Genomic DNA, 54476 nt, shown 5'->3' with positions numbered 1-54476 from the left:
AATCATGCTTAATTTTTTTTTTTTTTTTTTTTTATATAAATGCATTTAGCTATCTCGCTATATTAGTAAGTGTCACAATAGGGTTACTTCATAGTCCTTGTTCTGAGCCTACCGGAGTAGTGCTTACCATTGATTTATTAACTACCTAAGATGCACCATCAACACGCAAAAAATGGCACGGCCCAATTGTGCTAGTTTAGAAAACGTGAACAGTTTTGCCCTCAGTCGCGCATGAGTCGACAAGGTGAAACTATGCCGTGAAAAAGTGCAAAAATAAACTAATAAATGTGAAAAAAAAGATGGAATATCATATTTTCGGTAAGAATATACTTTATTTACATTTATACTACGATATAGTAGTGAAATAATATGAAATTCTTACGTAATTTAATTATTTTGTCATTAAAATAACAACATTTCTGCAGCGCAGCTATCTCCTTCACACGCTTACCCAGGCTTACGCGCCAAAAGAGAACGCGATAGGGGCGTGTTTGAATCACGTTTGAACAGAATGGATACAAAAATATATGGAGTAGTTTAATTTTTTTAAGTGATCTTTAGTGACTACCGAATATCTTTAAGAAATCAATATGGATCTTTATCAAACCGAAACCTTCGTAGTTTGGAAATAAATTGAGGACCTTACGCTTTTATTAAGACCGCAAAACTAAGTTTGTTTGTTTTCTGTCCACTGGCTGGCTAGTTGTGACAGACAGCCAGGCCGACAGACGTAGTCGCACCATAACATTGATAACTTAATATATATTTTTTGCAGATTTCCTGTGAATGAAATCATTGGCGAAAAGTGGCGGAACCCTAGTAAAACTCTTCTCTGAAAGGAATGGACATAAAATGGATGGATGTCATAAATTTTTATTTATTTTTAATGAACCGAACAGATGGTGATGGTGAACAGATTTTTTGGTGATGGTACCACAAATTCTCGATGATCGGATTTGTTCCTTTACTTGTGCTATAATAATGCCTTCCTACCTGCCAAACATGATTCTAGGTCAACGGGAAGTAGGTACCCACAAGTAGGTAGGTAGGTAGACACAAGGATTCCTTTTTTTATTTTCAGGTACGGAACCCTAAAAATTAGATAATTCAAATCCTAGGTGCCAGGTCATTACACAATTCCAATTACTGGCGGCTACAGCATGCAAATTTATACGGATACGTCATGCAAAAGAACATCTTAATTAATGTTAATTAACTTAGATAATATCACTAATAGGTACTTCCGTCCTAAATGACATAAAATCACCTACGTGTAGAATATTTCCTACGTGGACAAAAAAAATTTATTAAAATAATAATAAAAACGCGACTCCATATTCGGAACATAGAAAATACTGCGGTGTGGTTCGCAAAACATCGTACTTGTCGAACATTCATTACAAAATTGAATCTTAACGCTAAGTTGATATGGTTGGTTTTTGTGATCCGGGTGGAGCCTCGGTGTATATTATCTATAGCTGCGTTTGTATAGATGACTTTGGACGCTTTTTGCATCTGAATTTGTAGGTGATGTTGTATCTAAGGTAGTTAATAAATCAATGAGTGCTTACATACTCTTTGAACCAGCAGTAAAACCACTAAACCAGGTCTTAAAGGACTGATATCCAGGGCTGTAAAATAAATTAAAAAAAAACCACTAAACCACGTAGATAGAATAATAGGTAGATGTAAGTACTGTGTAACCGCGTATGAGATAGCGATAACACGACGTAACGATGAATAACACGACAATTATTACCTTTGTTTAGTAGTCAATATTTGTATTAACCGATCAACAATATTTTTATTAAACGTTTTTTATGTGAAAACAAGTAAATAACTCATGAGAAATACAATTACGCCACGAATTCTCAAAATTTGTTTTGCAACTCCTTGTATGTATTCTTGAAAAAAAACAGTTACACGATAAGGGACAAAAAATTGGTTAGCTGCGTCTCTGTTTATCACATTAGTAACTTTATCTGTGCTCTCTTTTTATTGCGAATGAGAAAGCAAACGTTCCTTCCTTCTTCCTTTATTACTCTATCTACGCTAAACCAGTAAAAAAAAAACCAAAATGACACAGAGTACATTATATATACTGGGAAGAATCTCCCTTTATACACTGTAGTCTGTGGGAAGAATATTATTAGATTTAGATTAGGCCCATAGATTATCTACTTGATTAGGCCTTAAAGGACTGTTATCCGACGGACTTTCATATATTTACAAAGTACTCTGTGACCTGGACCGAAAAAAAAATAGATTTAGATTAGCATGTTTTTCTTAGAATAAAAATGCCAAAAATGCTGTAAAATAATTGATATTTCTAGAAAAGCAAGAAGTGTCTTATACAAGTATTCAGCATGTTACGTTTAATATTTTCCCTTGTTTGTTTACTGTTTTTCTATACGGAGGTGTATGCTTCTGATGAAGCCAAGGGTGATAAGAACGTGGTTGTTGACTGTAGTGCTTTGAGATTGGGACAGTATATTTGTCCAGATCCTAACAAAAATCAAATAGATCCTGATACACAACAGTTTGTAGGATGTACAAAAGGAAAATCTGCTCCGTCGGAAGGTGAAGCTGATGGTAAAAGAAGTTACCTACTTTTGATTAGAATACATGTTAAATCTAGACAAATTAGATGTTATAATAAGTCATACTTATCTTGTGAACTATGTGTAGCTCACAAAAAGCAAACGTGGGTTATCTTACTATGTCTCAGACTCACAAAAAGCATTTGCACCTGAATTTGGACATTTGTTCATCATAGTAAAGACTAGCCTAGCGTATCTGTGCGTACATGTTAGCAAATAGTGTTGTGTGTGCAACTTGTCTGGGTCAAGAGACCCAATCACACAATCTCAAAAAAATTTAGGTTTAGAGTTTACATTTTAATTTTACTCAGACTTAAGACACTGTTAAAACAAGACAGCATTATGTCATTGACATAAATGTCTCATTAAGCCTGCAACTTAAATCAAAATCAAAGTGCGCTCTGTAGTCTGTAGATCTCCACCTCAGTGTTTGTTCCATGTATTTGTAACAAGTACCTGCATTTTCTAATAACATTAAAATTTCCATTACCAGTGCTATGCCTAGCTGCTGATGGAATTATATGCAATCAAACCAATAACTCAACATTTTGGAGAAAGATGCCATGTAAATGGACGTAAGTACTAGATTTTACTGCTAAACTACTGTGAATGACAGTAAAGTGGTGCATAATTCTTGTTCTATTAGGCCTATTATTAAAATAAATTTCTTTGTTCATTTGTTTGAGTGGGCCACACACAGGACTCACATGGAGCTTTTACAATTGAATGTATTTTCTGAAAACCGTTCCAACATACAAAATACTTGAGATATTGTGAAAAACTGATTCATGCTGGGAGATTACAGTAAATGATGATATTTCTTTTTTGATGCAACATGCTGTAATCACTTATTATAAATATAGAAGAACAAACCAGTGGTAGTCACATATTTGGTCGATAAAAGCCCAACTATTTTTGAACTGGGGTACCTTTCTCACACAGACTCAGCTAGCAAACACGTCTCAGATGAGACTGTACAGTGGGGAGTATTTATAATGGAAATCACTCATGATAGTTTAAACGTAATCACTCAGTTGAAATCATATTTTATTTCATAATATCCCACTTATGACTTTATTGTGAGTTAGTATGTTTTCAGAAAGTAAATCCAAATTATCATTACACTGCACTAAGTTCGAACAAAATCTGCATATCAAAGCTTGTTAAACTCTGGACAGCTTGTGGGTCACTATCGACTTTGCAGTAGCAATGAGACTATCATTTTTTTTGCTAAGGACTAGGAGGCTGATTTTAGGGATTGTTTCTTTAATAAATATATCACCATATAGTATATTACATTACATTTTATTAGTATTTTACATATGTATATTGTTTTATTGTATTTTCAGGAATGGTTATTCATTAGAAATAGCGTTATTGCTATCAGTGTTCCTGGGAATGTTTGGCTTAGATAGATTTTACCTGGGATATCCTGGCATTGGCTTGGCTAAGTTGTGCACACTGGGATTCATGTTCCTGGGTCAACTGTTGGATATTATACTTATTGCTGCTCAGGTATGACAATTCTCTTTTTCATCAAACCTGTTGTTCCTTCTATGTTTTCTAAGTCCCTATTGCTGTATGATGGGGCTTTGTTAGGATTAGATCAAGGCTGCATACAATTACAGTAAAACTCCCTATATTTAACTCTAGTTCTATGTAGAAGGATCTGCAAGCCAACCACATAATCTTAAGAAAACCTCCATTACAAAAAATAAGAACATGATAAGGACAACTTGTTTATGTCAAGCTGTTACTTTTTATTGGCACACATTGCATCTCTATCACTTCTCATATTCTTATTACTTGGCAAATCTATTCTTGTTTCTTACCAACTTATGATTAAAGTTTTCTTAAATTATTGGAGGTTTATTAAGTAATTACTAACTTATCAAAGTATGGTCAGGACCTATTTTAGCCATACTTTTTTTAATTTATAGACTAGCATTTGGCTGCGATTAGACCTGCTGTACTTGTTCATGTAAAAACCAATAATTGATGATGATTTCAGGTGGTTGGACCATCTGATGGTTCAGCATACATAATACCCTACTATGGGGCTGGAGTGACAGTTGTCAGAAGTGATAACGAGACGTACCTGTTGCCTCAAGCAGACTGGCATAACATTACTTGACAGTGGGGAACCATATCCTTTGAAGTTGATGAGGATTATGAATGGACTTAACATTTATCCTATAAGTTTAGATCTAGTCAATACTCAGGTCAATAATATTATTTGAGGCTATATAGTCTACTTGATGATGCCCGCAACTTTGTCTGCATGGATTTAGGTTTTTGATATCCCGTGGGAACTCTTTGATTTTTCGGGATAAATGTCCTAGATGTCCTTACCCAGTATGCAAGCTATCCCTGTACCAAATTTCGTCAAAATCGGTGGAACGGATGGGCCGTAAAAGGCTAGAAGACAGACAGACAGATAGACACACTTTCGCATTTATTATATTAGTATGGATGTATACTATAGTATAGCATATACACAAGCTAGTATACGTAGTATACTATAATATACTACGTATACTAGCTGGTGCCTGTGACTATAATGATTTAGAAATCCTAGAGGAATACTTTGATTTTCCCTGATAAAAGTTATCCTCTATCTGGATACAGTACTACCGCTCCGCGGAAAATTAATAAAACTTATAAAAGTAGTAGTACTGTACCTACCTTTATCTTTTAGCTAGTTCTGGTAAAAAACACAAACTGACACTTTCGCATTTATGATATTCATATTAAATTAAATAGTATGCAAAACATATATACACTCGGCGTCAAAAAAATCGCACCTTTCAAAAAATCTACTTCAAACAATTTTAAACCTTATTTGACATCAATAATGAGGGTCATGTTGGGTATCATTTGAAAGGGGATGAAATGGAGAGCACAAAAACAATTCAATTAATTATTTTTCTTTTATTGAAACAGCACAAAAAAAGAAGTTTATGAAACAGTAAAAATCCTTAATTAAGCCTTAATTTAAAACAGATTAATTATACAAAAAAGAATACAAAAAATGATCTTAAAAATAATCTAAAATCTAGTGTTACCCCCCCTTGCCCTGATGACGGCTTCCATACGATCCCTCATGGATCTTATCAATTTTAAAATGTCTTCTTGAGGGATAGTGTTCCATTCCTCAATAACAGTATCTTTGAGTTCCTGGAGAGTCGTAGGAGCGGGATCACGAGACCGAACCTTGCGTTTTAAATGGTCCCATAGGTGCTCAATCGGGTTCAGGTCTGGACTTCTTGCTGGCCAGTGCATGACAGAGATCCCAACCTCTTGAAGGTACTCGCGCACAATAATTGCAGTGTGAGCGCGAGCGTTGTCGTGCATCAACATGAACCCCTCGCCAACAAAACTGGCATAGGGGACCACATGTTCTTCCAGGATCTCTGTGATGTACCGGTGAGCAGTCAGTGACCCTTGCCCGCGAGCACCTCGAGCCCGGGAGACGCAAACAAGGTCGGTTTTGCCGTCGGCAGACATGCCGCCCCAGAACATACAAGAACCGCCTCCATATTCCACCGTCTCCTGGATGCAGGCTTGGGCGAATCGTTCACCCTGTCTTCTGTACACTCTTTTGCGTCTGTCGTTGCAGAAAAGGCACACTCTCGTCTCGTCTGAGAAGAGAACAGCTTTCCATTGTTCGAGGGTCCAATTGACGTGTTCGCGAGCGAATTGCAAGCGGGCTCGCCGATGCTCTGCGGTCAATTTGGGACCCGTAGCAGCTTTTCGCGCCGCTATTTTCTTCTCCCTCAGTCTTCGTCTAACCGTAGACACACTCACAGTTCTTCTGTTAGTTGTCTGGAGCTGCTGTCGCAACTCAACAGCATTTAAGAACCGATTTCTCAAAGACGTCACTACGATGAATCGGTCGTCTCTCTCCGAGGTGCAGCGACGTCTACCAGACCCATGTCTTCGGACGAAGCCACCGGTCTCCAGGAAACGCTGCTACACTCTTCGAACCGAAAAACGGCTCAAGTTGAGTTGCCGAGCGACATCACACTGCCGCATGCCTGATTGCAGTAGTGCAATCACTTGGGCGGCCTCATCAATAGTGGTATCCATCTTCAAAGGTATTTTTCTTGGGAATGAGCTTCTCGTGTGTCCACTTCAACGGTTAGATAGCGAATGACCCCGATTGTACCTGTATTGACCATTTTATACCTACAAAAGGTAGCGCAACTAGCGGCTGTCTTAAGAAGCAAAATTGTAAGTGTTTTCTTCTTTTTTTGTGCTCTTCCAGTAAAAGAAAAATAATCAATTGAATTGTTTTTGTGCTCTCCATTTCATCCCCTTTCAAATGATACCCAACATGACCCTCATTATTGATGTCAAATAAGGTTTAAAATTGTTTGAAGTAGATTTTTTGAAAGGTGCGATTTTTTTGACGCCGAGTGTATAACATATTATATTATTAGCTATAAAATACAAAACTGTTAAAGTTATCATAATATTATGTCATGTTAAGTAAATGAGCTGACTTGTAGCACTGAATGTGGTCAACTCAGCAGTCAACAAGCATTAGGATTTAGAACCAGGTCTAAATTCTAATCAGTAGATAAACAGATAAATGTTGCTTGTATTTTTATAAGAGGCTGTTACTAATATCTAGTACTTAAAAAGTAAAATAAAATAGAATCTAATCAAGAAGGTGAATCTAATCTCCTGAATATTAAGTTGTGGAAAACTGTAAAAATGTAAATAAAACAATATTTGAACAGAACCAATTGTTTTATTTCTAGATAAATAATAATTTTACTATAATTTGCCATTATTCATTATTTTGCAGGCCTCAAGCACACGAGTAGATATTTTAGACCAGAGCGGAATCTTCACACTAGCTCACGCACACCACGACGTGCCACGGACGCTCCGTGCGCCCAGTTTGGCGGCAAACGGAGCGTCCTTGACACGTCGTGGTGTGAGTGAGCTGTGCTAGAGTGAGTGAACCTACAGCCAGCCGCTAGTATGAAGCTTCCCCTCTGGTCTATATATCTACTCGTGTGCCTCAAGGCTGTTAGCTTAGTGTTGGTTGAGCATTATTAAAAAACCGGCCAAGTGCGAGTCAGGCTCGCGCAATGAGGGTTCCGTACTACAGTCGTATTTTTTCGACATTTTGCACGATAATTCAAAAACTATGATGCATAAAAATAAATAAAAATCTGTTTTAGAATGTAAAGGTGAAGACCTTTCATATGATACCCCACTTGATATAGTCACTCACTTCGAAAGTTGAAAATACTAATTATTAGTTCATGACCACAATTTTTTTTTTTGTGTGATCTAACCCTAAATTCACGGTTTTCAGATTTTTCCCCAAATGTCAGCTATAAGATCTACCTACCTGCCAAATTTCATGATTCTAGGTCAACGGGAAGTACCCTGTAGGTTTCTTGACAGATAGACGGACAGACAGACAACAAAGTGATCCTATAAGGGTTCCGTTTTTCCTTTTGAGGTACGGAACCCTAAAAAAGGCATTGAAATAAATATTCTTATCGTTTATCATTTCCTTTAACTGTGTAAAGGAAAACATTGTGAGAAAACCTGCACGCCTGAGAGTTCTCTACAGAATGTTATCAAAGGTATGTGAAGGCTGCCAATCTGCACAGAGCCAGCGTGACAGATTATGGCCTAAACACTTCTCATTCTGAGAGGAGACCCATCATTAGTAGTGGGCCGGCGATGGATTGAACATAATGATGAATAAGTAGGGGCAGGCCTGATAGTTTTACTATACTGGTCCAAACTACATTTTTGTGAATATTGATATAGAGAGAGCCAGCATGTACCAACACCCTTAAACTTTAAGGGTGTCTGGCAATGCACGACGAAACTTTCAGCTTTTATTAAATAACGAAGGTCTGGCACGCGCTGGCTCTTAGAGAGATCTGTAGCGCGCACTCTGACTTAAGACAGAGTTAAAACGAGATAGAGCTATACCTCTCACATAAATCTGTCTCGTTTTAACTCAATCTTAAGTTTGAGCAAAGTCAAAGTGAGCTCTATAGATCAGCCTTAGTCCAAGGTTTTTGATGACTTGGAAGCACCCAAAAGCACTTCCTTTTTTATCCTGTCTTTTCATGTTTCTCGTTTTGAGTTGCAGGCTGAGTTTCAAACAGCGACACATCACAAGGTGGCGCCACAAGCGTAAATATAACGGGTATATTTGATAATAGGGGATTATTATTTCTTTCTAGTAACCTTATCCATGATAGTAGGGAATCTCTGGATGATGTTCCTGAAATAATAAAATTTTATAATTTATTTGATATTAGATGAAATAATATGTGAGACTTCATTCATGTGGATTTAGGTTTTTCAAAAGTCCTGTGGGGGCATTGATTTTCCAGTAAAATAAAATCCTGAAAATTTCAGCTTTCTAGCGTCATCCAGACCGAAGACTGCTCGAAAATACGACGAAACGCTTCGACAAAAAGTACGTAGTGCCTCGTCCTTTAGTTTGGCTCGTCTTCTCGTCTCGTCTCGTCTATATCTGAGGTAAGTTAGTTTTAGTATAAGCAAAACCTGAACGTATCTGAAAGTATTTGTTTGGAATCAGTAACAGAATTGATTGCAATTATTTTTTCACTGTGTTATATTTTGACCAAAAATCGAAGAAAAAAACAGCTCAACACAATAAGCTTACTTCATAAATGTTCATCAAATATTTTTAAAATTTTGTATATTCTAAATTAAAAATATTCGATACGTGTTTCGGTTTTTAGGGTTCCGTACCTCGAAAGGAAAAACGGAACCCTTATAGGATCACTTTGTTGTCTGTCTGTCTGTCTGTCAAGAAACCTACAGGTTACTTCCCGTTGACCTAGAATCCATAAAATTGGTAGGTAGGTAGGTGTTATAGCTGCTGGCTTTAGGGGAAAAATCTGAAAACCGTGAATTTGTGGTCACACATCACACAAAAAAATTTAATTGTGGTCATGAATGAAGTAATAATTAGTATTTTCATTTATCAAAGTAAGATAACTATATCAAGTGGGGTATCATATGAAAGGGCTTCACCTGTCGATTCTAAAACAGGTTTTTATTTATTTTTATGAATACTAGTTTTTGACTTATCGTGCAAAATGACGAAATAATACGATTGTACTACGGAACAGCCTGACTCGCACTTGGCCGGTTTTTGTTTATACTAAAACTAACGTATTATTTATTTGTCAATACTAATGAGTCTATGTTGATTACCTGTAGCGCAGATGGCTACTATTGTACCGTCATCTTGCTCATGTATTGTGCACTTGACTTGGGGTAGTGTTACTTTTCCTATAACACCTGGTATTCCTGGTGGCCTTGGAATATTGGAAACATCTAAACAAAAGTTCAATAATTAATACACAAATTAGCGTCGTGGCACACCTGCAGCAGAAGGAAGGCTAGTAGGTAGTTATTCATACCATCTGTGTCTGATTCATCTTTATAGTCCGGTCGAGTTTTTCCAAGCAATATAAAGTAGGCGACAACTTGGTCTCGGAGATACACATTGAAAGGGCCTTTTATAACCAACGGTTCATTCTGTGGCTGTTCAGCTAAGAGGACCTGTTGTGTTCTACTCTGGGCACTTACAATCCATGTCTTATCCAGGGAAGCTTCAATTTCTTCTGTCTGACAAAAATAAAATGTTATAAAACTATGCTTTTTTTATCCTCGAATTAAATATCTGCCCTCGCCTTTGGCTCAGGTAGACAGACGTCTCGGATAAAATGGCTTGATGTATGCCCTTGTTGTACAATCTATTATTTCAAAATAGCCACCATGAAAAAAAAGGTGTTATTTCTTACACGATGGTACCTACAGAACCGTCCATGTGTGAGTCCAAGTCACACTTGACCAATTTTTGCCATTTAGGTCTTCATCTGTTAAAATACTTAATAGAAGCTTTATTTTAAAAAAATATTGCATGATATGAGGTCATAGTCATCACCTGCCAAGTATCTATCTTTGTGTCTGGGTCCACTGACGTTATCCTTTGTATAGCAAGTCTGGCCAGTTCCAAGGTATCACCAGGCAGCTCTTCAGGTAAGTGCCATGGACTAAGGTTCTTGAACTTTGGCATCCAGTACATCATGCGCCAGAACTTCCGTAAAGGGATCCCTCTTCTGCCAAATATGTTTAATAACATTTGCTCCAATTCTGAATCTGGTATAACACCTGGAACCAAGAAAATAATTTAGTAATTAGTCATTGATGAGTGATGACACTAAAGTTACCTTACAAACTTTTCAAAATTACTTATACAGATTTTTATTATTTAAATCTTGTAACCTTAATGTGATTTGCATTCCTATAACTTCAGAAACATAGTATACTTTCATATCACCTTTCGACCCCCATTTTGCCCCTTTAGGGGGGGGATTTTCTTGAAATTCTTTCTTATCTGACCCATACTTCCTAGAACGGTTCTTTCTAGGAGGTGAGGTTCAGGGTATATTCCAAATTTCAAGTTAAGAATAACAATAATTAAAACTTTTCCATACAAACTTTCCCCCTATTTTGAAACCCTTAAGGGGGGATTTCCCAAAATAACTTAAATAAATAAATAAAGTATTTAAAGCTAAGAACCAAAATGCAGATTATCATACCCTTAACTTCAAAAACAGGACTTCATTATAAACTTCCAACCTCCTATTTAACTCACTTAGGGGTTCAATTTCGAAAAATTCTTTCTTTATATATTCCTCTCTCCAAATTTCATGTCTCTAGGACCAGCAGTTAAGGCTGGGCGTTGATATACAAGTCAGTCAGGACTTTGAATATTATATATACAGATGATTCTACAGTAATCAGATTATGCTACCTAAGTATGACAACTTTAATAACAATTAAAACAAAATTAAGACCTTATAATTTTAAGATGTTTTAAATGCACAAACTACCCTTGCCAGTAGTCAAACTAGGTACTATTTATATGACACAAGATGTACTTATCACACTGCTCCAGAGAAATTAGCACTTTCAAATGAATGGATACAGAGTAGGTATTGAACGCTGACTAATATAATAAATAAATAAATAAATAAATCATTTATTGTTCCAAAGCGTTGGTACTATGTTATTATGGTTGGTAATATGTGGTGAAGACATGATGTATCTAAACTTTAAAAATGATTCACAAAATTGGATGTTTTATATTATTATCCAATGGAAAACTTACCGTTATCCTCCATTTGTTCTAACAAATCCACAGCGCACTGTTGTTGTTTTGGATAATGCATAAATTCTGCCTGAAATATATTAGTGGGTATAAATTTCCCTTTCGGCAGAACTTCGACCAAAGCTTTATATACTTCCAAGTCTTTCTGAACGCCGAATTCTTTCATTTTACTTAAAGCGGCATATATAAACTCGACATGACCCCGCCGCCTCGTGTCTTGGCCTTCGAACAATTTAATAACTTCTAAGTATGTTTCTTTTGTCTTCTTCGGTTTGGCGAGAAAGGGATCGTATGTGGCTAGCTTCTTTTCTGAACTATTCCATCTTAGAAATAATATATTTGCAGGTCTTGTTCGTATAACTTTTCTTAATAGGTTAACGTTCATTTTATGTTTCGTACCAAGTATTTTCGTATATTTATATGTTTATGTAATAGTTTTCGTTCTAATATTACACTCCCTTCACATATTTTGATTAAAATTTAATATTGTTTCAATAATTAAACATAATATATGAGAAGAGAATTGATATTTTATTTGAGGTTATGTCTGTGATGGTTATTTATGTTGTTTATGGTTGACAAAATTTGACAGCTGTTGAGTGTTGACACATGACATATTTATTATTCACAAAACGGTACCTAGGTATTCAAAATAATACTAATAAATAGTTATGCATTTAAATCGATTATTTTCTAATAACGCATTTTGTGATGAATTAGTTTTTTTTATTATCATTAAATTATTTGAAAATCTTTCGTTGAATCTGAACGCATCCAACCTTCTCTCTCTATTTTTCGCGGCATAATCAACCTTCGAATTTCGCAAGTAGTTTAACTTTTATATTACGTGTGAGAGGTTGTCTTTGCGCTACACAAAGTTACGTATTTAAATACGTAAATAACTAAGTGCTGTTGTGAATATTAACGTAAAAAATATAAATTAATTTTAAGTGAAACATAAAAATTAAGTGAATTCTAGAGTGGAGTGGTATTTTCTTTAGTTTTATACTTTAAAAGCAGGTAATAATGCCTAAGGAAGTAATAGTTTTGTCTTTTACCGTCGTCTTGCTGTTCAACACGGTTGGTAAGTATTCTATTCATAATGCATTGATTTTATTACTTTTTTCGGTCATTATAGTCATTACTGTATTTAAATAGACATAACATCGACAAAAAATCTTTCAGTTCTCTTCTGGACAAAACCCGTGAATTTGTGGTTACATCACAAGAAAAAATTAAAATGTGTTCATGACATTGGTTCATGAGCAGAAATTGATATTTTCAACTTACTATACGAAGTAAGATACGAAGTGGACGGATATTATTATGAAAGGGCTTTACTTATATACGTTACATTCTAAAACAGATTTTTATTTATTTTTATGCACAATAGTTTTTGATTTATCGTGCAAAATGTCGAAAAAATACGACTGTAGTACGGAACCCTCGGTGCGCGAGTCTGACTCGCACTTGGCTGGTTTTATTTGGGATCTCGAGTGGGACCTCGTTGAATAGGCAGATTACCTACCTATAGGCTATAATTTCAAATAATTGAGGTTTTTTGTAATAAAAATTATCTCAACTTATAGAAACTGACTTTATTCCATTTAGACAATGCTTAATAAACTTCAATCTTAGTTTTAAACTATTAACTTCTTCAAGACATAATTATAAATTCTAATTTTCCCTGCTTCAAATCAATAGCTCCGGTTTTCCTGCCCGCCATTTTCATCTCCCCCGTAATTCTTTTTTTAAATTCAACTGTAGGCAAAGCAATGTCGCTAACAATCGGCCATTCTGACTTCATGTCTGTCCTCAGACATTCGGGCTCAATTGAAAGAGATTCTCATTCAATCAAACTCATAGTTTTATCTTAATTTCATGATCACTAACTTTTCATTAATCAAACCACTTCTTTGGCTGAATTCGAAAAATTTCATCTTTTCTTGTCAGGGGTTCTTCTTTCATCAACTCATAGTTTTATATTAATTTCATAATCGCCATCTTTACTTAAACCAAACTATTTCTATGGTTCATTGTTGCATTCGAAGAATTTCATCTTTTCTTGACAAGGGTTCTCATTTCATCAATCTCATAGTTTTATTTTAATCTCATAATCACCATCTTTGCTTAAACCAAACCACTTCTTTGGTTGATTGTTGCATTCGAAGAATTTCGTCTTTCTTGACAGGGGTTCTCATTTCATCAATCTCATAGTTTTATCTTAATTTCATAATCACCATCTTTGCTTAAACCAAACCACTTCTTTGGTTGATTGTTGCATTTGAACAATTATTTCGTTTCGGCCATCCTTTTCTTAGAATGTCCTCATTCGCACATCAGATAGACACAAACATCAGTTCAATATTCATGATCATTATGTCAATGATGCTTATTATTACTTGTCATCTTTAACTAACTATATCATTCACGCCATGGCAGCCTGCTCACTAGCCTATGGTCGCAACTTAATAGTCTCATTCTCTTATCATCTTAATGAACTATATCATTTACGCCATGGTGACCCTCTCACCAACCTGATGGCCGCAAACTAATAGTCTCATTCTCTTATCATCTTAGTGAACTATATCATTTACGCCATGGTGGCCCTTCCACCAACCTGATGGCCGCAAACTAATAGTCTCATTCTCTTATTGTGATCGTCATCATATCCACAACGTCATGACATCAGTTAATATCCATGATCATTACGTCAATGATGCCTGTAAGGAACAAAATAAAAACAATTAAGCAGTATCTGAGTTCTTTAAATGTGTAAATGCAGTGTAACTTTAGAAATATACTCACTTATTATTACTTGTCATCTTTAACTAACTATATCATTCACGCCATGGCAGCCCGCTCACTAGCCTATGGTCGCGAACTTAATAGTCTCATTCTCTTATCATCTTAATGAACTATATCATTTACGCCATGGTGGCCCTTCCACCAACCTGATGGCCGCAAACTAATAGTCTCATTCTCTTATTGTGATCGTCATCATATCCACAACGTCATGACATCAGTTAATATCCATGATCATTACGTCAATGATGCCTGAAAGAAACAAAATAAAAAACAATTAAGCAGTATCTGAGTTCTTTAAATGTGTGATTGCAGTGTAACTTTAGAAATATACTCACTTTTATTACTTGTCATCTTTAACTAACTATATCATTCACGCCATGGCAGCCCGCTCACTAGCCTATGGTCGCGAACTTAATAGTCTCATTCTCTTATCATCTCAATGAACTATATCATTTACGCCATGGTGGCCCTTCCACCAACCTGATGGCCGCAAACTAATAGTCTCATTCTCTTATTGTGATCGTCATCATATCCACAACGTCATGACATCAGTTAATATCCATGATCATTACGTCAATGATGCCTGAAAGAAACAAAATAAAAACAATTAAGCAGTATCTGAGTTCTTTAAATGTGTGATTGCAGTGTAACTTTAGAAATATACTCACTTTTATTACTTGTCATCTTTAACTAACTATATCATTCACGCCATGGCAGCCCGCTCACTAGCCTATGGTCGCGAACTTAATAGTCTCATTCTCTTATTATCTTAATGAACTATATCATTTACGCCATGGTGGCCCTTCCACCAACCTGATGGCCGCAAACTAATAGTCTCATTCTCTTATTATCTTAATGAACTATATCATTTACGCCATGGTGGCCCTTCCACCAACCTGATGGCCGCAAACTAATAGTCTCATTCTCTTATATTTTAAATCTCATATGAACAACGTCATGGCAACATTCATATTTTGCTATAATATTATTATCTTCTAATCATTTCATTAACTCATTTGGTTCTTGTATGAACTATGATCTTAAATAATTTTCATTGTATCGTATTTATTTACACCTTCATCATCATTACAGATTCTTGCTGAAACAGAAAGAAAAAAAAAAAAAACAAAGCAGCAACAAAATCATGTCAATTACCTAATTTTGCTTTGCTTTTATTTCTACTAAAAATGTCAATTACTTTATGTATTAATACAAATAAAAGAACCTTTGTTTGTTTTATTTATTTATTAATTAATATCTACCCAAAATACCTACTAATGAAAACTTTAAGAATACATATTTAAATTTAAACTACATTTTTGTCAAAGATAAGAAAAATGGAAGCCTATGAATTTACATTTAGGAACACTTCAAGAACCAAACAATAACACAATAAGTTATTCGTTTGAATCTGAGCTTGAACTAGACTCCTCACCAACTCTGTCACTGGTTGGAACCGAAAATGTTATCCAAGGCTTCATTTTTTCAGCTGCATATACATTTGTATATTTGTGTTTACTATGACCTTCTACACTGCTTACTTCATAACGGTCATGTCCTAGCACTTTTGTTACCCTACAAGGACCACTATATTTAGGAAGAAGTTTATTACTACCTCCCGGGTTATTTAATTGTTTTTGTATTAATACTAAGTCACCTTCTTGATAAATTTTTGGATCACATCTTTTCTTGTTAAATCTTTCAGTCATATTGGCCTGATTCTTTTTAATAGTTTGCATAACTTTTGCATGAATGTCAGAAACTCCTTCATCAGCAACTCCGCTATTTTCTTCTATCATGTCATGTAAGTGAGATTCTGATATATTTATTGTTGGCTTATGAAATATGACTTCTGCTGGTGTTTTCCCGATTCCCTTGTTCAAAGTATTATTGAGACTCCATTGTACTGTATTTAGGTGAGTGTCCCAGTTTCTATCATCGTCACCATTTGTTAAAGCAGAAAGAGCCGACAGAACCGATCTGTTATATCTCTCGATCTGACCGTTGGCCCTAGGCATGGCCACTGCATTTTTAATATGTTTAATTTCTGCTTCTCGTGCAAATCTTTCGAATTCTGCGGACGTAAAACTGGTTCCTCTATCAGAAATAAGTAATCTAGGTGTTCCAAAAATACCAAACACATCTTTTAATGCTTTAACAGTGTTTTTACTTTTTGTATCACGCACTGGCTTTAAGATTATGAATTTAGTGTAACCATCGATAATACCTAATATATATGAGTTCCCCAGTTTGCTCTTAATAAATGGTCCTAAATGATCCACGTGAATTGAATAGAAAGGGATTGGCCTTTTAGGTATAGGGAAAAGATAGCCTTCCTTACGTCCTGCGGGTTGTTTAGTATAAGCACAGGGAATACATGCTTTAACGTATTTCTTAACAAAATTGGCCATATGAGGAAACCAGTAAAATCGACGCATCTTATCTAAAGTTTTCTCTAGCGAGAAGTGGCCACATTCGTCATGTGACATATGGCAAACTTTCCATCGAGCATCGCGTGGAACTACCCATTTCAACGTGTCGCCTAGCTTTTTGTAAACTTTACCATCTTTTAAAACAAAATCATTTTTGATGGCTTTTGCTTCAGGACAAGTATTGCATAGTACGCTTTTTATATAGTTTAAAGTTGGATCCGTGGTTTGTATGGTTTCTAACCAATCTTGGGATCCTATCTTTAATACATTTATCACATTGGTTTTAGTGTCAATATTATGCTCAGCATTAGAAGGATTTCGGCTTAGTGCATCTGCATGTAACATTTGTTTTCCAGGTCTGTATTCAATACTAAAATTATATTCTTGTGCTTGTAACCACCACCTTGCAATTCTTGGCACCATGTCTCGCTTCGACCATGTCATTCTAACCGCATGACAATCTGTTATAATCTTGAACTCTATACCTAACAAATAAGTTCGGAATCTATTTAATGCCATAATTACAGCCAAAGTCTCCAACTCATATGAGTGAAAATGTTGTTCTTCAGCCGTTGTCTGCCGGCTGAAATATGCAACAGCGCGTAGTGGTAATTCTTTATTCGGCCTCTGCAACAATATGCCGCCTATACCTACTTGACTTGCGTCGGTATGCAACTCCGTCAAATAGGAAGGATTGTATATTGCTAATACTGGACGTGAAACCAAGATTCTCTTAATATTACTGAATGCTTCTTCTTGTGGTTCTCCCCAGATCCATTGTGCATTTGTTTTAGTCAAACAAGTTAACGGCTGTGCTAGTATTGCAAATCTTGGTACAAAGCGTCGGAAAAAACTGGCAAGACCAACAAATTGCCGTATTTCATGCGGATTTTGTGGTCGTTTAAATGATTCGACAGCCTCAGTTTTTTTTAACCCAGGTCTTACGCCTTCTGATGAGATTTCGTAACCAAGATATTCTATTGTAGTCTTAAAGAAGTGACATTTGGCTAAATTGAGAGTAAGATTAGCTTCTTTAAGCATTTCTAATACTTGTTGCAGTTTATCAATGCCTTCTTTGACAGTTTTAGATGAAATAATAATGTCATCCATATAAGCTACAACTCCAGGTATCTTTTTACGGGACAGTACTTTGTTAATTAGCCGTTGAAAAACCGCTGGGGCATTGCAAAGACCAAACGGCATTCGATTGTACTCAAAGTGGCCATCCGGAGTTACAAATGCCGTAATGTGCTTACAATTTTCCGCAATCGGTATTTGATGGTACCCAGAAGCAAGATCTAATGTCGTGTAAAAACTTTGACCACTGAGACTATTAATTTGATCCTCAATTAATGGCATTGGGTATTTATCTTTATGAGTCTTTTTATTCAGTGCCCGGAAATCCACGCACAAACGTAATTCACCGTTTTTTTTAGGAACTACAATAATTGGACTCGAGTACTCCGATTCTGACTCTCGAATGATTCCATTTTTTTGAAGATCGTCAATCATATCTTTAACCTTTTGACGTTCAGTATAAGAAAGACGATATGGACGATAACATACCGGCACATCATCTTTTAATCGTATCTGCATCTCCGTTTCTTTTGTTTCACCAAGTTCGGCATTGGAGAAGGCAAAACATTGTTTATTTGAATTTAGCATTTCATACAACTGTTTTTTAATTTGAGGGTCTAAGTTAACATCAATGTTAATATCAGTATATTGGATACTTTCCGACTCGTGAATTGTTTCAGTAACAATACTATATACATTAATAGGAAGCTTTCTTTGTGGCTCAACTTTATCTTTATCAGAAAAATCTGTCATAAAAACATTAGGTATTTCTTTACCTCTAGCAACAACTCGGTTCCGCAATAATGTTATTTTTTCCGAAGTCAATGGTATAACAAATAAATTAATACAACCTTTGTCACAAAAATAGATCCCCGGTAATATAAGGTATTCTAAGCCTGGTTTTAAACAGGGTACCGTTGATATATAAATGTAACCTGTAAAAGATTTGGTTGTTGCTTTAACTGTTGTTACACCATTAATTTCAGCATTTTCTACAATACTTAATTTAAGTGGCTCAAGATTAGGTACATTATACAAACAAAGTTTTGTATCAGATTTGAAAACCCTAATTTGTGGGAGTTCTGTCAAATTTTGTCCTATCAAAATATTAACACCCGTTGGTAATAGTAATTGAGGTATAACATAAGCGTTTATAATTTCTTTTACAGAGTCAATTTCTATAGTAATTTGAATCCTAGCAGTAGGTCTTATAACTCCATTTGCAAATCCTTTTAACACTGGCAATTCATCAGTGTGAATTTTAGAAAATGCATTTAAGATCATACCCTGCAATTGATCACTGATCAATGTACATTCACTACCGAAATCAATAAATGCTTTTGTAGCAATTCCATTAACAGATACATCTTTATAGTACTTAGAACTTCCCGAGTTGTTAGTTTTAATTTGCATCACATTTTTGGTTATATGTGAACTACCTTGGCCTTTATCATTTCTGAACCCTTTCGACCGAAAACATTGTTGATGTTCGTGGCCCACACGATTACATATGTTACATTTTACTAAGTCTTTTTTGCATGACGTCCAAAAGTGCCCTATTTCTTTGCAATTGTGGCATCGAGTTGTACTTCCCTTTTGTTTTATAGTATTATCCTTACTTTGCGCCGATGGATGCTCAATAGAAGGCAATAGCTTTCTAAAGTTCATGACGTTTCCATTCTTAGACGAAATCTTACGAAAATAATTAAGCACGTTTTCAGGATCTTTAAAACTTAACCCCTGCACATTCATTCTTATATGATTGTCATATATACCATGTGTTAGACAATCTACTGCTTTAGATCCAACTATGCTACATCTATTGATGAGACGAATTTTATCATAATAATATTCTTCTAGAGTTTCGTTACGTAGACTTTTCCTAACTAACATCTCAGTAAGAAGATCACCATAATTTTCCTCACAGGGAAAAGCTTTCAAAAGCTTCACCTGCCATTGTTTCCAATTATATTTAACAGTAGTAAGTCCGTCATACCAGCGCTTAGCCAAACCAACTAAACGAGGTAATGCATAAAAAGTTATTTGCTTTTCATTCCACCCATAAACAGACGCTGTTTCATTTATCTTCTTCAACCAATCCTTCATAGTTTGTGTTTTAGCTTGGGGATCAAATGTTGGTATCATATGCTGTGACCCGTGTCCCATTGGAACTTGCTGTTCTCTTTGAGTTAAGTTTTTTACCAATCGGTTTAGCAAAGACGATGCCGTCTTTTCTTTAGCACTAGAAGTCGACGAATTTGATGAACTTGATAACGAACGTAGTCGTTTGCGTTTCTTTGGTCGTTTTCTAAGCTTGACATTATCAAGTGGTGGTGTCAATGATTCTTCAGACATGGTCCTACAGAATAGAAAAAACATGGTTTTCATATTTGATGTAAAACTCGAACAAACTGCATTCATTCGTAGTAAAGCGAATTCACACAAGGAAGTATATTAATTAGTCACATTCAATAACTCATAAATCATAGGTAATAATTATTACTTAATAATAATTAATGCTTACCTTGCAAGTCAGGTCACGTAACAATAATATTAAGTTATTTTAATAGAAGGTAATTCCAATCCTCTCATAAAAGTAATGAATCAATATAAAAGTATGTAATTATTACTAATTATCACGTTTTATAAACTTTAACTTTCGGGAGTAAAAATATTAATATATTTCACGATTCCCGCACATCATTTTCCCGCGCATTTATTTTTTAATTATTATTATTTTTTTTTTATTTTTTTTAATGTACAAACTCTATGGTGCATGTTATGGTGTCTCCACACTTGGACAGTAGCAGTTTCAAATACAGTTCAGTAAAATGTTTAGTAATAAAAGTGCATAGAGATAGATAAAAGTGTAGTAATAAGGGTCATCTACACTTAAGAACTCTTGGCCTATCTACAATCTACATGCATTCGTCTAGAAGTACCATTACATTTAAATCTTTAATCTAACCAATAAGGTATTCAAACTTTTTTTTTTTTTTTTTTACTAAATTTATAAATAAATTCATAAAATATTGAAAAAAATATTAAGGTAATTAAATATCGACTGTATTTTAGTCATTTGTAATAGAGACAAAATCAATTAAAGCTGAATTCATAACTCTCACAGTACCTACTTAGATGAATGAATATTATTACTCACAAAATTGTGGGCGTTGTGTAATCATCACTTCTGAACTAATAAAAATTATCTCAACTTATAGAAACTGACTTTATTCCATTTAGACAATGCTTAATAAACTTCAATCTTAGTTTTAAACTATTAACTTCTTCAAGACATAATTATAAATTCTAATTTTCCCTGCTTCAAATCAATAGCTCCGGTTTTCCTGCCCGCCATTTTCATCTCCCCCGTAATTCTTTTTTTAAATTCAACTGTAGGCAAAGCAATGTCGCTAACATTTGAATAGTGTCCAAAAACTGCGTTTATATACGAAATAATGAGCCCCGAAGTGGCAGTTATACTTTTTTGGGTCAGTAACACGCTTTTTATGTTAGAACCGTTGCCCCACATCACTAAAGGCTTTAAATTCGAGTTCCCTAAAATTTGTCCAGTGCAGTTGCAGCGAGCGTTTTTAGTTGTTTGTGAAGACGTCATGTTTTTGGGCGCTTTTCCAAACGCCCACAATAGTTACGAGTATTTTGTTGTGCCCACAGAACTTTGCGTTTCACAAGTGGAAGTTGTTTTTTGTAACAGATGAAACTTTCATTCAAATTTTATGCGGTGACCTGGATAATTGGCGGATGCGTGTATCCTCAAAAATAACTTGCGAGTTCGAATCAGCAAAATCCGATGACTAAAAACATTAATTTTGGAAATGGCTTAATTTATTGACCGCCAATAAATCGACATAGGCAACTATGTGTCATCATTACGTATACGTTTACTATTTATGTAATAAACACGTGTTATATTTATTTTATTTACACTTAAGTAGGTAGGTACTTTAACCTATAAAACATACATATTTTATTCACTACAATATTGTTAATTTGTATTTAGTATTTAGGTAGATACTTAGTTACTATTTAATAATTAAGTAAGTATAAATGCGAAAGTACCTAGGTACCTACTTACCTATTTTGTATTCAGTGATCGAAATCATCAATTTTGGGCACAGTTTTAGGCCGTTTTGGTTGAAAATGTGTTCAGATTTTGTATTCAGTGGGTCAAAAACGTCCGATTGAAGAAAAAGGTATTTTGATTAGAAGTGTAATTAGGTCCTACACCATTTTATTCAACAGCTCCTCGATTGATATTCATGTAGAAGTAGATACATATAGTACATACTCATACCCCGATTGCCTCAACCTGTCGCGGACTATACCTACCTACCTAGGTTTATGATATTCTAAAGAAGTTGTTTGGGATACCTACTAAGTACCTACCTATTAAGTAAATAAAAAACCGGCCAAGTGCGAGTCAGGCTCGCGCAATGAGGGTTCCGTACTACAGTCGTATTTTCTCGACATTTTGCACGATAATTCAAAAACTATGATGCATAAAAATAAATAAAATCTGTTTTAGAATGTACAGGTGAAGACCTTTCATATGATACCCCCACTTGATATAGTCACTCACTTCGAAAGTTGAAAATACTAATTGTTAGTACATGACCACAATTTAATTTTTTTTGTGTGATCTTACCCTAAATTCACGGTTTTCAGATTTTTCCCCAAATTTCAGCTATAAGATCTGCCTACCTGCCAAATTTTATGATTCTAGGTCAACGGGAAGTATCCTGTAGGTTTCTTGACAGACAGACAGACAGATAGACAACAAAGTGATCCTATAAGGGTTCCGTTTTCCTTTTGAGGTACGGAACCCTAAAAAATACGCAGTTACATAAATTCTAATTCAATGGCAATTGAACTGATGTGTGGGTACCTACCTTGGTACAAAAGAACGATCTATTATCACATGAACTATTTTCAGCAGCTCATCAGTATAGGTAGGTAGGTATAGAGGTATAGCATTGTTTATTTAAGTGTTCATAGGTACCTATAACAGCTGCTGTTACTAGCTTATTAACCGACTTCAAAAAAAGGAGGAGGTTCTCAATTCGTCGCAATCTTTTTTTTTTTAATACTAGCTTATGCTCGCCGACTTCGTGAAATTTCATACGGTCCCTATTTCATATACGGTCATATTTTCCCCCTAGGGGTGGAATTTCCGAAAATCCTCTTTGGTCTACGTCGTCATAATAGCTATCTAGTACTTAGTTTAAATTGTGCGTTGATAGATCAGTCAGTCAGTCGGTTTTCTTTATTTAAAAGTAGATAAGTAAATAAGTATAATATTTTTAAGTAGATAATCGGTCAATTATATTATAAATTTATTTTATAGAGTGACTAGCTTATGTTCGAGACTTCGTCCGCGTAGACTACATAAATTTCAAACCCCTATTTCACCCCCTTAGGGGTTGAATTTTTAAAAATCCTTTCTTAGCGGGTGCCTACGTCATAATAGCTACTTGCATGCCAAATTTCAGCCCGATCCGTCCAGTAGTTTGAGCTGTGCGTTGATAGATCAGTCAGTCAGCCAGTCAGTCAGTCATCTTTTCTTTTTATATATTTAGATGTTATCGGAAGAATAGCCTCCACAAGGCGCTCCGACCAGGTCAGACTTTTTACAGGTTCGGGCCGATAATTTCACCGATATATTATATATTTTTTCATAGATTTTTGAGCAACTTTTTGTAGGACGTGTGCGGTTCAACATTGCAATCTATGTCTATTCTTCATTTTGTGCCAACAAAAAATCGGTCACCGATTGTCGGACGTGGGCGGAGCGCCTAATCCATCTACTGACTTTACATAAGACTAGCTGATGCCCGCGACTTCGTACGCGTGGATTTAGGTTTTTAAAAATCCCGTGGGAACTCCCTGGTAGTGATTCTTCTGTAAATGTTCTGAATACTAATGAAACCCGTATTGAATTGCACTAAGACATTTAGGTGTGGACCAATTTTTTTACCGGATGCAAACCTGTTACTAAGTAACAGGGAAGAAATGAAAATGGATTGTATGCTATATGCATATGTATCTGTTATGGTTAAGAGTCTCCTTTTTACTAAGCTATTATACTGATCTCGATCGATTTGCTGTTACCCGTTGAGGAGTTCCTTCCGAAACTGTTCGTTAAATCTGCACCAAACTTACATGGCACTAACATGAAAATCGGTTCAAATTTGACGGAGTTATGGAGTAAATTCGATAAAAAATTTGATCCCGTATCCCGAAAAATATATTAACCCGGACTATCAGCTACCACTGTGCCAAATTTCATTAAAATCCGTTCAGTAGTTTTCGTGTGATGCGGACACAGACAGATAGACAGACAAACAGAAAACAATCTATAAAAAAATTGTTTTGGGGTCTATATCGAGAATAATGTTTCCCCCGATAAATTTTTTTACAATAATATATTTAAGTAGGTATATTTAATGTACAGAAATTGTCCAGTTACCGTTTTATTATAAGTATAGATTAGGTAGGTAGGTATACGTAAGTACCTAGTTAGAGATGGCAATCATTGAGAAAAATCATGGTGTTCGCCTGATGTAGGTACCTACTGTAGGTTTAATTATTAGCTCAAAACTAAAGTGTTGAATTGACATTGCAGTAGATAATTTATCATTTGTCATACCTACCTGTTATAGAAGCTAAGGTACCTATATGAAAGACGTAAGCATATTGTTATCTTTCACGTTACGATAAGATAAAACTTAGGGATAGGTAGGACAACTGAAAAAAAAACCATGTAGAATCAAAGTAAAAAGTTAAAGCGATTAAGCGATACAGTAGTGGCACACTACTTAGGTACTTTATAATAAGTGGTACTTACCTATGTATCTACTCGATGAATAAAAATTAAAATATACCTTACCTACCTAGGTATCGTATTTCAGAAAATTTGTATCCTTTCGGTCCCTTCCGCCTCCGACGCTACGATAAGATTTATTTGACTTTCCTGTTATAAGTTTAACCAAAGATAATATATACAAGTAAGATCGCTAACGTCATACATTCATTTAAAGCTTGCGTAAAACTCCTTTAAGTCGCCGGTACCTTGTAGGTCAACTCCTTATAGTGTGATGGCATTATTGTGCAAGCTAAAATGTGAGTTATCGAATTTATTTAGTGCCATCTATCGAACAGCTGATGAAACTGAATTTTATTTAGAGCCAACTCAAATTTTACTCAAATAATAAACGAAATCCAAAATCACAGGCAATCATCAAAGGGTCCGGTATCAAGCGTAGGTCAGCAGTTTGGCATCATCAAAAATCCAGGAGCAAGCACAAGTAATCGGGTTAGCAGAATCTCGGAGTCCATATAGCAGAAACAATTCACAAACGAAATAGGAAAAAGAAATAAAAGCACTCAGAAAATTGTAACACACCGTCAAATTCAACCGTCACTAATCCAAAGGCAAAGGCAAAATAATAATTTTATTTTCAAGTAACAAGTCATTTTGTTACGCCATCTATTGGAATTTTGTAATACTACTTCAGCTATCCAAAACAAAATGCTATGGATATCGTAAAGTTCAATGAGTCAATAATTAAAATTAAGAATTAGCTTTTTCCGATGGTGATGTTGTGAAAATTTTGTATTTTGTTACTAAATATAAATAAATTTGATGAACCAGACAAGTAAAATATGATATTTCGTCAGATCCATAAAAAATATATTTCATACGAACCAAGTGACGCCATCTAGTAATAGTCTTGAACTAGTTACAAATTTAAATAGAGAGTGAGCGATCTGTACTTGTTTAATATATTATCTTTGGTTTAACCTAGGTAGGTGGATACAATTTCACGGATACGATTTCTCATCCTAAAATATTCTAAGTAGGTAGGTAACCTAATGCGATGAAAAATATAATTTTCTATTTTAGCTAGAAGTTAGAACACAAAAAAATAGCTTCCAGAGAAAGCGCAACTGAATAGGTAAAGTCTGCATTTTAGCACACTAGGGAAGGATCTCGATGATATTTAATTATTTAAACACAGATATTACCTATATAAATATTAAATACCTACCCGGGTTAACAATTAAATGTATGGAAACTTAGCGCTGTGTCAAGGTAAGACTGTTTTTCTACGGCATCTATGAGATCAATTCAATCATTTGAAATAACAGAACGCAGTCTAAATTAGTCTCCGATCTACGACATCAATATTCAACATTACTCGACGTAAACGTATAAACGACACGCACACATGTAAAGAGATCATACGATGTCAGCCAACCAATAGAAAGAGCTGACGCCGTGGGCTTGGCTCCCCACCACGCCGTTGGAATGTATGGCGATGTAAATGGCACTGTTAATAATAAACTGGTTACGCTGGAGACTCATCGAACACCGTGGTTTTGAGGCCAATGCCATGATAATATAGTGAAAGGATTCTTAATTGTATTTTTAGCACAGTCAAAGAAGTCTTAATGAAATTGCTGGTATCGAACGTGAATATGAAATTTTATTAGGAGAACGTCATGTTGACGTAACAATCACAATAATATCATGTAACAGTTGTCTACAAGTTGTCTGTTAGGTAACTACCTATACTATCACTTGAGTAATCGCTTCTTTTCAGCAGTCTGATTTGAGGAGCTTACGAGATACTCTCTTCGGGTAGCTATTCGGCCTGGTGGACTTCAACCACCCGTTGTGCCAGATAATTTTTACCACGTACTATATGCAAAGTGTGGAACAAACTCTCTTCAGCAGTGTTCGCACTAAATTTCAACATGGGGTTATTCAAGGGGCGGATCAACAAATTCTTGAAAATCCTCTGGTGCTGCAAATGTTTTCTCGTTTGCTCACTATTTAAATAAGTAATATAAAAAAAGCATTTGAGCTGCCTGGCGTAGAGAAGCTACCTACTTATAACTTATAGCTTCTTCTTTAGACCCCTTACTGATAGAAAAGTATGACACTAGACGATAGTAGCTAATCCGCACCCAGGAATGTTAGTGCTGAAATTAATCAAAAAATCTATTTATATATGTTGACTCCTACGTTATAATCAGACAAAATAAAGTTTTAATAAAAATAAAATATGGTAAAACCATGTAGCAAAATTGTCTCTCATATAAACAAAAATGTAAAAACGTTGCAAGCGTCATAAAATTTTCCTGTCATAATAATTCATACTAGCTAGGTACAAATATTTATCCGGGCATGCGAACCTCGTGAAACTAGATATGAATGACGTGAGCTGTGAATGTGATGTGATAACTATGTCTGGTCAGATAACGCTGGACAATTATTATTCGATGCATTCTTATAAGACCACCAGTTAGTTGTGTTTTGTTGAAGGAAAATATTCTTTATTCCTTGTTTCAGTAGGAGTAATTTATCCTTGTTCGATTTCGCCAGTACTTGTTGCGACTCAATAAAACTTAGGTACATGTCTTTTACTTTTTAAAATTATTTAAGTAAGTATAATTATTATCATCAATGAGAGCTCAAGGACCGATTGCGTGGATACCATTTAAATGTTAATTGAAATGTGGTTTCGATGTTTCGAATATATTAAGTAGGTAATACCTACTTAAGCAACTACGAATGAATAGATTACGTTAATGTTAAATTCCAATTTCCAAATAAATATGTAGTGTTTTGGGAAATTTAGGCTAATGAATCTCTGTCAACAGTAGAGAGACTCAAGATACAAAATATGGAAAGTCATGATGGCTAAGTTAAAATCTGTAATAAGATAAAATGTATACCTAGGTGCCAGACAGTGATGACGTTACTGATACAGATATTGAAATATACCTTTTAGAATATAATGTAATGAATACAATAAATATACGTAGCGTGTGCCGGAACATAGTTATATATAACGTTTTCAGATTGGTTTTTGGCAGCTATTTATCTTACTATCCTTACAATGAATGGAATTACTATGTCATAAAGTCTATTTTAGTTTTCGAGGGCACTGCGAGTTCTGTGATTTAATAAAGACAGTAAAAATGTTCGCTTACAACTCAAATGAGTTTAATGTAGACTTTATTGTATGCTCTAATGTAAAATGTAGGTATACCACAAAAATATATACCTATCTCATTTCCTGAGATAATGCAAGGCTGCAAGCTGATATCGAATAATGTGACTGAATTTAATATTTTTTGGCCCAGTATGCCCAGTAGGTACCTATACCTAACTAATTATTAAGTAATTAAAGCGTTTTATGGTTTATAGGTTCAGATAATATTATTTTAGTCCTCCTATTCATCCTTAACTTCTACTAATTAGTGGTCTTCCACTAATTAGTAGTAGTTTCATGATTCTCTAGGAAATTCGACTCGTAACACCTTAAATTAAATAGTGACACATTCGAACTCGTGCTTAGCACAAATGAAAGTGTCTTTCACAACATATTTAAGTTATATAATAAGACGTATTTAGGTATTAAAAAAAACTTAAATACTTTTAAATTAATTTCTGAGAAATAGAGGATGTCCCTAAAAATAAAAAAAATAAAATAAAAAAAACCGACGATAGCCTAGTGATTAAGACTTCAGCTTTATATTTGAGGGGTCCAGGGTTCGATCTTTACAGAATCATGTAAGGCACATAAATATTAAACAACTAGCTGATGCCCGCTACTTCGTCCGCGTGGATTTACGTTTTTCAAAATCCCGCGAGAAATCTTTGATTTTCCAGGATAAAAACTAGCCTATGTCTCAATCCAGGGTAGAATCTATCTCCATTTCAAATTTAAGCCAAATCCGTCCAGTAGTTTTTGCGTGAGGAACAAACATCCAAACATCCACACTTTCACATTTATAATAATATTATTAGGATGAAAAATCACTTGCTTTAACGATGAAGGAAAACATCGTAACGAAACCTACTGAGAGTTTATTCATAACCAATCTGCACTTGCCACTTGCCAGCATAGTGGACTATAGCCTAAACCAGGCCGGTAACTGGTTGAGATGATTATGACGGTGAATATGAGAATATGATGCCCGCGACCCCTCTCGCGTAGAGTTAGACTATTTAAAAATCACAGGAAAAGATGACAGACACACAGACACCCTTGCGCGTTTAATATTAGTAGGTATTATTTTGTGGGCTTCCGTTTTTACAACACCTAAATCCTTTCATAGTCTTGTAACCATGAAAAATAATCCTGCACTGTTCGACGCAGGAGGATCGTTAGGTACCGCTTTATATTATGTTGGATCATTATCGCACGCTTTGTGGCAAAAACAGAATTCTCTACTTCCTTTTCACATCTTGTAGAAGTACTTACAACACGTGTAGACTGTAGGAAAGCACTTGTTCACAGGACGGTAGTTACTTATCGTTAGACGTTTTAATCGACTTTAAAGAAGCAACTTTTCTTAGTCGGTAATAGTTTTAAATCTTCATCTTTAAATGTGAGCAGCCTATTCCTATTTGATTAAACGCATGATAACGATGATCCTGCATAGATTTATTAGTTGTAATGGTAAGTACCTACTTATAAACTGTATAAATTTCAATTTCAATAGCAGTGATCATCGCCTTACATTACAACGAAGTTTTTTCTTTTGTCGATTGCCTGTGCAGGGCTTGATCGCCACCATCTTCTCTTCGACATTCGTCCTGCTATGGCATACAGTTTCAGCCTAGGTGGCCAAGGGACTTAGCAGTGTGGGTGAAAGTATGCAATCGGTGAATTCCATAATAAAATAATTCGTATAGTAATATTTTCGTTTATTTGTCAACAGATGCCATCAAAGCCAACTGTAACAAGGAAGAGGGGTTGCAGCGGTGCTCAATGGCATTACCAGTTCTTAGTTCACCAGAAATATCGTTTGCACTAACGAGAGAAGAATTGGACAAAACTTGTGTGTAAGTATAATATCACGTTTATTTCAATATTTTGATCACAGATAAGGCAAGGCAAGGCAAGACAACAAGGCACAATTTAAGAAATAAACGTTCGTCTTTCTTTCTAAGTAAATCACATCACATAAATCGGGCATTTTTGTCAACGTCGTGGATCTGTGTATTTTTAGTGAAATATCAATTTCTCGACTGAAGTGGACATCCAGTCTCGATATAATCTTCTTACAGTTAACAAACATACATAAAACTATTTTTATATCCACGATGCGACTGTAGTGCCCCCTAGCCGCCTAAAATCGTATCTAATAAAATGCTCTGAGGTGATACTTATGATCTGATAAAAAATTATTCATCGAAAATTGGTAAGAAAGAGATGTGCATACTAGTATGCACATCTCTTTCTTACCTTAAATGCATTTAATAGACATAGGTACCATATCCGTTTTTTTCTTTCTTTTCTTAAACTAGTTTTCTTCTTCTTCCTTACCTTATCCCACGCTACGTGGGGTCGGCACAATATGTCTTCTTTTTCCACTCTTGATGTTTTTGAAGACGCCACTTGTTGTTCCACTCTTGAACAGGGTTTGTTTTCTTTTCTTCTATTTTCTTTTGTTTTTGTTGTTGTTTCGTTGTTGTTTTCTCACAGTGTTTTAAAGAATTCTATAAGCACGTTTAAATAAGCACGTTGACATGTCAATCGTCATATTATCACACATGAATGAATGAGATAAGAATCTGCGTCATGTCTGAAACGAAGTCAAAGTCACAGTCAAACGGTTTATTCAGAATAGATACCATGTTTTTCTTACTGATAGTCAAGATTGTTAATTTATGAGATGATATAGTGGTGATAATTAATTACGTAAACTTAAAACTAAAGCTACTAGTCCCTACGCTTGTTCCTTGCCACTTCAAGTTCTGTGCCCTTTCGTAAGATGACGTTGGCACACAAGAAAGTTGTAATTGAAACGAGGTGGCACGTGGTAAATCGTTAGTTAGAACATCTGTGAACTCATCTTAATTTAGTGTTCATGTTGCGGTAAATACCAATTTGGAACTAGTTGTTCGTCTCGCTAACTTCGTTCACCGCTTGATTGGACCTTTGAATAGCCAATGAGGCACTTAGTTGGGAATTGGAATAGTTAGGTCAATAGAGTTATTGTTTCAGACATTGATGGACATAATATTTCGGTGCTCCAATTAATTGATTCTGGTAATAATATATTACATTATATAAATAGTAAAAAAATATTCTCCATTGATAAATCAAAAATTGCGCAAATCTGTCCAGAAATCTCGGAGAAATCGGTGTGCATACTTACTACCTCAGCTTACTACATTAAAAAAAACGGGCCGAATCGCCAACCACCTTCTTTTTAGAAGTCGGTTAAAAAGAGTATTTTTTATAATTATTGATTCCAGATAGCATTAAAATAAAATAAAACAAGTGAAAAATTTATAATTTTAAGGAACTAACAACTAAGGTATAACCGAAAAACATAGAAAAACTTGCTCTGAAATGATACAACGAAAAGACGAATGACATCAAAATCGATTTCGTAAAATGTAAATAATTAGTTTGAGGAAAAACACACGTATTCAACTTCTAACTCAAAACGGACATTTCTACTCATGCTGTGTTGTAGGTTGTTACCTTCTTGATAAACTATAAGTAGATACTCTTAATAAAAAAAGGTATTGTTAGTTTGTATGTAGGGGTAATCTCCTGAACTGATGATTCGATTCTGAAATTTCTTTTACTGAATTAAGTACATTACCGAATAAGCTACATTATACCCGAGTGTTATAGATGAGTTATAAATTATATCACGCAAACGAAGTCGTAGACAAAAGTAAAGATATAAGGTTAACTTAAACAACGGCCTCTAAATGTCAGCCTACTTGATATGGCCGGGTTAGATACATTTATTCTAGAATTTCCCTCGAGATATGGAGGTTTCGAAGAACGTTTGATCATTGTAGATATCATAGGGAGTGGGTGCCTGGCTCAGTTTTTACACAAATTCAAAAAGGATACTGTATAGTGTATACTGACTAGTGATGTTCCGGATATCCGTATCCGTATCCGTATCCGCGGATATCCGCGGGAGAAAAATGATCCGTATCCGTATCCGGATCCGTTTCTTTTTTGGCGGATCTTTTACACTATTATAATTTTTAATAGGTAGGACATAGTTTAAATTCTTTTTTGTGATCAGGTAGCAATAAAATACTATTAAATAATTCCACAACATACAACAACCAAACACAAACGTTATTGCTGCTCAATGTCACTAAATTATAAGCAAAAAGTCTATGCTTGGCATTTACAATGTTATTTCACCAGGAACAGTTCGTGAATCTCTATGGTTTAGGAGTGCTGTACCTACCATGCATCATCAGGTTTGAGGAGTTCGGACTTGAAGTGTAATCATGAAGCCGTTGCTTGATACCCAAAATATCAATTTACTATCAAAAATTCCCGAATCCCCACTGTATTTTTTTTCGGATAAGTATGTATTATGTTTCAGCTCTTTTGTACAACAAAAAGGTTAATAGGTAAGTACAGGCATAACGCATTACTGTGGTAGTGGAGCGGTGCGGGTTTGCCAAGTGTACCTATAACCTACCTAAGCTAAAATAATATCTTACTTACTAAAACTTACCTGTATTACTTAGGAAAATTACTAACGTGTAACTAAAGTCAGGATTCATTAGCATTTTTGGCCTTAGAGCCAGCGCGTGCCAGACCATCCATATTTTATGAAAGCTGAAAGTTTCTCTGCGTATTGTCCCCAGCACTGGGACGATCGCTTGTTCGGATGTTTGTTTGAATCATGGTGGCTATGGGAGATAACAGGTAATAAACGTGCAAAAATCTTACGTCAAAATATAAAGTCTATTTTTTTATATTTTCTTCAGAATAGTACTTATTAGAAATCACGTTATGCATTGCCATGACACTTAGTATGGTGGCAACCCCCTGCCCCTGCTGAAGTTTAATAAATTCTTAACATTTAATGGTGTCTGGCGGAGTTCCCACGACAGTCAACACTAACTAAAGTGTCTGGAAATGCATGACGTGATTTCTAATACTACTTACTCCGAAGAAAATATAGCAAAAATTGGACTTTATAATTTGACGTAAGTTTTTTACACCTTTGCTACCTGTTATCTCCCAAAGCCACCATGATCCAAACAAACGTTCCTCGAAGTGTTGGGGACAATACACAGAGAAACTTTCAGCTTTTATAAAACAGGGAAGGTCTGGCAAGCGCTGGCTCTCTCTCTATTTCCCATGCAAGAAGTTTCTAAACAACAAAGCATCAACTGCAAAGTGCAACGCAAGATGTTATAATTAATTAATTTTGTTCCAGCGAGCTGCGAGTTGGTATAAAGTGTATCGACAACTACACTGAAGTTTGTATGGAAAAGAGCGAACAGGTGATGTTTAGACGCATATACGCAGGTATCACTGATGTTGTACAAGAACTGTGTACTAGAGGGAAATATCAAGATGAATATTTGAAACATGCGACTTGCGTGAAGAAAGTGAGACCTGAGTATGAAGTGTGCAGCAAAAACTACGAAGGAACATTGTCAAAAATCAGCAGTCATGAGAAAAAAGCACAATATCAAACAGACAACACGAATGTAGCAGCCAATCAAGAAGATTATTTGAGGACAGTCTGTTGGTGAGTATATATATATATATAGGAACTAGCTGATTCCCGCGACTTCGTTCGCGTGGGTTTAGGTCCTTAAAATTCCCGTGGGAACTCTTTGATTCCAGGATAAAGCCTATGTCACTCTCCAGGTCTTTAACTATACCCATGCAAAAAATCAATAGAACAACAAACAAACACACTTTCGCATTTATAATAATTATGGGTATTCAAATATGAGTAGTGATTATAGAGCTTATAAACTCAATGCTTTTGTAGTTGATAGCTTATGCATACTAAACAAACGAAGCTGCTTTGAATGGTTAGAAATTGGGCGGACAGAAATTAGATCTGACGACCACAGAATCCATAATTCGGATTTATGTTTAAAACTATATTTTCTCCCATTTCTAAAAGTATTTATCAAGGTACAGTACAATTGAAATCTATTTTTAGTAGCGTCTAGTAAGTGTGTCACTAGATTAATTATTCTTGACAACTAACATGGTGCTAGATTACCTACCTATATTATGATTTGAGTAAAAAAATTTTACAAAAAAAATAAAAACCGACTTCGTTACATAAACACTAAAAATTGAAAAATAATTTAATTTATTACCGAATATATTATGTATACAAGAGTAAATATAGTTCCATAATAATATTTTTTGGGGTCGGTGCCAATGAGGTGCCATTGTGGAGTCCCATAAAAATATGAAGTCGAATTATGCTATGACTGGTTAAAAATCTACTGTTTACTAAGCTATTACACTGATCGCGAGCAATTTACTCTTATCCGTTGAGGAGTTCCAGTATCTATCTTCGAAGATGTTCATCAGATCTTCACCAAATTGAAATGGGACCAACTTTGAAGTATACCCTTTCAAACAAAAAAAGAATTTTCAAAATCGGTCCAGGCGTTTTTGAGTAATCGGGGAACATACATAAAAAAAAAATAAAAAAAAAAAAAAAAAAAAAAAAGATTCCGACGAATTGAGAACCTCCTCCTTTTTTTGAAGTCGGTTAAAAACACGCACACTTTTACCTATTAGGTATCACCTGAGCGTATTAGAATTAGAATTAGAATTAGAATTTGTTTATTAATCACTTGGTACACAATCAATTAATTTACAAAACCACTATAATAATTAATAATCAGTAAAATAATATGTGTAAACAACACAATCGATAGAACTGCATTAGTGAAACACTGCGTCGCAATTCTATCGCCCATCCCTGGAGCAATAAAACTTAACACATAATTGATTAAAGTCTAAATATAACTATTTGCTAGAGATTACAAAAAAATAAATAATAATACAAAACAATAAATATAACATTCATTAGATTAATCAAAGTAAGAGCTAAAAATTGAAGAACAAATTAACATGCAACAAGAAGTAGGTAAGTTAATAATATAATAAGTGTAGGTGTATGGGTGTGTGTGTTGTAAAGTGTGAGTGTAATGTAAGAATTTATATTTATAGGTAAATAAGCATCATTAATTCCACGTTCAGGCCTCAAGTTTGTCTACTTTATAAGAAAGGTCAGAGTCACTCAGCGGGCAATAGAAAGAGCTTTGCTTGGAGTTTCTCTACGTGGTCAAATCAGAAATGGTGAGATCCGTAGGAGAACTAGAGTAACCGACAACGGGTTAAGAAGCTCAAGTGGCAATGAGCATGGCACATATTTACAAAAAAATCGGCACCGTACCTTCGTACAATTATTATTCATGTTATTTGTTGTTATAGCAGCAGTAGAACTATACATTCCGTGAAAATTCAACTCTACTACGGTTCACGAGATTCAGTCCACTGATGGACGGACGAGCGGACGAACGAACGGACGGACGGACATCAGAATCTTAGTAATATGGTCCCGTTGGCATCCTTCGGGTACAGATCCCTAAAAATAAAACAACCTTATAAATTGTTCATAATAATTATTATTCCATGCAAAAGATATAATAAACAGCCCACGAAATATTCGCGTCCAATCTTACAAAACACACACGATACATAAGTAATAGTTACCTAAAACTTGTTCAACAGGTGCAACTACACCACATTAATGTTTGCTAACTAAAAGCGTACATATTATACTTGTTTGTTCTAAAATGTGTGAAGTCAACCGTCTATTTTATATCCGTTAATTTAATCGTTTATTAAATTTTTTTATGAGGTTGAGGTTGATTTATTGTCATTCTTCGTTTGTATTATTGGTGACCAACTCGAAAATTAAAAAGAATTATTTTGATGGCACATAACCACAGAAGTTTAAGTACCTACCTACTGTATGAAAATCATTAAATAATGAACGGAAAATTAGTTCGATTCATCCATCAACGATTGCAAAGGTCAAGTGAAGGCAATCATGTATAGATCGCTAGATCGAAGATGAACCCATTGATCTTTGAAAACAAAATAACAATATATCAAACTGTAGCACAAAAGTATATTATAATTTACAAGATAAAGTTGAAAGCTACCCGACTACGATCGTCTTAACAAACGCTGAATATTATATCATAGTAAAATTGGGTTTCTGTTGCTTGGTATATTTTAACAGTACCTATACTATATTTATATTTGTGAACTCAGTATTCCTCTTTCATGTGACATCCCACTCGATACAATAGAAAAAAATAAATTTTACCCTCAAGAAAAAGACCTCCACTTTTTGGATGTAACATCCGTCAGATCGATTTTGTTCGTATAAAATGTATGCCTATGTCACCCGTAACATAACAATGAATTAATTGACACCTCATTCATCAAAATCGACCCAGTAGTTTAGACGCTACAGTGGAACGCACATAGATACAAATATACATACATACATAGACTGCCAAAATAATAACCCTTCCTTTTGGCCGTAGTCGGGTAAAAATTAGAAGAATGCCTATAGTCACTAGTTCAATGATTTCCATTCCACAGTAGATAAAGAAGTGTATCTTTCTATCTTATTTGAGTTGTAAAAGGACAACTTTGCTAGATATATAATTATTACATTAGCAATTAACAGACCTTCCGTTGAATGTTTTTAATTGTCCAATGTAAAAAAACTTACATCTAAAGTTGACGTAGTTACGAGTATCTACTTGGGACAAATTAATTAACTGAGAAGCCGCTTCGATTTATAGAACATTTTGTTCAAGTAGGCTACCCAATTTATGATTCCTGTTCTTTCGAGGGCTTCACTGAAATCTACTCTTCAAAAGTTCCTTTTCATGACAGAATATTAATTTTCTGGATTTCAATTGAATTGAATAGATATTCGTGATTTATCGGAAATTATATTTATAAATGTTTTTCATTTTATCAAGTTAAAAATACGCATTATGTAAATAAACTACAGTATACCTACCTACTACCGCTTGACATTTCCATGGACGAAAAACACACGCTGGCCTTGCTTTTATTTTATTATGTTAATCAAAGCCATTTTCAATTATTATCCACGAAGGCTTTCGCGTATTTTTTTATTAAAATTTTATTATGTTTCCATGCACGATCCACTCTAGCTAATATTATATTTTATTGAAATCTAATATAAACATGTTATTTACCTATGTGTGAGACAATATTGATTTGATTAATGAATAATACATTGTTTCGGAAAGTTGATTTTTCTGAATACAAACAGCTAACAAGTGATTTTTTACTCACTATAAGTGGGTATGCCCCCACTGTGAAATAAATCTGCCGCCATCTGCGTACTGAATCTTGTCTAGGTACACGCACGGCGAATAAAACTCGCAAATATTTTCACTTTCTGGAAAAAGGCGTGTCTAAAGATGTAACCAACACTTTGTATTCTACTAGAAGATGCCCGCGACTTCGTCCGCGTGGATTTAGGTTAGGTTTTCAAAAATCCCGTGGCAACTCTTTAATTTTCCGGGATAAAAAGTAGCCTATGTCCTTCCTTCCCCGGGATGCAAGCTAGCTCTGTACCAAATTTTGTCGAAAGCGGTTGAACGGATGGGCCGTGAAAGGTTAGCAGACAGACAGCCAGACACACACTTTCGCGTTTAAAATATTAGTATGGATTTTTTAATGTGCCTCATGGCATTTTGAGTTTTGACCTATAAAAGGATATTTTAAACTTGCGAGGATAAAAGTTTACTTAAAAGAGGACTTAGTTAAAAGTTTTTTAAGAATTTTACTAAAAAGTAAAAACTTTCGATGAAAAGTAATAATAAGTCAAAACATTCCATAATTTACTACCGCTAGTTGGTCCTGTTACATACCACTAAGAATTGAGATAGGTACTTTGCAGAAAAAAGGTAGGTAGGTTATAACAATAAATAGGTAATAGATAATAATAACTTAATAAGTATAACGTGGCGGAAATATCTGAGCACCTCGCTGGAATGCGCTTCCCCTCAGCTCGCCCGTTTTCGCCAATCCAGTACCGGTGCCAACGCGAGCGCATTGCATGACGCCAGGTTCGCAGATATTTCCGCCGGCTTATAATAACCGCATTAAAATTCATCCAAGAGCTGATAATATAAACAGTACAGCCCAAACGCATACGCCGTGCCGTCTTCATTCCGCTGAGTAAAAAGCTCGTATCAAAATTATTATGTTCGTACCCTTGGGGGAGTCACGGTTGCGGCCACTAATAGGCGCAAAACTGTTTTGTATTCAGGCTGAATATCGTCGGATTAAGAGGCGCACTTAAGATTTTTTCCTCGACGTGTTAATGACTTCGTTATCCGCACCATTTACTCGGCCGCAATTAAATCTGGTAAAATACTCGCTCATTTTTGTTTTAGTTATTCATCATGTTATTTATAAAATTGTATGTATAATGTTCTTGGTCATTGAAAATATTTAAATTTGTATTTTTAAATGCCTAAGTATCCGTGCGTGTGATACAAATATCTCAAGGAGATTTTCCTGTCTAAGCAGTAAAAAAGCCGTGAGGCGAATCTAAGTAATGAGGTGCATTTCATTACTGCGTTCGTCCGTTTCTTTCAATTTAGATCCCCAAGGCTTCTTCTAGGTGAACGCGTTCCAACCTAGATCTCATCATAGCTTTCCACCAGGCATGATTTTCACCAAGCACAATCTTATCTTTTTTTAAAAAGTAGGTTTGTTTTTTATTGAAAATATTATTACAATAAAGCTTATCTTGCATAAAAGAACAGATATAGACTTAAAGTCGTTATTTTCCCTGTTTGTCTGCTTAAGCTTAAAATAAAATGTGTAGGGGAACAAACTCGGTGAGTAAAAGCACAAAGTATGGCATGTCGTACATTTTAAATGCATTCAACCAGTATCACAGGAATTATACATCGCCGGCCGTGCAGTTGCTCTATGAAAAGATAAACAAAAACAATACTATTTCCTGTGCAAAAAAAAAGCCCGAGCGAAATGCTGTGAAACGTGTGAACGGCGAAATAAAAGAATCTGAAATCATTTGCACCGGAATAACGTGGAATACTAATTTCAGTTTTGCGCTAGGTATGCAAGATTCCACAAAATTTTTGGACCGTAGTTGAGAATCGAACGAAATTGGAACAGTGTAATCGGAGGACATGCTTGCGAATTTGATCATGTTCCTAATTAACTGAAAGTTGAGAAGATTGTACCTTAAGAAAATTAAACTTTTTGTTAAATCATCTATTTAGTTTTATTATTTTTTACATTTAATAAAGTTTAGGGGCTAATTAGATTTATTATTACGTCAGCGCCAAACGCGGAAGTAAAGAATTTGATACTTCATGTTACGAGTGTTCAACTTCCAATCACATATCCTCACGTATCTAAATCAAAACATAGAGTTTTGTAGAGATCGTTGTACTAAGAAAAAAATATGTTATATTCTAGCCTCATTCTAGTTCTCTTATAATATATTGTGTAGTTAGCAACAAAACAAGTATTTTTGCTTTTTATTTAAGGACTGCTAGATTGCGTGACTTAAGGCGACTACTTATTGTATATTATATCAATTGATTTTACACTAGATAGGTACATATATTACATTCAATATTAACGTTGGCAAATAGTACAATATGAATGTTAGCAATTTGATTATTATCTACGAAGATCTACTACTTCTTTTAATATCTATCGGAAAATGACGAGCGGCACTCACCTAATAATATTACATTACCATACGAAATATTCGAACGGGATTCCGCGCGCGGTTTTTTCGCTCGCAATTATTTTCCGCTCGATTTGTCTCTGATGACGTATCCACGTGTTTTTTGCGCATTTATATTATGCTCGATTTGTATGCGTGTCTTTTGTCATACACTTCTTCGTAGAAATCCATATTGCTACTGATGGACTCCCTGGTTTGAGTGAACACGCTGGATTGACCGCAATTTCGCACATTCGGTTTGAAGCATGAAATGTAGCGCGCGTCTAAGCCCAATGGCGTAAGACACGCAGAAATACGCTAGTCTGAAAACTTCCATACAAATAGGTATAATCGCGACTGGTCGAGATGGCAATCGGGGTGGGGCATACCCCCCACGCTAAACCTGTGCGGGATAGCGCGGGTGACGTACGGGTGTGCAGGGCGTCTCCCCGACTCATACCCCGATTGCCATCTCGACCTGTCGCGTGCTATAGATGGCTGTCCACCGTATCTCCAGTTCGGCATGTAGGTACCTACGTCCATCATTCTTCATTTATTAATTATTTGTTATCTATTATTGAACTAGGTACTCAGATCAGAATGCACTGCCCAGTTTTTAATAGTATGTGTATAATAACATTATTTGGTAATATTACCTTTTCTACACTAATATTATAAAGAGGAAAACTTTGTTTGTTTGTTTGTTTGTTTGTTTGTTTGTTTGTACTGAATAGGCTCAAAAACTACTGGACCGATTTTAAAAATTCTTTCACCATTCGAAAGCTACATTATCCACGAGTAACATAGGCTATATTTTATTTTGGAAAAAAATAGGGTTCCGTAAGATATTTGGGTTTTTCGGACACAAGGTGTAAAAAGTCAACCAGAAAAGTTACTTATTTTGCGTACGCTGCCTAAACTATAAAAGATAGAACCATAAAATGTTCTAATTAATTGTAGATCTTATAAATATCTACAAAAAAGTCCGCGACACACTATACCCATCTATGTCGAGTGAGGCACAGCAACCATTTTTTTATTTAAAAATCTTGAATTTTTTTTGGACTACATTTAAACGCGTTTATTTTACTCATGCTATTAATCCTTATCAAAATAAATGATTTCATCACTAAGAACAGTTTATGGAGATAATATTTGGTCTTTGAATGATTAAATTGGACGTTTGGTTTTGAAGTTATGGCGAAATTAAAATATTACGATTTCTGCTGCACGGCCCGTTGTATTATATAAAGAGGTAATGTCGTTAAGTTTGTTTGTAGGGGGTAATCTTTAGAACTACTGAACCGATTTTTAAAAATTCTTTCACCAGTAGAAAGCTACATTATTCCTGAGTGACATAGGCTATACGGGATCTTTAAAAACCTAAATCTACGCGGGCGAAGCCGCGGGGATCAGCTAGTACTAAATAAAGAAAATAAAAAAAAACAAAAGGACAAGCTGACTAACTGACTAACTGACTGACCTATCAACGCACAACTCAAAATACTGGACGGATCAGGGCTAAAATTAAAAAATGGCAGGCCATGCAGTCAACTCTTCTGACGCAGACATCCGCTAAGAAAGGTTTGGGTAAAATAGGGGTATATTTCAAATAATATATGTAGTCCACTCAGAGGAAGTCGCGGGCATAAGCTTGTATATGCCTATTAAGAATGAAAGAGCCACTTTTCATTTTTATATAGAACTAGGTGATGCCCGCGACTTCGTCCGCGTGAGTGTCGATTTTTAAAATTCCCGTGAGAACTCTTTGAATTTGCGGGATAAAAAGTGTCCTGTATGTCCTTCCCCGGGATGCAAGCTATCTCTGTACCAAATTTAGTCAAAATCGTGAAAAGCTAGCAGACAGACAGACAGACACACTTTCGCATTTATAATATTAGTATGGATGTTCGTTTAAATAACCGTTTCTTTTCCAGTTCATTTCAAGAGTACTTGGTGTGTTCGGAGCAGACGGTGCTGAGGTCGTGCGGAGATGAAGCCGCTTTGTTCACCAGCGCATTCCTCAAACGGATGGCCTCCAATATCATTAAGGTATGAGTATTGATTTGAAATATGTTCCACTTTATTACTGTTTCTATTGGTTGAGGAATTCAGTAGTATGGCGATATATTGAGGTAATTTGTATTGGGGTTAATGTTATTGAGTTATGTCGTAATATTGTATGTTGTCTGTAGTTTATTATATTGAAATCTCTGCACAGCTTGCGACTTCACCCCTGTGGACTTGGGTTTTTTTTACGAATCCCGTGAATACAAAGTAGGTAGGTGTTATAATATTATGTCCGTCTCCAGGATGCAAGTTAGCTCTGTGCTGTACGTCAAAATCGGTTGAGCTGTTGAGTTGTGAAATCGTACATAATAGTAGGCAAACAAATCGTAATCGTTTAATTGCTTGAATTATTTTCAACTGCACATGTAAGTTTGTAATAACAATTTTTTTCTATATACATACCTAGTATATTTTTAAAAGTATTTTTGATTGCTTTCACTTAGATGCTTGATTTTATTATAGCTCCATATGACCGTAGATCTACCTAAGTATTTGATATTAATTTTAACTTGTTATCTTCCCGTGTACCAAAAGAAAAGGTTCTTGATAGACACACAGACAGAAAGATGGATCATGAAGCGACCCTATGATATAAAGGTTCCTTTTTCCTGTTTGGGTAGGTACGGGATCCTAAAAAATAATAGACTTCAGACAAAGTCGCGCTTTGTAATTACTTAGAGCTAAACTAAATTACCTCAGGAACTTAGAATGTAGCTAATTGATTAGTTCGGTAATTAATTAATGTATGGGATTAGAGGGGTAGGTAGAATGGATATTGCGGCATATACATGACAGCACAATAACTAATGTTTCCGTTGCTGCAGTGTTGGTTGGGCAACGTTGTTGATCTACGTTAGTAAACGGATGGTTGAAAAACTTAAAGCCGTCGGTCCTTCACCTGATCTTTCTCCGGTCGTGTGGGATTTCCGTCCCCTCGGGCTGTATGAGAGTTAGGGAATAGAGAGTGCCCCTGTGTTTGCGCACACACTTGTGCACTATAATATCTCTCGCGCAGTTCACTAATCTCTACGGAGATTGAAATTCGGTCGGGAGGTCATTTTTTTATTTTTATTCAAATACAAGTTAGCCCTTTACTGCAATCTCACCTGGTGGTAAGTGATGATGCAGTCTAAGATGGTAGCGGGCTAACCTGGAAGGGATATGGCAGTATTTATTTACATTACTATAAAGTTTTGTGGCAGGATAAAAAGAGATGATGGCCGCAGCTTCGTCCGCGTGGAGTGAATTGGGTTTCCTTACAATCCCGTGGGAACTCTTTGTATTCCGGAATAATAGTAGCCTATATCCTTCTCCAGGGTGCAAGTTACGTCTATAAGTGCCAAATTTTATCACAATAACTAAACAGATGGACCGTGAAAATGTAACAGAGAGACATTGAGACTTTTATAAGTAGGTATGGATTTATTGTGTACCAATACAACTATTTTTTACTCTTTTATATTTCGCCATAAACTGAAATCGAAGTTGTGGAACTTTTGCATAGCAAAAGACTTCTATTGCTATGCGCCAGATTGCAGTTACAACCCGGACGGACAAACGGACCAAACGCGTTTTGACGGACATTATTATATTCGTTAATCGTTTCTTTTTTAATTTTGCAGAACTTTTGCTTCGAATACCGAGGTAAGGAATGCAGTTTGGCTGGCAAAGCAGCGACGTCGGGCCACAGTTTATTATTAATACCCAGCATTATAGCAACTTTGTACTCGTATTTATATGGCAACTTTATTCCAACGTAAAAACCAATTAGAGAAAATAATTTCAAAATTAGATCGTGGCTGAAAGCGTGGGTTGCCAGTAATTAGTAAACGGAGTTTGTAGCTAGTTGCCGTTCGTTGGTGCAACGTTTGAGCTGTAAATAATTAATTAAGGTAGGTTATCAGTTCCTCAGTTAAAGGTGAAACTGAAGTTTGTATTCAACTCTAGAATGAAGTACCTAACTGGCTAAGCCAAGGTTGTGTTGGTAGGTGTTTGAAATAATGTCAAATTAACTATTTATTTTCTAAAACATCGCAAGTACCCTCTCTATCGTCTTTCAATCATACAATTTCAATAGGCGTATTATTTACGTCACATTCTTTCAATAGAGATGTGACATTCGATATTTTAAAAATATCTCTATTGAGGGAAGTAACCCTAGTGCGTTCCGCTTTCTATAGATTATTATAACCAATCAATGTACAGTACCCGGCAGAAAATATTGTACATCGACATTTAGAAAAAAATAGCGGTTTCGTAGAGCGTTGTCTCTGTCGCTGAGACCGATAAAACGTCAGTTATACTTAGTCCGTACAAAATGCCTACTTACGCACCATTTTAATTCTATGGGTCAATTGTCACGTCAAAAGTACGGTTCAGCTTTAAAACAAGGACTTATATCGTACTTTTGACATGAAATTTGACATAAAAAGTTAATATGGCGCGTGAGGAGTTAAATTTTACGCGTTATAGGTATGAGTGACCGCTCTACGAAGCCGAAACCTCTTTCTAAAGGTCAATGTACAATATTTTCTGCCAGTTAATGTAGAAACGCTGATGTTCTAAAAATAAATAGTCTTTATAGAAATGTGTAGTTTTCAAGTTACACGGGCTCAAAGATTCACATAGGTACCTAGTTTTTGAGCTGGTGTTAAAACAATACATTTTAATGGAAATCAAACAAACCGCAAAGACTGATATTTGTTTCAAGAATGTAACATTTTATTGAGTTTGATTGGGTAATATTCGAATGAGAACCAAACTACGTTTGTATGGAAAGCGCTGGCAAGCGCGCTAGTGTCACTTCTCTTAGAAACATTTCTATCTATCAGTAGGTATGTCTAAAAGTTTTAGGTACCTAACCACTTACGTAGGTACCTAATTTGTTCAATCTATTTTTTATGTAAATCTTCATGCTTGGAAATTAAATCAAAAGTGCTTTGTACCATGAATGAATGATAAAGATACCTTCATTATTTGTTTAGTCTGTGCATTTAGTGGTGATTAGTTCAAGTATGAACCGTAATTTATAAAAGATTATGCATGCATCATAATTTAAAAGAAGTTTGTTTCGCGTAAGGTCGATTCATATTATGTAAATGGTTTTGCAAATAAATAATCAAATGTTTGCCATTATGTACAAAAAGGTGGTAAAATTATTGCCTCGTTTTCAACGCTGACGCAGCGAATAAATGAGAAGTATTATTATTATTATATTATGTCCTTCCGCGTAGTATGACCTCAAATCAAACCAAGTAGGTTTCAGGATTCAGTAGTTTCAGCGGCCGTGATACAGACAATCAGACAGACGGACAAAAAGGGAAAAATAATACAGATTTGGGTTCAGTATTGATTATAGAATGCCCTCGAAAAAAAATCAAAATATCTTCAATGTACAGAATTGAACCTGTTACAGATTTATTATAAGTTGTAGTATATACTTGATAGATAGATCTTGTAAATGTTTCGACAACGAAATCTTCGGCGAATATACCCGAACATCTTCCCTAATAAGGTCTAATAAAAGGTCGCGACACACAATCATTCTCTGTCCTAAAATCGGAGCGGACCCAATCGGTCCAATCATGTTAGACCTTGAAAATCATTTTATTAGAAGAAGGATACCTATAGGTACGTACTTATTTTTATTACTTATATTTTTAGGGACCCGTAAATAATATGATTCGACCTTACTGTTGTTATAAGAGCGGCCACACACGGGCAGCGAGCAGTCATGTCTGACTGCTTCAAGTTGCGAGTGCATAGCGAACTACATTTTTCCTTTCGTCGTCAAGCACGTGATACATGAGATCGCTTGGACAGTCGTGACCGCTTCGAACAGTCAGTAGCATGGTGAAAAAGAGAGGTTGCATTTATTATGTCAAAAATATTACTTTTTAGTGAATACTAAGTACAGTTTTTTCTCAAATATGTAAAATATACGTCCTCTGTTAGATTTAAGTTTCATAATTACTTTACCATTTTAACTTATCGATTAGACTAAAAAAGTACATCAAATGTTTATAACGTCACATTTCACAATCTTAGGCTAGCTCTCATAGTGAACGTCTGATAACAAGTTGTTGATTTGATTATAGATTTGGCAACATTCCTAAGCCACCGTACGGTGGACTGGTTGCAAAGACATACTGACTGAATGCACTCTAATTCTCGAGCTGTCGATTGCTATGGAATATTATCGTGGAGCCTCGTCAACTGCTTCAGCGGTTGAAAATGACTGCTTGAGCGGTTTGTTTGTTCAACGATCAACTGCTCAAACTGCCTGTGTATGGCCGCTCTAAAAAACCTAATATTGTTTTAATTATTCCAGTACCTGCTTACCTAATCTGAACAATAACAGAAATGTTTGTAAATATTTTCTACAATAACTTTCGTATAATAGCGGCCTTTCAAATTAGGTTAATATTAGTCTCGCCCCCATTCCTATCTCTTGGTATTTATATTGTAATAAACATTTTCAATATTATCTAATTTTTTTTTGTAGTTAGTAGGTTTGTAATTTGATGTTACAGAAATTGTTGAAATTAATTTTAATTTTAATTAGGTCCATTAAGTTTACGGAAACGCTATACTAACACGTATAAGAACTAAAAGTTAACTAGCATTAACGCCATCGAATGAATGATGGTAGGTATATAACTAAATTAATGAAGAAGTTCAGATATAGTTCAGTACTTAGACATTATACCTAAGTATTCTTTGTCTATTTTATAGATTAATGCAACATAACTATTTTCAGAAAAGCGAATCTCCTATGATCTTGCCTATGATTTAGTTTTGTCATATTAATAGTCTTTATATTTTTTCTGGAATTTCATACGAGGGAAGATTCTCTTGTTCATTTATATTTGACTTGCTACGGGTAAGGACTCGAACCGAACAGTCGGTGATTAGGGCTCCAGAGTGAGGAACCTGTAGGACTTGACGAATGTCGATTCATGATTCCTCAAAAAAATATACCGTTAATTACGAATTCGTTTATTTTAAATATTTAGCTCAGAACATCCTGTGATAGTTACTAGCTATGTTTAAAAGTTGAAAATGAATGAGATTTTGTTACCTATTTATTAAGCTTTTGCTTAACTAAGTTTGTTGAGTTCACGTTTGTGTATAATTTCTGATATAGGGTTGCCATAATATGAATTTTGGTTCACTGAGACATGTCTGCGTAAAATCCTTGGTAAAATCAGTCGGCAATAGGACTAAAAGACCCGAACGACTTGTCGAGGAACAAATAAATAATAGTATATTAGGTACGTACCTAAAGCCCTATAGTTTCTAGGCGAAAATACATGTTGTTCACTAGAAGATACGGCTTTTGGTTACTAGTCCATTGATTGATGTATTTTGCAATTAATTATATTTATCTATCTATACTAATTAACTTTTTATATTTTAAAGATATTCGTATTTCAGAATCATACCGCGTTTAAGAGGTCAACTGTCAATCACTACGTAAAAACTGATAATTTGCATTGGGTTTAGAAAAGTACCAGTATGTAGGTACCCAAATTAACATAAATTTTAAATGAATTCATTCGACTTTCCAAGGTAGGTAGGTAACACTCATGAACAGGTTTCAATCTTGTTGGTTGAGTTATAGTCTATTTTTTAATCCCAGGAACTAAAATGACAGCTAGAAATGTGAAACTTAATAATAATGATACCATCTTTACAAAAATAGTGTTGTCCTTATGGTTCCGATTTAGATTAAAATCATTACTAAAATAATATTTGGTGCATACATAACGAGTAAAATGAACATATTAAATGTGTTAAAAGTAGCATTCATCACTTATTAATTGAAAGACTTAAAGAATAATTGGTAACAAAAAAATACAAAAAATAATTCATTTAAGGAATTTTTCAATAGTATGTAAAACTAATAAATTGAGAATCAGCCCATATCATCATCATTTGAATTGGAATTATTTTCAACACATTTTATTGTGTCATACACATCTGACAAGAATACCTACAAATATTTATCGGTATGTATCGATAAAAAAATAGACTAGTATAGTTAAGAGTTTTGTGAAAACCGATTTTTTATTTTTATAAAACACTTTTCTAGATGCCTTCTAAAATTTATTTATTCTTGTTCTTATACAATGTCAAAATTCAAAAGTAATAATATAAAATAATATTTTAAATCGAATCATAAGAAAATCGTCAATCGAAAAGAAATATTCTTTTCGATTCTTCTTAATATGTATTAAGAAGTAGACGGAATTACACACTTTTTAAACCTTCGTGGTTTTTTGCTGTGTCTAAATTGGATTTGTTAAACATTCTTTATGTTGGTAATTAAAAAAAAAAAATCGTACAATATTATTCATATTATACTAATATAAATATTTCCTAAGAAATGTTTTTTTTTTAATATTTTATGCTAAAATCGTAAAATTTGCAATCATAGCCAATAGCTTTAGATAACTGAATGCAATAATTGCATCAATAAAATAAACGAAATACATAAAAAATGTGTTAAAAAAATAAAAATATGGCAACCCTAGGTACTTTATTATTTTATTTTACGTTAGATAAATGTGAATATTAATATTTATGTAAAGTAACTAATATAACTAAAAAGGCTAGGTGGAAATTATTATTGTTGTATAAACATGTTTTTAATAAAAAAAAACATGTATAATTTATATTGTGTATAGGTATACATACCAGCTATTAAGTAATATATTATATTAACTAATTCAAGTCATGAATATATCTTGTCATTCTAGTTATAGTATGTATTATCTACATAGTATTAAGTTGTACATAGTACATAAGCGATACTCATAAGGTCACATTAAAATAGAAAGTTTAAATTATGTTCAAAATTAAAAACAAACAACCTAACAAGCAATACAAACAATAACTAAACAAACAATAAGTACCTAGGTAATAAAGTATTTTGCGAAAACAAATAAAAACAAATATACTTACCTCGCTTTATTCAAATCAATTTTACGTTATTTGTAATCTAAAGTGTCTTTTGGTTACGATTAACACATAAACTCATTATTATTAATTTATCATAATTAAAAATATTTTTAAGTACCTATAAATATAGTAAACTTGCCTACTAAAAACAGCAAGAAACTTATTGGTTCTTGTACTATGATATAATTTTTAGCCTCAATAGCTCAACGGTTAAGTAGCGAACTAAATTCCGAAAGGTCGGAGGTTCAAACCCCACGCGTTGCACTATTATCGTACCTACTCCTAGCACAAACTTTACGCTTAGTTGGAGGGGAAAGGGGAACATTGGACATAATTAACATGGCTAATATTCTTTAAAAAAAAATCCTCTTTAATCTTTTTAAAAAAAAAAACTCTTATTATAATTTTGTTTTAATGTGATCTTTCTTATGATATGCACTGGTACTATACGTGATATTAAAACATCACTATTTTGTAATGTAGTTTGTATAGTATTTGTGTTCCTAATATAAAAAGTATAAACTATGTACTATAATACAAAATACAAATTGGTATATTGATATCGATAAGGTTTTATAACGTACGCAGATGTCCAATAAGAAATTCCACCCAATCCAAGCCGATTCTATATAATACTACCGCACTTTGTTTAACCGAAAAGCCGTTAAGTGCAAAAAATAAATTTGAGATAAAAAAGTGGGAATATAAAAATAGAATCCTAAAGAGGACCAAGGTTTTCAGTTTGGTCCTACGAAGTTTTTTCTTTTTTAAAAACACAACTTTTAAAAAATGTTTATTGGCGATAACTCAAAAATATTTTTTTGAACTTACTGGTTTTTTAGTTAAAAGGCGGTAGAATAATATACCGTAATTGTTACTTAATTCACGAAAAGTGGCAAAACAAACTTCTGCCGTTGGTACCTATTCGGTACATTATTGCCTGATTACCTACTTAGTTACTTACCTTAATGAGCTACACGCTCGAAACCTCGTACAATTACATATTCCATTACTTTATTCTTCTGTTTGAACTCGACTTACGTAAAATGCCCTGTTATATTGGACAAAATAAAAATTATAAGAAAGAACCAAATATCGTCTGTTTAAAAATTGTTAATCTCAAAATGATTTAATAGATATAAGTACTTAATATTATTGGAGATAATAATAGGGTACACTTTTTGTCGGTATTGGGATAAACAAAATAAAATGTATTGCAATAGAATCTCCGTTGGTATTTTTTATTTTACAAACACATTTGTTATATACTATTAGATACATAATTGTTGTAATGTTCTGTAAATATGTACCTACCTAGATAATAATAATAAATATCTAATATTTTATAATTCTAGAGAAAGTAAGTCGTAATCATTAGATATGGGAAGAGATTACTAAAAGTACCTAATAAAACATGAGCGTATAAATAAATAATTGATTTTTTATTTTTTATTCCTGGCTTTATTCTGCAAGTTTTATCTACTACATAGGCACCATGCACCATAGACTTCGTCTGCGTACACTTAGGTGTTTTAATAATCCCGTGGAAACTGTTTGATTTTCTGTGAGAAAATGCTTGCTTGAACGGTGAAGGAAAACATAAGATATTTGAGAAAATCATGCTCAACCAACTGCTTCGGCATTTTAATCTAAATAAGCTACTCCATTCTGAGCAGTATGGTTTCACTAAAGGTCGATCAACAACCGACGCGGCCGCAATGCTGTTAAAGCATATATTCAGTGCATGGGAAGGCTCACAGAATGCCATTGGTATTTTTTGTGACTTATCCAAGGCATTTGATTGCGTTGAGCACGAGACTCTCCTGGTTAAATTGAGCCACTACGGAATCAAAGACACTGCGCTTGGTCTCATTGCGTCTTATCTTGGTAATCGTATTCAAACAGTGTGTGTTAACGATGTAAAGTCATCCGGATCAGCCTCACTAATGGGTGTTCCTCAAGGCTCTATTCTAGGTCCTTTCATGTTCTTGGTATACATAAACGATTTACCATATTTTGTCCAAAATACTTGCGATATTGTACTATTTGCTGATGATACGTCTTTGATTTTTAAAGTTGATAGAAATAAAGACAATTTTGACGATGTGAGTAGTGCCATATCTCAGGTAACTCACTGGTTTACCGTAAATAATTTACTTTTAAATTCAAAAAAAACTAAGTGTGTTGAATTCGCACTGCCCAATACCAAGAACACAAGTAACATTAATTTAATGATAAATAACGATACATTAAAAATAGAAGAGACTACAACATTTTTGGGGATAACCTTAGATGCGAAGCTTCAATGGGGCACCCATATATCAACTCTTGCTAGCAAATTAAGCTCTGCCGCTTACGCTGTTAGAAGGATTCGGCAGTTAACTGACGTGGAAACCGCAAAGATAGTATATTTTGCTTACTTCCATAGTATTATGTCTTATGGAATCTTAATATGGGGTAAAGCGGCAGATATTGGGAGAATTTTTGTATTACAAAAAAGGGCAATACGCGCAATTTATAACTTAAGACCACGCGATTCCCTTCGAGAGAAATTTAAGGAAATAGATATCCTTACTGTAGCCTCTCAATATATTTATAATAACATAATTTTTGTAAGACAAAATATTCTTAGTTACAAGAAAATTGGTGATCTACACAATAGGCTAACTAGAAACAGAAACAAACTTGCAGCTCCTGCCTTCCGCCTCAGGAAAGTCCAAAAGTCATTTGTGGGTATTGGTATTACCTTTTATAATAAAATCCCGCAAACTATTTTGGACTTACCTTTGCACAAGTTTAAAAAATCTATTAAAAATATGCTCCTGAAAAAAGCATATTACACAATTGAAGATTATCTAAATGATAAAAGAGCGTGGATTTGACCTGCAGCTCGTTCCAGCAACGCACAAGACTGCAAATACTATTTTATACATGGCATAATTTTGTACCTATATCAAATATTTGAAAAGAGCAACCGCCGAGTTTCTTGCTGGTTCTTCTCGGCAGGAAAGGCATTCCGAACCAGTGGTAGATGCATCCGACTATTCGTAAGCACTTGTAAAAGTTTATACGAATAAAAAAGATTTTCATTTTCATTTTCATTTTCATCGTGAGGAAACCTGCATGCGGAGAGTTCTCCATAATGTTCTCAAAGGCGTGTGAAGTCTGCCAATCTGCACTTGGCCAGCGTGGTAAACTATGACCAAAACCTTTCTCATTCTGAGAGGAGACCTGTGCTCTGTAGTGAGCCGGCGATGGGTTGCTCATAATGAAGATTATACACAATATAATATGTAGATACTTATTTAAACTTTTCGTACGAAGTCTCAAGAAAACTGAAAAATAATACATATACAAAGTAGGTAGGTATACCTATTACCTACCTAAAAGCTAATATCAGCTTCCAGCAATGCTTTAGGCACATACGTCATGCGATCTTTTCTCACGTATTAAAAAATGCACGAGATGTACAAAATCCGTATAAGAATAAAAAACCTTTCACGGCAAGATATCCGCTGGTCGCTGAAAATAGGAAAGTCGGTCAGCAGTTGGCGAGGCAAACCTTGCTATCGTCTCTCGTTGCGGAATATTGTACCTACCTCCTATACTTTTATAATAATTACTATAATGATGCCCGCGCCTTCTTACTGCCCGGATGACGACCTCCCTGGCGTAGTGGTAAGCGCTGTTATGTTATAAGCGGGAGGTACTAGATACAATTCCCGGCAGGGGCAATTTGTGAAATTACACCTACTTAATTTCCAAATTGTGTCTGGTTTATAAAAACATAATTATCGAACTACAATAACTCTTGTAAGAATACATAATATATTCGGTGATAAATTGAATTATTTTTTACTAATTAGTGTTTGTGGTTATTGAAGTCGGGTTTTTTATATTTTTTTTTGGTAAAATATACCGTGAGAAATCTTTTATTTTCCGGGACAACAAACTTTCTCTTCCCTTCTACCCGGGATTGAGAAGATGGCCGTGAAAAGTTTGCTGCAGGCAGACAGCCATTCTTACACACTTTCGAATGAATTATTCTAATATTCTAAGGTATCGGTACCGAAGTATGTGCCTAAGTTGTTTTCTAATCAAAATACTTTTATTTCTTGTAAGTATGCATATTTCAAGGCGCTTTAATATAATAATCTAGTTTAGGTTCTGCTCAGGTTAGACAGCTCCGTTCCCCATCTCCGAAAGTATTCTTTAGATAATTAATTGAAATCAGCTGATGCCAGCGACTTCATCTGCGTGGATTTAGATTTTCGAAAATCCCGTCAGAACTCTTTGATTTTCCGGTTTAAAAAGAAGCCTATGTTTCCCAACGATATGTCTATGTAAAAATCAGGTCAATCCGCTGTTCGTGGCGTGATTGAAGGACAAATTGAAAAACAAACAAACACTTTCGCATTTGTAATAATATGGGTAGGTAGTGATATAAACCCCAAAATATTTTTTTGTATTTATGTGATTTTTTTTTGGATGTAGAGATCCGGCTAGGTATACCTACAGTTTTATTGTAAGTATACCTACCTACAGATATAAGTAGAATTTATATCCAGTGCTGGACTTTTTAAGATCAATCAACAAAAGAGCGAGCGCCTAAATAAATTAATACCGATAATTTATGCTAACATCTAAGTAGATCTCATCATTTCTTTGCTTGATGCTAGTAACTTATGTTGTCTTTTTCAACTAAGTACATAAGTAGGAAGTTCCCTGGTAAACTTAATTTAGTTCCTCGAGGAACTCCTTTGCCTCTGTTCTCACGTCTGCGGTGTTCCGGCATCAGAACGTTTGGTCCATTTCCTGGTCCTAATTACTTTCGCAAATATACCCGCTTTTCGGCCACATTTCATGAACGCTTTTATTTATGGCTTAGTTAGTGTTCCGTAACATTTCTTGAATATTTATGTAGCCGTCTATTTAAGAGATTTATTATGATTCTTTTGATCTTTAATACTTATTATTTTAATCTTTAATACGGTCGCTCGTGACTTTGTTCGAGTTAAATTACTGTTTGTCTCACCGACATCTATTGAAAGTACAATATAATTATGTCGGTGGTTTATCTTCTAATTATTGTAAGTAGTAAAGTCCTTTATCTGCCTGTGTAAGTTTCGTGAAAATCAGTTAAACTTTTTCTAGGGGTGCTGAGAAAATATGCAGACCAAAAGACAAAATCATTAAAAAAATCGGTCAAGTGCGAGTCGGACTCGCACGCGAAGGATTCTGTACCATCGTACAAAAAACACTTAATTTTTAAAAATTGTTATGGTGGTCATTTTGTTTTTATATTAAATTTGTTGTTATAGCGGCAATAGACATCTGAAATAGGTAGGCACACATTCTGTGAAAAGGACGATGGCCATTTTTGTATGGACCGTGGACTGATGGCCAATATGTAGAGTTCTAATGTATGTATATGTATAATTATGCATCCTAGGCGCGTTTGGAACTAAGTAGTTACTTATGATTTTTGTTTTCTAAATATGGAAATCTATTAAAAAACTTGCTGGGAAAACGTTAGCTCAACGATATTACAATGCATTCACAAATTCCACACCAGCTACTATTCGCACGAGTAAAAACAAACAATGAAATGTGTACCTACCTACTAAAGAATAAAAAGAAATTGATTGCCATTTTCATTCCTATATACACCACAGGTAAAAATGCATATCATTCTAG

The 54476-nt window shown here is 34.8% G+C and overlaps 3 protein-coding genes across 3 annotated transcripts; 2 read left to right on the top strand and 1 right to left on the bottom strand.

Annotated features, from left to right (window-relative positions):
- The first annotated feature begins 2180 nt into the window (after positions 1 to 2180).
- Positions 2181 to 7341, top strand: bisc (TM2 domain-containing protein 1 biscotti). Its single transcript, XM_034974436.2, has 4 exons — positions 2181 to 2592; positions 3094 to 3175; positions 3950 to 4115; positions 4612 to 7341. The coding sequence occupies exons 1-4, from the start codon at positions 2367 to 2369 to the stop codon at positions 4732 to 4734; spliced, it is 597 nt and encodes a 198-aa protein (XP_034830327.1). The 5' UTR covers positions 2181 to 2366; the 3' UTR covers positions 4735 to 7341.
- Positions 7322 to 12352, bottom strand: ECSIT (evolutionarily conserved signaling intermediate in Toll pathway, mitochondrial). The gene is made up of 5 exons (XM_034974750.2): positions 11797 to 12352; positions 10567 to 10793; positions 10040 to 10247; positions 9831 to 9953; positions 7322 to 8865 (listed from the first exon to the last, which is right to left on the bottom strand). Exons 1-5 carry the CDS (start codon positions 12179 to 12181, stop codon positions 8693 to 8695), a joined length of 1116 nt encoding a protein of 371 aa, XP_034830641.1. The 5' UTR covers positions 12182 to 12352; the 3' UTR covers positions 7322 to 8692.
- A 262-nt stretch (positions 12353 to 12614) lies between these two features.
- Positions 12615 to 50182, top strand: LOC117987498 (uncharacterized). Its single transcript, XM_034974524.2, has 5 exons — positions 12615 to 12880; positions 29871 to 29994; positions 33369 to 33686; positions 41684 to 41798; positions 43439 to 50182. The coding sequence occupies exons 1-5, from the start codon at positions 12823 to 12825 to the stop codon at positions 43574 to 43576; spliced, it is 753 nt and encodes a 250-aa protein (XP_034830415.1). The 5' UTR covers positions 12615 to 12822; the 3' UTR covers positions 43577 to 50182.
- The last annotated feature ends 4294 nt before the right edge of the window (positions 50183 to 54476 follow it).

Source organism: Maniola hyperantus, chromosome 13 (genome assembly GCF_902806685.2).
Source record: "Maniola hyperantus chromosome 13, iAphHyp1.2, whole genome shotgun sequence".
In the NCBI taxonomy this organism is placed as follows: domain Eukaryota; kingdom Metazoa; phylum Arthropoda; class Insecta; order Lepidoptera; family Nymphalidae; genus Maniola; species Maniola hyperantus.
This window is presented reverse-complemented; position numbering and strand designations above follow the sequence as displayed.

What these genes read in the sequence shown, in the direction of transcription:
- LOC117987498 (XM_034974524.2), top strand. Translation starts at nt 12,823, where the DNA reads ATGCCTAAGGAAGTAATAGTTTTGTCTTTTACCGTCGTCTTGCTGTTC. An exon ending in CTTGCTGTTCAACACGGTTG is followed by an intron (nt 12,881 to 29,870) that starts GTAAGTATTCTA and finishes ATTTGTCAACAG; the next exon opens with ATGCCATCAAAGCCAACTGT. An exon ending in TGGCCTCCAATATCATTAAG is followed by an intron (nt 41,799 to 43,438) that starts GTATGAGTATTG and finishes TTAATTTTGCAG; the next exon opens with AACTTTTGCTTCGAATACCG.
- ECSIT (XM_034974750.2), bottom strand. Translation starts at nt 12,181, where the DNA reads ATGAACGTTAACCTATTAAGAAAAGTTATACGAACAAGACCTGCAAAT. An exon ending in CAAAGATAGATACTTGGCAG is followed by an intron (nt 10,248 to 10,566) that starts GTGATGACTATG and finishes TATTTTTGTCAG; the next exon opens with ACAGAAGAAATTGAAGCTTC. An exon ending in AGTAGCCATCTGCGCTACAG is followed by an intron (nt 8,866 to 9,830) that starts GTAATCAACATA and finishes TTATTATTTCAG; the next exon opens with GAACATCATCCAGAGATTCC.
- bisc (XM_034974436.2), top strand. Translation starts at nt 2,367, where the DNA reads ATGTTACGTTTAATATTTTCCCTTGTTTGTTTACTGTTTTTCTATACG. An exon ending in GTCGGAAGGTGAAGCTGATG is followed by an intron (nt 2,593 to 3,093) that starts GTAAAAGAAGTT and finishes TTCCATTACCAG; the next exon opens with TGCTATGCCTAGCTGCTGAT. An exon ending in AAGATGCCATGTAAATGGAC is followed by an intron (nt 3,176 to 3,949) that starts GTAAGTACTAGA and finishes TTGTATTTTCAG; the next exon opens with GAATGGTTATTCATTAGAAA.